This window comes from Gigantopelta aegis, chromosome 9 (genome assembly GCF_016097555.1).
Source record: "Gigantopelta aegis isolate Gae_Host chromosome 9, Gae_host_genome, whole genome shotgun sequence".
Lineage (NCBI taxonomy): Eukaryota > Metazoa > Mollusca > Gastropoda > Neomphalida > Peltospiridae > Gigantopelta > Gigantopelta aegis.
The window spans coordinates 35,014,092-35,086,180 of record NC_054707.1 but is presented as its reverse complement, the minus strand read 5'-3'; the positions used below and the strand labels follow the sequence as shown (position 1 = coordinate 35,086,180).

Here is a 72,089-nt window from a genome sequence, read left to right as displayed (position 1 = left end):
CATTCATTAATTCATTCATTCATTCATTCATTCATTTATAATAGAAACATCGCATACTTTTATAACAAAGAGGTTGATAAACATACTACCATCAATAATTATGATGAAAAGATCTGTATAATACCATCATAAGCTGACATCACCAGTTATGAACTTGCTCATTTCTACACAAATACAGGTATGATTTGTTATTCATCACTATTTGTGAATTAGCATGTGGATATATTGTACCACAGATCTCACTGTGAAAACAATTGGGGGTGTATGTGATTACTTGCTCCCCTAACTTAGACTATGGGTAGCTATTTAAGATATTTTCATACTGAGTATTTATATTTAATCCTTTTTAGTACAACTTTTTAAAATTTCACATGCTAAAAATTATCCTCCTTGAACTAGTCTCAGGGGAGTGATGGGGAGCCAGAGTGATAGCTCCCTTTAAACGGCGAGGTTTGCTACTGGTGTTTCTTAAAGCTGCAATCTCGCCTTCCGCCTTGTAACATCTTTCTCAAATGCAAAATACAAACACAACAACAGTTTTATAAACTCGTTTTTTTTTTCTTTCTAGATCATCGTACATACGAGCAACTGCCTTGACAAACAACTTCTGTGGTTATTTCGTGTATGACTTATAAATATATATATTAGCCTATGAGTACTTTGTTGGAAGATGTTTTTCATTCAACGGCGATAAATGCGAAGAGATGGAGGCATGCGCTGAGAAACTTAATTGGTGGCTGACCTCCAATGACTTTGCATAAGCGTATCCTTCTCCGTCATGCGAAAATAACCAATAATAACTTTCGAATTAGGTTCATCATGCGGAGTAAGAACACATTTGTCTTTAATTTGTGTTGTTGAATTTGACGATTTATTTCTATCTGATAGAACTCTGTCAAAGGCTAATCATGAAGAACATGAAGTAATCATGTTGAACACGAGAAGTACATTTTAGATTCATGGATCAAATTAATTCCTTCTGACAATAATGTTAACATTTTCTAATGAAATTGATATAAGAAGAAGTGTGTCAAAACACCCAGGCAGTCCTGCAAGGAAATGGAGGTGTCTCAGTGCATTTAAGAAATTTTGTAATACTGTATTTTATTAGAAACCTAATAGAGCAAGAGCCCGGGGTCATTTATCTGACGGAAGTGACCATTTGTTTGGTGGTTGTTTTTGGAAAGAGTATACCTAGGCCTATCAGAAAAGTAAATACTTAAGTGTACCCAGCGGTGGATAAGGTCACGAGGCAAGGTCAAAGGTCAAATCAGTGCATTTTACAAAAAAAAATCAAAAATGATTTTCATTAACCATATTACCCACCCAAACTAATATAGAGTCATTTTATTACACAATAAATGAGTAATCAGACTTCCTATATTTGATTTAACAGTAAAATATGAAGAATATCTGACACAAAATTGCGAATATCTCATAAACCGATAGACTTTTGCAAAAGTTGGAGTTATTTTACTGATACTTAAAAGATGAGATTTTATCATGCATATTATGTTGCTAAACTTCCTTTTTCAGGTATTGACCCATAATGGCCGAGCCAGAGTGTGTCCTCTGTACAGATGATCCATGCCTTACAGATGAACATGTAAAGACATTTGACCTTGAAAAATGGAACAGGGTGAAATCGTCAGCTGAGCGAAGGCTTCAACGCCCACAAGGATTGCAGTCGAAATACTTGGCTGTATGTACACGATTACCCAACGAAACTCTCTGATAAATTCAGAAAATGAACCATATATGGATGTTGTCTGTTTCTTACGAAAAGACACGCCCATGTGGAGGGGATGGAATTCCCTTGTTCACCATGATAGCCTCCCACAGCAGGTAATAGGATATATGGAAAATATAGACCTACCACCAACCAGACTGGATGTCGTGCAAGAAACACTTCGCATAGCACAGAAGGTAGCATATGAGTATGGAGACCCTTATGCCATTGTTGGTTATGATCTGGCCATCGCTAAGCCAGCCCTACAGATTCAGGCACAAGAGTCTCCCAAATATGATAATGTCTTCTTCATTTGCTTTGGGACATTTCATATCACAATGACATATTTCGGTTCATTAGGTTATCTCCTTTGACTCATCAGGTGCCTCTGAGATATTGTGCAATGTTGACGTCCTAGCCTCTGGTTCTGTGCGTGGCTTTCTTAGCGGAAAGCATTTCAATCGTTGTAAACGTCTGCATCCACTTCTTGCCACAGCTCTGCAGATCCTGCATTTCCGTCGGTTTACTGAACTGCATGGAGTTGTATCTGATGAGGTAAAGACTGTGCTGGATTCCTTTGCTGAGAATCCATCAGAAGCGAGTCTGTCAGAGGTCCTTCAGTTTGATGCTTGCAACAATTTGTTAGACAGATATAACAAGTACACTGACACCACGAGAAGTGGGGAACATGGGAAGACAGCTATGTTCTGGATAATCTACATAGATCTGGTTCACTTGTACTTGTTACTTGATTATGCCTGCCGAACAAATGATGTCGATCTATACATCCACGCCCTTGGTCGTATGTGCCCCGTCTTTTTCGCCACACATCGCCCCAATTACGCCAGATGGATGACAAGGTTTCACTTGCATTTGTTGAACATGGACAACACTCATAAAGGGATCCGTGACATGTTTGAAGGAGGAGCTCTCTCTATTCGCCGCACAGCAAAGAATTTCTCACGCAGTGCTGTAGACCTTACACTCGAGCAAACTGTCAACAAAGATGCAGCGTCAAGACAAGGTGGCATTGCAGCATTCACTCAGTGCGTCAATGCTAGGAAAAGGTGGACGCTTACAAGATCTTTCAGGGGAGCTATTGTAGGATGTCTCCTGGATATGGCTGGTCTTACTCTTAATGAGGAAATTTCGCAAGAGCTAAAGCCATACAGAATCAAAAGGGACAACAATGACTTACAAGTAATCTTGAAAAGCCTGGAAGAAACCTTGAATCCATTTCAAGAAAACCTGCCTGAGCTTTACTGCCTCACAACTGGTCGTGCAACTTCTGCTGATGTACAGAATGATCTTACTGGAGTTGTAGACAAAGGGAATGAATGGTATAAAGAGTTTGTCACAGAGTGCCAGGCTGACCCAAAACGTTTCGAAAAGCCAATAAAGCGTCGAAAGGTCAAGAACTTCACAGGGGATGCATTAAAGACAAGAATTTCATCAAAAGACCAGAAGATAAAGGAAATCCGATGCACACGTGATGTCTTCGGTAGATTGCTCTTTCTTGCTGCCACAAAGAAGCTTGATTTGACTAACGTTCTGTCCTTCCCACGCACAGAAGTGCCACTTTCCCTTTGTCACATAAATGGAGCCATGAACAAAACGGATAAGTCGGCCTTAATGAAGAAGTTGGAAGCTGAGGGGACTGCAAACACAGAACCTGGTCATGTTGATGACTACATTCTTGATGCCATGTTCTTTTTGCGCACACTACCAGAGCTACCTCAAACCTTCGGTGGCATTGCAAGACTTGTACTTCAACAGGCCTGTTAATTTTCCAAGGTAGTCCATATTGTCTGCGATACATACAACGAAGGACCTTCCATCAAAGGGTATGAACGCGAGGAGAGAGGAAACCATCAGGTTAGGTATACGATTACTGGACCATCTCAACGGAGACCAGCAAACTTCAACCAAGCACTTCTATCGGCATCCTTCAAAACGGCACTCCTGCTTTTCCTTCGAGATGAATGGACATCTTTGACTTATGTTGAAGTGTTAGAAGGTCATACAGTCTACTTTGCCCTCGAAGAAAGTTGCTACTTGTATAAAGCCGACGATGGAAACATCCAAACCCAGGAAGTGAAGGAACTGAATAGTGCTCATGAAGAAGCCGACAGCAGAATCATCTTTCATGCTGATTTCATTGGGAAACTATGCCAAGCCAGATCACAGACTGTTGTTGTTCGTAGCTGCGACACTGATGTTTTTATACTACTACTCTATCACGAGAAGTATTTGAATGTCACCATCTGGATGGATACTGGCACCAGCTCGAGGAATACCAGACGCCTGATCAACATATCAGAACTTGCCCAGAAACTAACACCACCTGTGTGTTCTGCACTCCCAGCCTTTCACACCTTCTCTGGATGTGACTACACGGCCGCATTCCTTCGTAAAGCAAAGGCAAGACCCTATGGACTGATGATCAAGAATGCAGAATACATATCAGCATTCGCTGAACTAGGATCAAGTGAAAATGTTGAGCCCCAGGTTTCTGCAACTCTTGAGCAATTTGTTTGCTGTATGTATGGGATCTACAAAGCGACAGATGTGAATGACACTCGGTTTGTCCTCTTCAAGAAGTCATATGCTCCAAGGAATGAAGACAGTCTAATGGAGAAGATCAAATCTACTGACCCTTGTTGCCTACCACCATGCAAAGATGTTCTTCAACAAAAGATAAAGAGAGCAAACTATGTTGCACATCTATGGAAAAATGCCAGACAATCCAATCCAATCAAATTTCCAGCACATGGCCATGGATGGAGACTCACAGACAATAACAAACTGGAATTTGTTTGGTTTGAGGGCCCATAGAGTCCAAGTAAACTTTGCACAGAACTGGCAGAAGATGCTTCATTCAACGATCATGAGGAAGAAGAAGAGGATGATGAAAATCTCACCTACAGTGTCTCTTCTGATGAAGAAGACGATGACGAAGAGGATTGAGTAGGTTCTTTGGCCATTCAAGTATATGATTTGACCTTGTTTCATTAGCTTGTCCACCATTGGCTAATCGTCAAGATTGTCCTTTTCCATAGTCCAAAGTTTGCACCGGAAGTCACCTATATTCTTTGAAAAACTGCATTGACTAGTGTTCTACGTGTTGACAGCACTGAACATAAATATATGCATGCTAAAGTAGCATCTTGTAAGTATCAGTAAAATAACTCCCTCTTTTGCAAAAGTCTACCGGTTTACGAGATATTCACACTTTTCTGTCAGATTTTCTTCACATTTTAAGGTTAAATTAAAGGTAGGGAGTCTTATTACTCATTTATTTGTGCATAAAATGACTCTTTGTTACTTTGGGTGGATAATATGGTTACTGAAAAACATTTCTCAAAAGATTTGTAAAATGCACTTATTTGACCTTTGACCTTACCCTGTGACCTTATCCACCGCTGGGTACACTTAAGGATTAACTTTTCTGATAGCCCAAGGTATACTCTTTCCAAAATTAGCCACCAAACAAATGGTCATTTTCATCAGATAAATGACCCTGGGCTCTTGGACTATAATTAATGCCTAAAATTAGAGTTCCGGTCTGCACTGGTTTCATTCTGTAGTGTATAGTACACTGCATAACAACTGAATACTTAGTAACATTATATTAATTTATTTATTGAGAATAGGTAATAGTATTTGCACAAATAATGAATGTCATTTAATACTACCAATCAGAGCTGCAGCAGCTTTTACTCCGTAAATATTTGACGGTGCACCTCGAATGTTCACATGAAACGCTCTGTTTTGGAACAGTGCAACTCCCACATCGGTGCTCCTCAAACTTTGACATGAACGCTCTACTTTGGAACAGTGCAACTCCCACATCGGTGCACCTCGAGCCTTGATATGAAACGCTCTGCTTTGGAACAGTGCAACTCCCACATCGGTACACCTCGAACTTTGACATGAAACTCTCTACTTTGGAACAGTGCAACTCCCACATCGGTGCACCACGAGCCTTGACATGAAACGCTCTGCTTTGGAACAGTGCAACTCCCACATCAGTACACCTCGAACTTTGACATGAAACGCACTGCTTTGGAACAGTGCAAAAACTCCCAGTTATTTTTTTTCCTGGGAAAAGGATACTATACAGTAAAGATACATTAATTCTTTGAATGCATAAAAGCTTAATAAATCGGTAAAAAACTGCGAATTTTTTTCCTGGGAAAAGGATACTATACAGTAAAGATACATTAATTCTTTGAATGCATAAAAGCTTAATAAATCGCAAAATACTATTACAAAAAGTTAGAACTAAAGCTGAAAAGACAATACATATTGTTGGAGGGATACCAATTAGAGTACTTACACAAATATAATCCTTAAAGGGCACAGTCCTGAGTTTGCTGCAATGTTTGAGATGTTATCGACTAACAGAGGCTTTTTGACTACTGTAATTACATATCAAATATATTTTTCTGCATAAAATATCAGTGGCTATATATTAAACGTGTTTCTGATCGTTCTAATATTTGTACTAGGTTAAATTTCATTTTATTTCCTAAAATGCAGTTTGGGCTTCTTACAAATATTGAGACGACCAGAATCACATTGAATATACAGACACTGATATTCTAAACAAGAAAGTATATTTAATATGTAAGTTTACTCGTAGAAATATTTTATTAATCGGAAACATCTTACAATGCAGCAAACTCAGGATTGTCCCTTTAAAGGGACATTCCTGAGTTTACAACCATTGTAAAATGGTTCCGACCAATAAAGCCTTTTCGATGACGTAACATACAAATTAAATACATTCTCTAATTTAGTCTATCAGTGTCTGTATTTACAAGGTGTTTGTTGTTGTCCTAATGCTTGTAGTAAACCAAACCGGATTTTACCTCACAATAATTTCGTACGTACGAAAACATATATATCACAAATTAAGGTAAAAACTGAGTGCTACAAACATTAGTATACGACCGCAAGGACATTCGATATACAGACACTGATATTCTAAATAAGAAAATGTTTTTAGTATGAAATAGTAGTCGCCAAAAAGGCTCTGTTATCGCAAACATCTTACAATGGCTGCAAAGTCAGGACAGTCCCTTTAAGAATGTTATGACATAAATGGCGGATGTGGTGGGCTGGGAGGTGGGACGGCTCCAAACGTTTTACTTGGGCTTTGTGTCTCTAATAATCCTATAGTCTATGTACATTTTACGACATATTATTATTCCAGTATATGTATGTTTATGCTTTACAATTAAATAACCATGGTTCACTACCTCACTCAAAATGTCCTCGTACATATAGTACCGGGTACGTGTATATGTGTATATACATATGTATATGTATTTTAATTTTTCAAGAAGTAAACGGAAATCATGTGATACTGCCCTATTAATTCTTTTTCAACTACAGAAATAATGCAAATGAAATGTATTAAATTAACTGTTCTCAACAAGTTTGTTTTCTTTTTCCATTTAATTATTTAATTCCTATTTCATGCGGTGTATTGTCATAATAAGTGAACCTACAAATGTCAAGCGTAGCCTGGCCAGAGGCAATTAGATGCATTCCTGAGACAGACTTTCTTAATTGATACACAGAAGAGATGTCGGGACTGAATGGACACTAGTATTCCTAAGGTGTGAAGATCGGTTATTTGCTGCACCTTATCGCTGTTGTTATCCCTTTTTATATAATAGTAAAACTTTACTGTGGCCGCTTAATACAGGTATTTTAGCGATATAGGATCCGATTTAGGTGGCCGCTTAAGGCAGGTGACCGCTAATTACAGGTGGCCGCTAGGACAGCTTTGACTGTATTTAAAAAAAATGTATTATGTTGATTAATTCTTTATTCTTTATTCGCTTAGCCCATATACATGGTACATGAGGTAAAATATAATACAATTATACATTATTAACTGAAAGATATTTTATTGTTTTAAAAAAAAACCCAAATGGATTAAGCACAAGTTACTAGGCCTTCTCCATAAATTTTGTTGATATGATGACAATGAAGAAGGAAGGATGGAAATGTTTTATTTAACGACGCACTCAACACATTTTATTTACGGTTATTTATTTACAGACATGGTTAAGGACCACACGGATATATAGAGAGGAAACCCGCTGTCGCCACTTCATAGGCTGCTCTTTTCGATTAGCAGCAAAGGATCTTTTATATGCGCCATCCCACAGACAGACTAATACATACCACGGCCTTTGTTACACCAGTTGTGGAGCATTGGCTGGAACGAGAAATAGCTCAATGGGGCCACCGACGGGGAGCGATCCTAAACCGACCGCACATCAAGCGAGCGATTTACCACTGGGCTACGTCCCGCCCCGACAATGAAGAAATCAGATCAAAATACTGATGGTATTGTTGAGTAATGCTGGGAATGCGAGATGTAGCTCAGCGGTAGAACGCACGACTGAGGTGCGATGGGTCGTAGGATCTATCGCCCTCGATGGTATAGGCGTTTTCCCGTTCCAATCACTGCCACACGACTGGTACATTAAAGCCAATAGTATGTATCGTCATGTTCCTGGGGAAGTGCATACAAAAGATCCCTTGCTAGATTGATGAGTAGCCTATATGGTAGCAGCAGGTTTCCTCTCTTTCTCTCTACCGACTAAAATATATATCGAAATAGCCGTAGATTAATATGTGCTGAGGTGTCGTTAAACTAAATTTATTATTTTTCTTTTCATGAGCTAGGAGAAAATAGAACAGGCTAGGGTCTTATGTAGATTATTAAGGATCTATGACTAAAGCAAAATCGAACGAATACTAAATGAGAATCTGGTAGAATTTCAAGGCATTTTGTTACCATTTAATGTAATTTTAAATTCTGGTTGTTCTCTTGCTGCATGGCGTACTATTCTTTAAAACTGGTGATGTAAATGCTCCAAACAGTTGGAGAGCTCATGAATTATTTGCTCGTTAAAGGTATACAGTCACGGATTTAAGGACCTTATTTCTCTAAAAATGGATAATAAATAAAAATTACATTAATCGTTGGAAACCAAATCTAGCTATCGCATCACCGTAAATGAACCATGGTGGAGTGAAATCCATGTCATCCCTCTCGGCAATTTTAGTTTTTGAATTATGGACCATTGCCATAATTCAATTATTTTTACAAAATGTCATTAATAAATGGAGTATGGTGGTTATGAAGATGGTTGAAAAAAGTACATTTAGGGACAAATCAAATTATTTTTGTTAAGGTAATACTCTTTTAGACCATTAAATAGACCAGTGGTCTGTGGCAATATGCCTTTAATAGCAGTGGTTAGAGGAAAATAGCATCTTAATTACTGCACAAGTCGGGGCTTCTGTTTTTTCTATATACGATAATTTCGGGATAGGCGGTACAACAGCAATGTTGTATTCTACGTGAATCCTTCAGGTACGGAACCAGGATTTTTGTGGGGGTCTAAAACTAATTATACATGAGAAAAAAAAGAAGAAAAAAACCCAACTAAACAACGTATTTAAAATAAGTTTTTAAAATTCGGAAACAGATATGGGGATCGAGACCACTGAAACTCCCTTGGATCCGCACCTAGAAATAGATCTTGCAATTCATTATGCTGTACATCCTTTTAGAACACTGAGCTGAAGTACAAGTGGAAATAGAATTAAAACCATGATGTCAACCACCGTTGTGCACACAGCGCCCTACAATTGTTCTGGTGAAGAGTGAGTGAGTATTATGTCACTGTCTGTATTGCCAAGTCCGTTTTGAGAAACTATACACCATAGCAGCTAATATTTAAATCCCACCACCCCTAGTTATTTCAATTTTGCTTTGCATAAAAAAGAAAAGAATTGTTTTGAAAATAATGTTCTATTTTATATGCTATTTGTAAAACAAATAATAATAATAATAATAATAATAATAATAATAATAATAAATAATATAATATAGTATTAGTCAATATATAAATAAAACAGCAATACTCACCTATTGTGAAAAAATATTTCTCGCTCCAGCCAGTGCACCACGACTAGTATATCAAAGGCCGTGGTATGTGCTACCCTGTCTGTGGAATAGTGCATATAAAAGATCCCTTGCTGTAATTGGAAAAATTTAGCGGGTTTCCTCACAAAGACTGTATGTCAGAATTACCAAATGTTTGACATCTAATAGCCGATGATTAACAAATAAATGTGCTATAGTTAAACAGAACAAACAAACCATGGTGAAAAATGTCTGCTCCAGGAATTTGAAATTACATCTTGATTACTTATATCCTATAAAATTCTATATTTGATTGTGATTTTTTTAAATTTGTATCAAACAAAAACAACCAAAACAACCAAATCTCAAAATGTTTGCTAGTACAAGGCATGGAATAACATATATATTATACATGTATCTTTATGTATGTACGAGGGTATGTGTTTAACCCTCCAGTATGATACATGTAATATGTCAATGATCTTGTTACTCATTTAATTAGTTAATCTATTTCTGTCGCTCGTATCACGCGAGGAAAATAGAAATCAATCCTATCGACAATGTGTCTAGACTGAACATTTCTATTTAAAGCTGTATTTCATACTTCATAATTATGTTTTAATTATTTGTTTGTTTCATATTTATGTCTCATGTTCCATGGTTATATTGTATCGCGCGCTCGGCTAAATTAGTTTCTCGCGTCGAACGCATTCTGTTAAGATTGAAATCCTAGAGCTTAATTAAAATAAGGATTTGTTTTGGGTTTTTTAATCAAGAAAAAATATATATAGAGGATTTTGACTTGGTCGAACTAGAGCAAAAATGTAAATCTTATGGTCCTCATAGAGGGGGGGAGGGATGTACAATCAACCCCATTGGTCACTGTTAGCCAACAAAATGAATCACATAACCAGGCGCATGCATAAGCGTACGAGACAGAGCGGGGAAGGAGGGGGGAGGGGGGAACTACTCCTTAGTGCTGGAGCAAATCCTCAAATTCGGGCAAAACCGATAAAGATATTCGCGCAAAAATCAGCCTACCCCTCATCCTTACATAAATGGGAGCCCGTACTTCTATGGGCGCATGGCAGGAAATAACGCAGTAGGCCCAAGTGGTGAAATGATGATTTTGATAAAATCACATTTTTGTGGCTTTTATCCATCTGATATCGGCTTTAATAATCAGTAGAATGAATTTGTTTCTCAAACTAGGAGTATCAGGAAGACGTTTCACTGGCATCTGGCTGTATTAATCGGACACTTATTTTAAAATACATTAACCTATTTTGTACCCGATTTTCACTTGCAGCCGTTTGCCTTAGTGGGGCAGTATGGTCTACAAGTCGACCCGACACCTCACGTGGTTTAGAGCATCATGGTGTTAAAGGCTGTCACTGGCTTTCCTTGAAAACTTAAAGGGACAATTTCAAAGCTGCATAATAACAACAAATGAAAACATTCTTGTGAAAGAAAGAAATGTTTTATTTAACGACACACTCAACACATTTTATTTACGGTTATATGGCGTCAGACATATGGTTAAGAACCACACAGATTTTGAGAGGAACCTGCTGTCGCCACTACATAGGCTACTCTTTCCGATTAGCAGCAAGGGATCTTTTATTTGTGCTTCCCACAGGCAGGATAGCACAAACCATGGCCTTTGTTGAACCAGTTATGGATCACTGGTCGGTGCAAGTGGTTTACACCTACCCATTGAGCCTTTCGGAGCACTCACTCAGGGTTTGGAGTCGGTATCTGGATTAAAAATCCCATGCCTCGACTGGGATCCGAACCCAGTACCTACCAGCCTGTAGACCAATGGCCTACCACGACGCCACCGAGGCCGGTCAAATCTGCATAATGACAACAACAACAAAATTCTTGTGAAAGAAAGAAATGTTTTATTTAACGACGCACTAAACACATTTTATTTACGGTTATATGGCGTCAGACATATGGTTAAGGACCACACTGATTTTGAGAGGAACCCGCTGTCGCCACTACATAGGCTACTCTTTCCGATTAGCAGCAAGGGATCTTTTATTTGCGCTTCCCACAGGCAGGATAGCACAAACCATGGCCTTTGTTGAACCAGTTATGGTCCCCCCCCTGTGCCGTTCCTGGCGCGCTTTTCCTCTTCCTCCATCTCTTCTTCGTCGGTACGATCGCGTCACCGTACACCAAAGTCACAGAAGCCCGTGACCCAGTGTACGAGACGCGATACTCCAAAAGTTTTCCATAATTTTGTTTGTTGTCTGCTAACAGGGTCATTCTCCTTTAACTGTAGCAACTGTAGAAAATAGTTGTCGCAGCACTTTGACCTCTGATTGTACAGTAATATTTAAATGTATTATAAAATAAACACTATTTCTGAGTTGTCTAGTTCATTCCCTGTACTTTTGAGTCATTATTGAACCTGCCATTACTCTCCTTTCCCTCCAAAAGGACCGTCGGAAAATGCCGACCCTTAAAAATACTCATGTCGCAAATGAGGAGCAGCATAAAACGGGCATCACAAATACATGATTGTTACCTCTAAAGTATGTTTTTATACTCGGGTAAGCACAACAGCGTGGCACCTTTTCAAAACACGTGTTTACTCTACTTACAATCATCTTAAATTATGGAATATTCACTAATAAATCATGTCGCAAATTCTAGGTTACGTACGTTATCCAATTTGAAAGAGGAAACTACGTAGGCCTGACGGCCTAGATCGATTGGGATTGACTAAATTCTGGTAAATATACTTAATTATGTGTATCTGCTTATCCTTCCTCTGAAAAATGTACATTAGAGATGCAGAAAGACAATTAATCCATAATACTGGACCGTGTCTGTAAGGGTGTCACGTACGAACGTTCCCGTCTAACAAAAGTAGACACTTGAGCGCATTAATACATAGTTTGGCTTGGAGTTTCTGAGATGTACAAGGGCACAAGCAGAGAAATGATGATAAAATGTAGTGCATGTATGACTACAGGCCCTTCTTACTGCAAATGTCACGTACGGAACTGTCACGTACGTTATCCGACATCCATTAGTCTGAGTTCCAGGCTGAATCAACATTTTAGATACAACATCGACGGGCAAAATTGTCGTCTGCATGGCGCACATGTTTGGACCCCGATTTTATTCTTAAATACATCAGGTATGCTAGAGATTCATTAGATATGTTTGCATGTACTGATAGTTCACTACATATAGCCCATAAAGAATCAAGGTTTGAAAAAAATAAGCCCCGAAATAAATCGTAATGCAGTAATTTTTACTTATGACTTTGCAAACACATTGCAAAGAAATAACTTGAAACCCTGTGCAAGAACATACGTCCCATCGGTGGCACGATGAAACTTCATGCGGTGTATGGCCAAGGTGATGGTCAGATTAAAGTCGCTCAACTCTCGTGTTACTGCGAACATTGCTTTGATACTGGTACGATGTATTGCGGATGCGATTCGTGGGAGCGTCGTGTTATCGAAAGCAAATCTAGGAAGGCCACCACAACCAGAGAAGATGCGGCATCGAACCCCGTCACTGCGACTACCGTGGAGACACCAACTAACCCTCCCCCCACTGCGACAGTATCTACAAGTAGCCCTGCCGTGGAGGTCACACAAACTACCCCTCCTCCAACCATGCCGGCTGCGACAGTATCTGGCCCTGCCGTGGAGACCGTGCATCAGAAACCATTCGAACTTGTCCCAATTCCCGCTCCTGTTCATCCAACCGCCTATTTGAACAAATGGGTGATAGTACTGTACGATGGCAAGCTCTATCCTGGAATGGTACAAGCCGTAGATGAGGACGACTTGGAAGTGAAGGCAATGTCTCGCATTGGGCGTTATCGTTTTTTCTGGCCCATGTTTGATGATGTCGTATGGTATGCCAATACTGATGTCATTTCCTTAATTGACAAACCTACTCCTGTAACAAGCCGCAGCCGCCATTTTCAAGTTAACCCGTGTGAGTGGGACGCTATAATGAAGGTACTTGCTTTGGATTAAAGGGATTGAATTACATAGGGCCTAACCATGACGTTATTCTTTGAACATGTGGATGGCACTATGGAACAATCATTTTAAACCAAACCGAGTCACGTTCGTTATCACCAGATGTTGTGAGGATACACCGTTCGTGTGTCCTTTGGAGATAATGTGCTGGTATCTTATATATGTCATAGTTAGGGGAGATAACCCTGTACGTGTTTTGTTAGAATTGTTTTATTTTAAGCACTTACTTGTTGGTCAAAAATCAATTTATGAACAATTTACTTGTATTACAGGCATATTTTTAGTGACATTCATTAATTAAATGGGCAATATGCACATGATTCGCTAGATTATCATTCTACATGTTAGCCAAGGTCATGGTGATGGATAGTTTTGTTAGTAAATGTAAACAGATTGCAAGAAACTTTTACAAACGACCATATCCTAATTTAACGTCACGTACGTTATCCGTACCTCTTCTTTTGATACAGTTGTCAATAATAAGTGAACACTTCTGAGTAGTATACTTCCTTTTGTGTTATTTCATGTGTTTGTTAGGTGCAGATAAACTGTGAAATTTACCTGGAGCAAGTCTGTCACCAATTCTATGCAGTTTGGAACATAAGGTATCAATCTGTGCATAAAAATGTAGTCAGAGTGTGTTATTACAAACATCGATCTTGAACAAATTAGTAAAGAAAGTTGTATTGTTCAAGTTGATTTCATTAAAGATGTTTCTTCTTGTTCAGAAAATGTATTTTGTTCACTTCCTAACATGACCAATTTGTATATTTATAGGGTACAATTCCTAAGGAGGGCATGACGGGACACGTACGTTATCAGTACGACTTCCTTAGTTCAACATCCGCCACTGTTAAAAGGGTGACTCTTTACAGGGGAATTTATTTTTAAATAGTTACAGACAATTTAAGACTATGCAGGCAGGTCACTTTTAACATTCTCAGAAGATATTTATTTTTCAACATTCATACTTTATTGGTTGCTACAGTTAATGGAGAATGTCCCAACAATAACATTGCGAACAGTGAACCATGGCATTTTGGTATTGGTGAGAATCCGCGTTTTGGTACGAACTTGAGGACATTTTTTAAAAAGGAAAAGATAACTCAGGAGAAATTGGCCGAGTCGAAAAAATCTGTTCGATCACCAACAAAAATATGTTCAATCTGTGGGCGTTCGGCATTGCAAACTGCTTCATTTAATGGAATGCTGCCAGTTTCCGTAAATAATAGTAAATAACGGTGATCGTGCTTGATTTATTATATGTACACAACTTACGTGCAGCGTTAGTTGCATGTCATGTCATGTCATAGGGTTTTACGTGCACATTCAGAACAAGCTGTTGTAGCGCACGGTTGTCGTGGGCACAAGAGCCGACCTTGGCCGGCTCCTCCGTCCATGACAGGAAAGGTGGGGGGGGAGGGGAGGGGAGGGACCGCCTGCACTGGCAGGTGCAAGGGAGCACCAGCAGCCCGATCAAATCGGTAGCAGACGGGTGGGGGTGGTGGTGGTGCTATGGAATTTGAATGGAGCAGTTAAATGCCAAAGAGAAAAGGGTGCGCAATTTTGATTGAGGGAATTTGGCGCAATTTTGAACGGTCGGTCGAAAGGTAAATGGCCGAGCTAATATAGGTTTTAATATTAGTGAATCGAGAGTAGCTCGTTAATTTTATACCTTTACGATGCTGTGGTGTCTCCCTAGGTTGCCCATAGGGCCCTTATAAAGGGCCTGGACCCATATTCACAAAATATCGTAAGCCTAGTTTTACACGTAAACGTAAATCTACGACTGAAGAGCTATTCACGAAACAACGAAAACGTAAGTTACGTGTAAAGTTGGACGTAAATATAAGAGTGCCTCAGGTTGCAACTAACGCTGTACGTAAGTTGTGTACATATAATAAATCAAGCACGATCGCCGTTATTTACTATTATTTACGGAAACTAGCAGCATTTCCAATAAATGAAGCAATTTGCTATGGCGAACGCCCACGGATTGAACATATTTTTGTTCGTGATCGAACGGATGTTTTCGACTTGGCCAATTTCTCCTGAGTTATCTTTTCCTTTTTAAGAAATGTCCTCAAGTTCGTACCAAAACGCGGATCCCCACCAATACCAAAATGCCATGGTTCACTGTTCGCAATGTTATTGTTAGCAGACGACAAACAAAATTGCGTTTTGCGTATTTGTTATTTACCCGGTAGCCATCGTTTCTAATGTGTTTTTATTAATTACTCCAGTGATAATGTTAAATCGTAGATTTACGTCCAACTAAGTTACGTTTATATTTACGACCATCTTTGAGAATAAGGTGCTTCTTGCACGTAAACGTAAATCTACGGCACACGTAAGTGCTAGTCGTAGACGTAAATTTACACTTTTTTGTGAATATGGGTCCTGACCGCTTCTGGCTCGAGGCATCACCAAGTACCAAGTTATTACCAGCAGCAAGTGTTAGTTGCAACCGGAAGGACTCTTTTTATATTTACGTCCAACTTTACACGTAACTTACTTTTTCGTTATTTCGTGAATAGCTCTTCAGTCGTAGATTTACGTTTACGTGTAAAACTAGACTTACGATGTTTTGTGAATATGGGTCCTGGCCGGTATCGCCGGTACAGCCAGTCGCCACGCCACAGGCCCGATCAGCCGCCGTTGGCAAGAGGAAGGCAACATCACCGACCGACCAACCAGCCAGCCAAGACCGAGAGACCAGCGCCGGTAGTCCCCCCCCCCCCCCCCCCCCCCGAAGAGTCCGAGTGGACCGTCGCAGTGAGCGGACTAAAGAAACACCTTCATCAGTTCATGCATGGGGACACGACAGACCCGACCAAGGTCCGTGGCAGTTACCTCAACGCGGACTGGAGACCACTGGAGGACGGCAGCGAGTACGAACTTCACAGCAAAATGTTCGGTACTTACCACACCGTAGTCGTGACGCACCGGAGGGAGCAGACCTATAGACAGGCCATACTTTCGTACAAGTTGGACAACCGGAATCTACATAAGATGATCCGAGCGGTCTGCGGCCCCGACTACGGTACGGTAGTCAGTACCCTGTTACGACGCCAACATCTGCTGCCGAACTTCCGGGACACTCCAGCCTCGCCGACGTAACAACCTAACGGCCTTAACGAGGCCACTCATGTGGACGTATAGATCGGACTTTAAAAACTTTTAGACCTTCTTTCAAAAGTTCATGTCGAAATTACTTCTTTTCTTTTTTTTTCTTTTTTTTTAATATTACTAAATAGTCCGATCCTCTCTTCTTTCTCTCCCCTGCGCGTGCTGTAACCTCACCGTGGTTCAGGGGTGTAACATTCTTTTTGAGAATGGCCAATACAGCACAAATTGAAGTTTAGAGTAAAATTCGGTGTCCGTAAAATTCTGTGATATTTGTATTTGTATTTTTGCACAGTTCTTTACACTGTTTTTGTTTAAACCTTGAATTTTTATATTGATGTTGATCATCACTTTATTTATTTGCATTACCATAGTTTGACACCCAATAGCCGATGTATTTTTCGTGCTGGGGTGTCGTTAAACATTCATTCATTCATTCATTCTCTTCTTTCTCCTCTTTATTTTTGGACTGTCCTTCCAAAATGCTCCAAATTATATCATGGGCGTACATAGGATTTTGAAAAGGGGGGTTCCAATACATAGGATTTTGAAAAGGGGGGTTCCAAAATAGATTGCAGAGATATTGGGCATATATTTCTATGTTGAGTAAATATAATAATGTCAGATATATTAAATTATTTATAAAAAAGCGATTTCGGGGGGGGGGGGGGGGGGCTCGGTCGTACGCCCATGTATATAAATATTCGACCGAGCAGTCGATTCTTTTTATTTTTGGCTTGTAACTTTTTTCTTTCTAATTTTAATCCTACTAATTCTTTACTAATTTTCAAATTCTGTCCATTTTCACCCCCCCCCCCCCCCCCACAAATCAGGCGTGTTATCTATCTAATTTCATTTTGACCGCCCAATCTAATCTAGCGACCAAATTTAATCAGTAGAATTTTCTTTATTAATTATATTAATTAGAGATGCGCATCAAAATTTTAAGGGCCCACTATTTAATTTTTGGATGTAAATTTCTAAATTGTCCCCTTAATTTTGTTCTGTCCCGGAGCAAGTCACTGGCTATCCAGAGACAGGCCCCTGGACGGACATGCTCGAAACTCTAGTGGTATATATGAGCATGTTAAAATTATTCGCAGTCGCACTCTACTGGTCTACACAAGCGGAGCGGATTTTAATCAGATTGTGTAAAGAGTATTCCTTGAATTACAGGCTCTCAGTGAATTACATCCAAATAATTCCATTTACTAATTTTTTTTTTTTTTTTTTTTTTTTTTTTTTTTTTTTTTTTTTAATTAGTATTGCAAAATCTAATAGGCGAGACAGGGTTACATATGATGTTATAGTTTGAATTTAAATTGCATCTCTTTTGAAAACAAAAAATAACTGGCTTCATATTTTTATGTTGTTTATATTTTTCCGCAATGGATTCTCGAGGAAACTGTTTGCAGTTTTGATACTTTTTAGTTAATTATGCAAATTATATGTATGTGGTGTCGATTAATTTGTAGTTGGGCGTATTTGTCACAAAGGCGAAATATGCCACATGCAGCTTTTAGTAATACATCTTTACTAGGTAGAGGCGGGCCGAAGTCCAGTGGTAATGCGCTCACCTGCTGCGTGGTCGGTCTTGGATCGATCCCCGACGATGGGCCAATAGGGCTATTTCTCGTCCCATCCAGTGCACCACGACTGGGATATTAAAGGTCGTGGTATATGCTATCCTGTCTATGGGATGGTGTATATAAAACATCCCTTGCTACTAATGAAAAAATGTAACGGTTTTCTTTTCTAAGACTATGTTAAAATTACCAAATGTCTGACATCCACTAGCCGATGATTAATACATCAATGCGATCGAGTGGTGTCGTTAAACAAAACAAACAAACTGTACCAGTCGCATGTGCAGGAATTTATGCAGGAGAGGTGGGGGGGGGGGGCTGTAGACTGTGATGGGGAAGGGGAGGGGGAGGAAGGGGAGACATGCTGCTCCGGAAAATACTTTAAAACAAACAAATTTGCTTACACCCGCGTCTGTTTCCTGGCCATGTGACAAGCAGACGAATCGTTATGAAATATAAATATTTTGGCATGACGAGTCTGACTCCGTGCCTGTGTCCTGGCGAGAGTCACGAGTTGAAGAGACAAACAGCTCTTATCCATTTATTCTGTCATTTTAGAAGGAGTAAACACAGACCAACAGATGGCAGAATGAACACATTTATCAGTTTGCGCTGATTTGTATTAATGGTTTCATCACCATTGATCACTTAAAATAGGTAACATTTAAAAAATAAAAAAAAGTTTTTTTTGTTGTTGTTTTTTTACCTCTTTGAATCTGATCCAAAAAAGTCTGTGTGGTCTGACGTCATATAACCGTAAATAAAATGTGTTGACTGTGTCGTTAAATAAAAGATTTCCTGATCCAAAAAAGGGACAGGGACGGTAACTGATCAACACTGACCACCCTCTCTGGATGTCTTATGGCCATTTTCAAAATAGGTTTTAATTATCAGTAGGGTAGAGCCTACCGTGTTATTTGTCATGCTCAGCAGCACTGACCCAGCGAAGTTCATTAAGTTTACCTTCAATACCCATTCAGTGTAGGTTTTGTTTAAATTCGCGTGAAAACAAACGCAAACTCAAACAGAGTTGATATTTAGGCAAATTTTAGGGTATGCCCAAGAAGACCTGGACCCCTATATTTGGTCAGGTAATTGAGTTTGCCTTTTTTTTTTTTTAAGGTGCATGAAGAGTTTTGCTTGACAACGCCTCGTGAAGTTTGCAATCATATCATACTCGTCGTGCAAGCGCGACTCGTGAGATATGATTGCAAACTTCACTCGATAAATCATATTTGACAAACAACATGAAATATCCTCTATGTATTTTATACAGACATTATGACGCTAATAGTGGCTGACATTTGGTTTACATTACCTCTATGTATATACAAATAATTTAGGTCATCCTCGCTTTGCTCTTTCATTCAAGCTATTTTGGTGAGACGGATATTATCAGTGTATGTCTTGTTTCAAAAACGACCGGCCTCGGTGGCGTCGTGGTTAGGCCATTGGTTTACAGGCTGGTAGGTACTGGGTTCGGATCCCAGTAGAGGCATGGGATTTTTAATCTAGATACCGACTCCAAACCCTGAGTGAGTGCTCCGCAAAGCTCAATGGAAAGGTGTAAACCACTTACACCGACCAGTGATACATAACTGGTTCAACAAAGGCCATGGTTTGTGCTATTCTGCCTGTGGGAAGCGCAAATAAAAGATCCCTTGCTGCTAATCGGAAAGAGTAGCCCATGTAGTGGCGACAGCGGGTTTCCTCTCAAAATCTGTGTGGTCCATAACCATATGTCTGATGCCATATAACCGTAAATAAAATGTGTTGAGTGCGTCGTTAAATAAAATATTTCTTTGTTTCAAAAACGAGAATGACGATTTAGGTGTTTCGTGTAGTTTATTTTAGAGAAGTAATATTAAGCAGACCTGTTCTTTGAAATTGATATGGGTATTTTATGACTTGCTTCTGTCAGAGAACTATTCAAGCATGCTTTTTGTGGTCACAACCTCTGAATTCGCTAGATAATTCTGTCTAAAAGACAACGGAAACGGAAAACTTCAAAAAAAACTAGTGACCGAGTCCAGGGCCCAATTTCACAGAACATCGTAAGCCTAGTTTCGCACATAAACGTAAATCTACGACTAAATCACAAGTTTTATTACTATTATAGTACAACACATATACTTCAAAGTACATGTACATGTATTTCATTTTCTTTTGTCATTAAAATACTCCATCTCCTGTAATGATGTAAATTTGTTCGTGAAATAAATGCCAAACACTTGTAAATGTATGCCTAGTATAACTGCTAGTCGCAGACGTAAACTTACGATGTTTTGTGAAATAGGCCCTGGAGCGTATTTTCAAAATAGGTTTTAATTATCAGTTGGCTACTGTGTTAAAAGTTAGGCCTATGTTCTGCACCATTGAACCAGCAAAGTTCATTAAGTGTAGGCTACCTTTAATACCCATATATCTGTATATGTTTAAAGTCGCGTGAAAACAAACGCAAACTCAAGCAGAGTTCATATTTATGCAAATGTGGCTCTTTCCTTCCTTATTTTGGCGAGACAGGTATTACCAGGGTAGGCCTAGGTCTTATTTCAAAAACAAGAATAACAATTTAGGCGTTTCGTGTAGTTTATTTTAGAGAACAAATATGTGAGTGTGTGGGCAATTTATGACTTGCTTCCATCAGAGTACTGTTCAGGTATGCTTGTTGTGGGCACAATCTCTGACGTCGCTAGATAGTTCTGTCTAAGACAACGGAAATGGAAAACTTCTAAATAACTAGTGGCCGTGTCCAGGAGCGCAAGGGTCTAAGACAGTTTGAAATAAATGTTATATAGGCCGCAGATGCCTATTAAAAAGGTTTGTTATCCTCTATTTAGTTTCTATGGCAATACTGACCTAATTAATGCTATCATTTATGGGGAGTAAGCCTATACTACTCCAACGTAAAGTGGACGAGTACCAAATCGTTTAGGCCTACAAGGCAATATTTAACGTTTAAATAGGCCTATATATAGTTTAGGTACGCTCTGAAATGTGTTTTTGTTGTTTGCTTTTTTTGTTCTTTTTTTTTTTGGGGGGGGGGGGGTGTTGGGCGTTTTTTGGTGTGTGCTTTGCTTTGTTTTTGTTTTTGTTTTTTTATTGTTTTTGGTTTTTGTTTTGATTTTTTTTTTTTTTTTTAAAGAGTCTATAGCCTGTAGGCCTATAGTGTTCTAAGTTAGACCCTACAACTGTTATTTTATCAGATAGGCCTACTTTGTTAAATGCAACATTCAAATAGACCTAGTTGATTAATTTGTACCATATTTAAAAAGACCGGGTTGATTAATTTTTACCATATTTGAAAAAAAAAACCTTCTAAAATTGTTGGTTTTTTGTGTGGGTTTTTTTATCAAGTCTGTGTAGGCCTACACGTACGTCACGTGTGGGTGGGAATAAACTATGCAAAAGGTTTAACGATTTGTAATCAATTGCATGCTAGAAAACTATTCGAAATTTGACTTGTCGAAACAAAAATTTATTTATTTATTTATTTATTTTTATTTTATTTTATTTATTACTTTTGCGAAACGTCAGGCTCAGGAATACTTTGGATCCGAAAGTAGGCCCACACCTAGTTAGTAAAGGGACCGAACACAATTATCAACCTTTTGACGATCGAGGGGATGAGGTTAATAGTTCTAAACATACCCTTTTAAAACAAACGAAATCCTTCATTTGTACATAATGTTTATGTAAACAATTTGGAGGAGGGGATGAAAGTAGGCTGCCAAAAGAGAATTCAGTTTTTACTCTCAGAAAATCTTTTGATAATTTTGAATGGTCCCTTATAAGGGAAATAAAGTAATGACGTAAAAAGTGGTGACTAGGTGCGAATGAGTCTCGATTTTGTATGTCTTTCAACCAAACATTTTCTATATATATTTATTTTGACGTCACAAGCATTAGACAATCGAGACCAATTCCTGTCTATTCACTCCCGACAAAGCATGTGCTAATATCCCGCCAGAAAAAAGTGAAATAACTCGAATATTTAGTAAGTTATTGATGATTTATGGTATTGTTTTTATTGTTACTTTTCTTATTAATGTATTATATCCGGTTTTTGTATGGATTTTATGATTGATTATAAAATAAGATATATTTGCTAAATATCGAACGTCACTCATTTTCGAACACCATATTTTATTCTTTTCAATTTTTATTTGTTGTGTTTGGGGGTTTCTAGAACTAGTGTGATACCAAGTAACAAATGTTTTTTAAAACTTGAATATATAATCCCTTAAATAAGCGGCATTTACTATAGACTAGTGCGTCCCATCTTCCTACCAAAAAAAAAAAAATGTTTCAGTTTGGTTTGACGTAAGAACTTAAAGAAGAAAAAATAAATTGTTTGGGAAATAACAAACATTTTATATTTTTGTGTATAATTTTAAAAAACAATCATCTCAGAAATAAATAATCTGTAGTAAATTCCATAGTACTTATAAAAAAAGGTGTTCCCTGTGGGAAGGACTATACTATGTAACTATAGGTTACATGATTACCAGACGAATATGGGTAATTTTCCCCGCAAATCTTCCTTATTTAAAAAATATTTGTTATGGTTAGGGAAAGATATACAATATTAAAAAGAAACCCCAACAATGTTTGTATTTCATAATCCTATGTCGCTACGTGGTTTTTTTCTTCGAAAAATTAAACAATTTGTATATTTGGTGTAAAATTGTCTCTGCAAAGTTCCTTTTCTTGGAAATTTAGCGCATAATGTGGAATTACCTTTCATTTTATTCCATAGGATAGATGTTCATTTCATTCTGTCACAATACACCTTATGAGCTACTGGTGTTCGAAATAAGCACTTGTCCATTTGTTCTGACAAGTAAAAATCTATTAAGGCAAGCAAAATGTGCCTCAGTGGTTGTCCAGTGGACAAGTAAAGATGTTCAGCACAGTTTCATTTTGAGCAATCACAAACATAATCCTGGTACTTGAATAAAACAAACCATTAATTTGGACAAGTGAAAGTATTAGCGAACAAGTAGATTTCTAGATGTAGTTGTCTGGTGGACTAGTGAAACAAAATCTGCTTATTTCTATCACTGAGTATTAAAATACAGTATTACTTGATCTGCTGTGTGGTTGGAGCACTTGGCTACAATACCGATGGTCTGGAGACCGTATCACTACATCATTCCTTTGATATATTGCTAATTCAGTAACCCAAAGGAGGCGGAAAATATTGAAGTCTTTCTGATATTGATGAGTCATAACATAATTAGAGTTGGCGGGGGGGGGGGGGGGGGGGTGCAAGTCTTCCATATTCCAGCTTCCAACAAGTTTGTTGGTTAGTGTTATGTTACGGTCAGACTATTTACTGCCTGGTAGTCAAGGTTTTGCCCAGAGAGATGTATGTCACCCAGGACTAAATAGTATTTTTAATCTCGAACACTGTAATACAGGGATGTGAGACCTACACACACATAAATGCCCTTTTCCATTTCGTCAAAAGAAAAAAAAACGAAAGTAGTATCACATGATCGCAAGTAGTATTTGTGCATAGTACATTCCCTTGGCTGGGTTTTGTCGGCTTTGCTGTGATTGGCCAGTTTTGTCCAATCCAGGATATGCTATTTGAAAGCCTTTGTTCGATTTGGGAAGAAAGAAGCTAAGCAGTAAGCTTTTTTGTTCCAGCCCCTCTCACATCCCGTGTAATAACATAATAAAGTAAAGTTCTGTGTGTGTTTGAATATTAAATAGTTTTATCCCTGGGCTGTAAATCTACTGAAGCACCCAATGTTAAAACTTCATGGCTACACTATGACCAAGAATAAATATGTCTGGACAACCAGGCCTACCTGTATTTATAATGGGGCAACAATTATCGTTGATTTAAGCCCAGTGGGCTACCAGATATTTAGTTTTAGAAATTAGTAATTAAACAAAATCATTACAAATAAGTAACAAAAACAAAATATTCTGGGAAATCTGCGAATTGAAACGTGTTACAAAATCGACCCAAGTTTTCTAAGCAAATACTATACAATACTGGTGTATATATAGAAACACAATATTAGTGATACTGATAAAATAATTAAGGATATAAAATGGAAGTGATTTGAAGGGTTATACAGGGTTCTCAGGGACCCTGAGTCCCGGGTCCCTGACACAGCGATCAAGGATGAGACGCACCATGTTGCATACACGTGCGTCCCTGTGGACACAGTATATATATTTTTTTATTTTTTTTAAACATCTAAATTTACTGTAGCGTAAATCGGCAACATTCATAAAAATTCTTGGAAATTAGTGTGAATTGGTACAATCAGTTGGTCACTCCAGAAAGCCACCCGGAAATGATATCTCCGGTCATACGTCAGTGTTTTTACAGGTGGGCTACTCATTAATTATGCAAGACAAATTTAATGGAGATCACTGTTTTACTGCAGTCAATGAGAAGTCATCTTGTAGTTGATTGACGTGATTATCGACGACTGCTTTGTGAATCGGTTCTGTCGGTGTTATCAAAGGTGCAAAATGATTGGGATGACTGAGGCCCCTTAGACCAATTACTGTTGTGATAACTACTCTGATTGCTTTTTCTGGGCGCATTTCTCATTAAAGATTATCCATTCATGATTTAAAAGGAAATTATTATTAAATTTGTTAGCGGCCATGCCTTAACGCAGGTAAATTCAACTACAAAACATTTGTGATGTATCATGTCGGCGCTAGTATTATATCAATAGATATCGCACAAATGAATTATAATTTCACCATTTAATATGTTTGAAATATAATCTGTAAACGTAGAAAGTTTCAACTAATAATGATTGTATATAAGTGAGAAACAATATGTATTCCTCATCAATGCACCCACTTCGTGGAAATGAACTCAACCATGTGACCCAGATTTACAACGTTAACCGGTACAACAAAACATGACTAATAAAAAGTAAAACTTGTCGCTAGTAATCAAACATTTAATAAAAAAAATGCAACATGCCTTAAACAGTATTTCATTTTATTTAATCGCGTTTTCTACTTTTACGACAAGCAGCTGGCAGTACACAACTGAATAGTATACTGGCCACGTGGACATGCAAACATCGCTTATTCACACTGTGAGGCGGATCAACTGGTTGAAAATGTTTGGTTCTAAAAATCACGATCTGAAAAAATCTTTCGCAAATTTTTTCGCCAAACCGAAAATTCTTTATATATAATATAAATACATATGTATTTGAGTTCTTTTGTGTCATTATTAGTTGAATATGTATGAGTTATGTGGTATTTGTTTTATATTTTATCATACATTTTAATTATAAAAAATGTATTCATGTTCATGTACTTTTTATTATAACATAAAACTATTTAAATGTCAGTGTTTTTGTGTTGCCAATTGTTATACAATTCACTTGATATTTTATTGGATATATCAATTCATCTTCAAATGTGGACTCCTATATTCCTAATGGACTCAAAATATAAGGTCATGAGTCCATGGACTCAGTATTTTTGGATGAATGAGAACCCTGGTTATAGATATTCAGAAATGCATTTTGAGTTATTTCAAGCTAATTTAGGCTTAATAATTTAGTAGTTTTTTAATTGAAATTTTTTAGTAGTCAATTATACTCAATATGTTTATAGTTATTTTGGGTATATACTTATTTTAGGCACACCCTTTTCTTTTGTGACTTTGATGTAATCTAAAGCCCCGTTTTAATTTTCTTAAACCATTGGAATGTTTTGTAGAGGGTCAATGAAAACCAAACTGTTTATTTTAGACAGCATGGACAATATATATATTTTTTTATTACAGTCATGCCTTCCGACTCCAAAAAGAAAAGGGAACAGAAAAAGAAAGATGCAGCAAAGAAAAGAACTAGCACCAAACCTGCCAAGAATGAAGAAACAGAAAATGGCGTCAACGGTGCTTCAGGTATACGAGTTCAGAATTCGACAGATCTATGCTAGCCTAGCACGACACATGAGGCTACATTTTTTCAATTTGTACTACTGGCACTATGTGTAATAGTGTTTTCCCTAGAAATTTGGCACGGCGTGGTAGACTAGACACTTTTGAGGCATTTTCACCATTTTCAGGGCATATTTTTTATTTAAAAAATAAAATAAAATAAATGTAATTAATGAACTTGCTTTAATAAATGAATGGCAAAATATATAACAGGAACATTTTATTAATTAATCATATATATTTTTTAGTGTTTTATAAAGGCAATTTTAGATTTAATTATTGAAAAAGGCTTGTTTAATATCAGGGCAGGGTGGCGCCGATCAAGGCAAGATGGCGCTAGACTATTGAGGCATGGTGCTGCACCATGCTAAAACTAGCTAGGGAAGACACTATGTAATCGGTGTTAAGTACTGTGTTTTCATACATTCATATTTGGCATTAAAAGGGTTGAAAATTATGGTTGCCAGCAGGGCTAGTTGAGATAATCTTACTGGTCCCAGATCGATATCATGTCACGATTTGTTACGCAAGTTCCAGAGATCGCTACACAATTTTAGAAAATTAAACCGAAGTTGCTAATCAATTTTTAATTGATTAGAAATATCGCTAATCAAGATTTTGAAAACAAAATGTTCCCTGCATCCTCAAATTCAACTAGCCTCTAAGTTTAGAATTAAAAGAATGTTTCCTAACTAGATGTTGATGTTTTTACAATCAAATTTAGGCTTTTAAGAAAAAAAATTAAAACTATGCACAGTAATTTTTCCAGAGGGTAAATATAAAGTGGATAAAAATCTTAATTATTTAAAAAAAAATTTATCCTTGTGTAAAACAAAACACTAAAGACTGTAGGGTTTGACAAATTCACTAATGCTTCGTCCCGGCTAGTGGAAATTATTAACTGTGTTACTACAATACATGGGGTACTATATAATATAGAATTGTATAATAGGCAGTTGATTTCAGAAGTGATGCTTGTTACCAGGTAAAACTAGAGCATACCTTGGCGTGAGCTTATAAAACGTTTAACCCCTTGAACCCGACATGCCGGTATACCGGCTTGAAGACACGTGTGTCAGAGACCTGACGCGCCGGTATAGCGGCTTCCACGTGGTCTTGTTTTGTTTTGCTCCTCACTTAGCAACAATCAGCCAATCAGCTATTTTTTTTACATCTATCGTATGGCTGACAAATTGAATATTAGAGTTCCGGTTCCTAAAGCTACAGAAAAGTTGATTTTGTTACGTTGGGGCATAAATATGAGTCGTAAATTTAGTACTTGTAAGTGAAGTTGTAAAGTTGATCGAAGCTAGTGATGATTCAGGTGAGGACTTAGACAATGACAGCTATGAATATTCAGATGATTTTGAATCAGAAAGTGAATCTGAACATGTTTCAAATGATATGTCTATGGGTACACATTTCATCGCCGACTCTGACGATCCAGACACTGGGAGTCCAGTGTATCCATTCCCGTATGTAATGGGAGGTCAGGGTTCAAAGGGTTAAAGAGTCCAGACTCAATCTCTATTGAAGTCACACACCTACAGTTTGTATGGCGTTGTCATGACATTGCTGTCTCAGACTCTGTTATAAGCACCAGGCCCGGCCTGGTTAAATCAGCTTAGAAAATCTCAGAAGCTGCATGTGTATGCTTTATGTCAAAATTTGTCTCAAGCTTTGTCTTTGCTTTACAAACAGTTGTAAGAATTTGAAATAACCTTCATGTAAAATGATCGCACCATGACTTATTTTAGCCAGTTCAACAATAAGTCCAGATGTTGAATTTTGTTAACTCATTTCCATCCTTTAAAATTTTTTAATTTTTAATTTTCAGCTAATGAAGTTGATGAGGTTACTGACCTCTTGAATGATGTTGGCCTCGACCTTGCTGCCAAACACAGATCTTGTACAGGAGTGTTGGGGTCGCACCCCGACAGCCGAGATGTTCATATCGAGACGCTGTCTATTGCCTTCCATGGTGCGGAGCTGCTTCACGACACACGGCTGGAGCTGAACGTGGGCAGGAGATACGGCCTCATCGGCTTGAATGGCTGTGGTGAGGAGAATATACTTTGTTGGAACTTGTTTTGTCATTATGAAACCACGCCAAGGAAAATTGCTAAATATAAATTTATAAAAGGCTAATTATAATAGGTTCTGTCGGTGTAGGATGGAAGTAGTTTCAAATGTATGTGTTGTCTTTTTTTGTTCATTATCTGATTCAATTTTATCAGCAATAACCATAGACATGTTAAAAAAAGTGTATTTTAAGGATATGTACTATTTACAAAATTAAACCAGGAGTCCAGTTGCTAGCACTCTTACAACTCTATTCTCATCGTATAACCCATTTGTTGTTAATCTGAGCATACCCATCATAATTCAGGAGTTTTAACACAACCGTAAGGTTGGCCAACTTCATGTGACTGTTGACAGTCTGATTCTAGTATTAGAGAGTCTTGTTCAGTGTACTCGCCATCAAACCCGATCAAACAACACAGTCAATACATGGGTTTGGGGTTGTTTTTTTTGCTATAATTTCAGGAAAATCCACACTGCTGAAGGTTTTGGAAACGAAAGAGGTCCCTGTTCCGGACCACGTAGATATATTTCTGCTGCGGCGCGAGATGGCTCCGAGTGAGAAGACTGCGATACAGGCTGTGATTGACGTCGATGCTGAACGTGTCAAACTGGAAAAAGAGGCTGAGATACTCGGCTCCCGGGATGATCCAGGTATTTCGGTGGATGTTCACCTTTTCGGGGCTTGTTTTTCAACTAGTTATTTCTGTAAATAAAAACTATGTGAATCCAGTTAGAGCAACCGGTATCTAGAGTTTAGGTAATAGTTATTAGAAAATATACTTTTTATGTCTAGGTAATAATTAAGTTATATATTAGCATCAACTTCTAAATTAATTACAAATTCTAACTTAATTAGTCACTAAGAGCAAAAAATAACTGATGTAAAGTTGCAGAAATCCAAGTGGAGTCTTAATAGAGTTTACCCAAAAACTTTAGGTCTGCTTTTGTGGATTAAATTGTTGTAACAAAATTGCTGTCATAGTAAGCAAACACTTAATATATTCGTCGAAGCAATATTTGTGTTAGGCCATTCATTTATGAGAAATTTTTGTTATAACCCAACCCATCATAGTGGTAATGGATGTTGCTGTATGTTCAAGTTCTGTATTTGTGTGCATTGTTGTCTTTCAGAATCTCATGAGCGTCTGATGGACGTGTTTGAACATCTTGAAGAAATGGACGCAGATAAGGCTGAAGCTAAAGCTGGTTTCATCCTCAATGGTTTGGGATTCACCAAAGAAATGCAGTACCAAAAGGTAGAAGAACGTTTTATTTTCACTTGACTTACATGTGGTAATCTACCTATCCTAAGAGCTTCGTTTCTTTTTTTCTTCAGGTTTTATATATTTATATTAACCTAGTTATACAACCCATTCAGACAAAATAACCAACTACAAAAGTGTTATAATTTAAGGTTTAATTGAGTTGTATGAAGATAAAAAAGGTATATAAACAGTATACTGGTACTGTACATATCAGTTCCAACCACTAGGTCCAAATTAATTGTGTTCGCTAATTTGCGCTTATAACCAGACAGTTTTTGTATAGCCTTACCATGTACTGTCACAGAACAAGTTGAGTTTCAAAACGATAAACCCTTTCCTTTCCTTTCAACTTATTTCCCATCTTCATAAATCAAGGCTAATATTCATTCCTCGTATTCAGCCTTGATACATGTCGTCAAGAAATCGTGCCACAAAATGCTTAAATTTAATTGGATGCGATGAGATCTGATTGCAACGAATCGCAATGCTCCTTATAGATTCCCTTGTTATTGTAAACAAAGATGTCAGCGTCCGGCGGTTAATTTTTGATATTGCTTTCAAGATTGTCACATGTTACCGATGCTGTGATTGGTCAGCAATGTCATCGTGTAAGGGACATAATCAGTGTTATAAATTTTCTTCCAATAGAGGGCTCTAGTAGTGGATATCAGTAATCTTGACTACATGTATCAAGGCTGAATACGAGGAACGAATATTAGCCTTGATTTATGAAGATGCATATTTCCGTGCTTATATCCAATTAAGGTTCAAGCATGCTGTTCTGGGCACACACTTCAGCTATCTGGACTGTCTGTGTAGAACAGTGGGTTAGTGGTTGGTAAGAGAGAAGGTGTAGTGGTCTTACACCTATACATTAGAACTTCCACTGAGTGGGAGCCGGTATCAGGCTGCAAACCTGTACCTACCAGCCTTATGTCCGATGGCTCAACCACGACACCACCAAGGCCAATTCGAGCTTTCTGATACAGTGTACGAGGGTTTGGGTTGCAGGGAGTGTTTCCTGCTTGGGTTTCCTCATTTCTTTCCTTTCCATGTGCATGCATATAATTTCTTTTTCAATGTATGAGTTATTACACAGGCGCTAATATAGGCTTTTTAGTTGGTGCGGGGGTGGTGGTAATTTTTGACAGTTATGACCCTAGAACTTGGGAGATATGAAAATGTGTTGGGCCTGTTAGGCGACATGTATTGCTTTAGTAGTACTCACAAAATGCTTGTTTGACATAAATAATAATTAGAAATGTCACGATTATGTTTTTAAAACTTTGTTGTGTTGTTTTTTCCAGGTGAAGAATTTCTCTGGTGGCTGGAGAATGCGTATCGCTCTTGCCAGGGCTCTGTACATCAAACCCGCACTGTTACTTCTCGACGAACCGACCAATCATCTGGATCTGAATGCATGCGTCTGGCTGGAAGAAGAACTGAAAACGTTAGTCTACTTTGTCTTTATTTTCACTGGTGAAATTGTTTTAATTCGGCTAAGTGTGAGAAAGGAACATGTTGACGTTAGATTATTGTTGATCGCTGATTTTTTAAGGGGTTTTTTTTCTTGATCAGTCGCAAATTTGATTATGCACTTTCATAAATATGGCTCATGTGTGGAACATGGAAAATGATGACAAAAAAGGCCGAGGTACAGTGTTGAGTTCTCTGATTTCAGATTGACGCTCGGCACAATGGTCGAAACTTCGTAGCGATTATATTTTACTGATTCCATGTTGAAATCATTTGCTTCATGTTTAGCATTCTGTCCCTTAATAATCTGAGATGATTTCTGCTTTTCATATTATTTTATCATAACAGTTTTGTACTTATTGTCGCTTCGCATTATCAAAGTCAGAAAGCAAGCTATATTATTACTTTTTACAGCGACAGTGTCAGAATATTCATTTATCCTCAGTAATTAGGGTTTTTCAGGGTTTGCACGCATCCTGGAAAACCCTGGAAAGTGCTTAATTATGTTTTTTTACCCTGGAAAGTCCTTAAATGTCCTGGAAAAGTCAGTTTACCTCCTGGATATTTGAAATTTTGTTTATAATTTTTTTTTAGTGATGTTACAAATACATAAATAATTGCGTTTGACTTAGGTACCCCTCCCCCAAAAGACAGAAAGAAACACCCCCCCCCCCCCCCCCCCCACACACACACGCACACAAAAACAATACCTAAACACATCGATGATTATAATGAGGTCGACTGCCATTGGTCAGTTGTTGAGCAGGAAATACTGTGTTGGTTTATTTGGTCTATAGATAGGCGTAGTGGTGCTCGTTAGAGCACGAGTAGATAATCTTAATTGAGATGGCGACACAATTCTTCAAGCATGGAATCCAGATAAAAAATATATACCAGTATGACATTAAAAAAAAAATAAAAAAAAATGGGTAGATGTGTAAATCACTTCTGCGAAAATGCCTAACGGAAAGTGTACGTTTAACGATAGGTGGCTAAAAATGTTATTTTAGAAAAACAAGCACGCGTCTGACGTCATATAAGTTGACTACTTGCATGTAAATAATTTTATGGACCTGTTAAATCCCGACATATTCGAGTAACTGAATAAATCCATTTAGCTAGTAAACGTTAATTAAACAGTGTATAATTAAGTAGGAATTAACACCTCGCAAAGTGAGCTATCGCTTTAACAACGGCCCACTGCTTGGGTCTGAATCCTGTGCGGCGAGTCGTGACCATGATTAATCATTTGACCGGAAAGAAGCCCATATCTTTAAATAAACCCCATCGATGTAACGTGAGATTAAGAATGAGTTTAACACCATAGAGATTTGCAAAGGTCTCCTTTCAACAATCGTAACATTGTTACACTTGTTTCTTTTGGTGGTGTCGCCTATGTTTATTCGATCTACTTGAGCCAAGCCAAAACAAAGGAGATGTATATTTCAGAAGGCGCACGTGCAACACGCTTTGATTTAGCAGCTGAGCTTTAGCTGCAAGGATTTAATTGACAACTAATTTACACAAGGAGGCGTGGACAAGACCGGTTTAGATCACACAAATAATTATAAACGTTCTAAGCTGTTTCATACTTGTTTGTATGTGTGTGTGTGTGTGTGTGTGTGTGTGTGTATATATATGTATTCTATTTGAGTATTAGATACATGTTTTTATCACTATTTTGTACAATGTACAACAAATGTAGTTAATAAAATATTTTATTTCAACAGTTTTAGTTTACAACTTTACCATTCAAAAGTTATATCCAGAGTGGGGTGTGACTACTGTAGACCGTGTGTAACAAGTATTGTATGTTGGAGACATAGCAGCCACTGACTAAACAATCTGCTAGGGTGTCGTTAAACAAAAACTTCTTTCCAAGTCATATATTCAGACCCCTGGAAAAAGGTAAAATAGTCCTGGAAAATGAACGAAAATAGCCCTTAAAAGTCCTGGAAAATGAAACCATTTGAAGTGTATGAACCCTGCTTTTTGTGTTTATAAGTCTAGATAAATAAATAAATAAAAGCATGGTTGTATCTATGAATATTCCTCTCGATGCATATTAAAAGATCAAATTAAGTTTATTGTAATTTTTTAACTTAGTTTATTATAGTGGGGTTTTTTTAAAGAGCTAGATTAATGTTGAATGTTACATCACAGATTGTTTCTTTTTTCACCTAGTCTGTTTCTGGTAGGTGAGACCTAATTCTGCAAATTTCTTCTTCAAAATAATGTGCCTGTCCCCCACCCCCACCTCCCAGTGTTAGTGTTTTTAAGCTATACCCCTCTCTCTCTTTCTCTCTTTAAGTGACATATCCAATTTTTACTATGCTTTAGTAAAATTGTATCAACTTAAAGTAAAGTAGGACTAGTGATCCCATGGCTAGTGGATTTTATAAAAAGTCTAGAAGCCCTGGTTTATATCACAAGTACTAGTGCAAGGTATCAGACCTCATGTTTGGTTGGTAAATAGGATATGAAGCTTGCTACTATGTTGCATGCTAGTGACATTTAACTATAATTTCTGTTTGGATATAAACTTGATCCACATTTCCAACTTGTTTAATGTTATATTAAAGATAATTAACAACACTATTTGTGTTTTTAACTGCAAATAATAGCTGTGTGGCTATTTGGACACATAATTGAAACATTGTCCCTGGATCTTGGTAGGTTTTGTTGTAGTTTTTATTATTTTTATTGTACCATGAACCACATGTAATAGTTTTCAGTGTGTTCATATAAGCTGCTGGTATTCAGAAATCCTTCACTAAATTACTTGCGTTCATGGAAAATGATGACAAAAAAGGCCGAGGTACAGTGTTGAGCTCTCTGATTTCAGATTGATGCTCGGCACAATGGTCGAAACTTCATTGCGATTATATTTACTGATTCCATGTTTTGTATTGTTCTTTCTTAGCATATTTGACTGGCTTATTAAAATGTATTCATCTAGTAATGACTAATTATTATCCACATGGTTCCACATAACCGGGTTAATAATAATAATACGAAGCACACATGTAATAACAAGTGTAATGACGTAATTTTGGGAAGCGACGTCATAACATGACGTTGCTTCCCCAGTCCTAGCTCATTTCTTCATCTCCTAGTTGTGGTTGAAACATGGAAAATGATGACAAAAAGGCCGAGGTACAGTGTTGAGCTCTCTGATTTCAGATTGACGCTCGGCACAATGGTCGAAACTTCGTTGCGATTATATTTACTGATTCCATGTTCTGTATTGTTCTTTCTTAGCATATTTGACTGGCTTATTAAAATGTATTCATCTAGTAATGACTAATTATTATCCACATGGTTCAACATAACCGGGTTAATAATAATAATACGAAGCACACGTGTAATAACAAGTGTAATGACGTAATTTTGGGAAGCGACGTCATAACATGACATTGCTTCCCCAGTCCTAGCTCATTTCTTCATCTCCTAGTTGTGGTTGAAACATGGAAAATGATGACAAAAAAGGCCGAGGTACAGTGTTGAGCTCTCTGATTTCAGATTGACGCTCGGCACAATGGTCGAAACTTCGTTGCGATTATATTTACTGATTCCATGTTCTGTATTGTTCTTTCTTAGCATATTTGACTGGCTTATTAAAATGTATTCATCTAGTAATGACTAATTATTATCCACATGGTTCAACATAACCGGGTTAATAATAATAATACGAAGCACACGTGTAATAACAAGTGTAATGATGTAATTTTGGGAAGCGGCGTCATACATAACATGACGTTGTTTCCCCAGTCCTAGCTCATTTCTTCATCTCCTAGTTGTGGTTGAAACATTTTTAGACGGTCTTTGGACCTTGTTATTGATACACAAAATTACAATAATAATATGGATAATAAAGAAATTATTACACCCGCGTGTGTCATACTGATTTTACGAAACTCGTGTCAGGATTTATGTATTACCCTCGCTCTCAGTACGACACACAAGCTCAGATAATCTTTCTATATATACACTAATGGTGAAGTTGAAAAGTGTATTTTGGTGATCAGTGCCATTAAGATGATGGCTACTACTGATGTTACATAATACTAAGACCAGGATTTGTTTTTATGATTTTAAACGATTGCTATAATATATCTTTTTGATTCATACAAAATATTGTGTGCTTGAGCTTTCAGGTCAAACTTTGTTTATAGACTGACATAGAATTTAAAAAAAAAAAATTCACTTTCAAATTTGTATATTGCTCATACATTCATGTACTTACCTTTGCTTAACACCCAATGGCTGATGTATTCTTTGTGCTGAGGTATTGTTAACATTAATTCATCTTTTTCGTTCTTCAACAATAATTTTAATATGAAATCTAATTTCAGGTACAAGAGAATTTTGGTGATCATTTCTCATTCACAAGATTTTTTAAATGGTGTCTGCACAAATATCATCCACATGCATTTGAAGCAACTCAAATACTATGGTGTAAGTTATTATTGTGATATTAATGTGAGATTTGTTACATATATTTCTATTTAAAAAGTATTAGTTCTTCAGATAATTCATTTTTATGCCTGCTGTTAGATGTCAACTTTGTACCCGATTTCAGCTTCTTTTTTTGTGTAGAATAATTTTTATTTTTTATTTTTAATTGGGTGTCACATCCCTAAATAAACATGGTGTAATAAAAAAAATCCTATATCTGTTTACAGGAGTATTACATTTCTGTTAAGGCTAATGATTTGTAGTAATTTTAATATTCATCAATACAAAGAGATTTAATTTTCCAATGTCTTTGATGTAGATTTTGAAAACTGATGTTTTTGTTCAACTTGTATGTGATATAAATCATTGGTAATTGCGGTTTCCATTAACAAACAAAAATATTGTAATTGTCACAAACTGTTATTTTAAGTGCAGTGTGTTTTACAGGGTAATTACGATTCATTTGTTCAAACTCGAATGGAGTTGGAAGAGAACCAGATGAAGCGATACAAGTGGGAACAAGATCAGATATCTCACATGAAGGTTAGATGATTTACAAAACTGATATTCTAGTCATTTTCCTCTCTGTTAGAGTTTCAGGTGTAGGAGGCATGTTCGCTCTTTGTTATAATTAAAGGGCAAGAATGCTAGCCCATAATGTTTGTCAAATGTTGTGTGTGTTTGTGTGTGCAGGCTTCTAAGAGTTAAAAGTTTGTATAACCCATTTATAGGTTCAGCCAGACCAATTGTTCAGGTAACCCATGTCATTATGCATAACCAGTAAGGTTAATTTAAGTCATGTCCTAAATGTAATGTGCAAACAAATTATAGGTTATGCAAAATTAGACTTGAGCGAACAAACAATAATTGTTGCAATATTTAAGTGCATATCTAGTGTGTACAATCTGATCGTTAGTACTCCCCAACTGTAGTTAGCAAATTTTTTGTGTTACAAGATAAGGGGCCAGTTGTTCTTGGAGATGTTTGTATTATTTCATCCATATGTTGTGCAGAAGTATTGAAATATTGATGTGAGGGAACATTTTGTTTTCAAAATCTTGATTAGCGATATTCCTGGTCAATTGAAAATTGATTAGCAACTACTGTTTAATGTTTTAAATTTCTGTAGCGATCTCTGAAACTTGCATAGCGAATCGTAACACGATCCTGAACAAAATGCTCCCTGGATATGTTTTGTCTTCGTAACGCTAGTTCCAATAACTTAAACGGTAATTGTTCTGTTGCCTCGTAGGACTACATTGCACGGTTTGGTCACGGTAGTGCTAAACTTGCCAGACAAGCACAGAGTAAGGAGAAGACTCTGAAGAAAATGGTCGACGGTGGTTTGACAGAGCGAGTTTCTTCCGACAAGGTGAGTTTGCAACCATTACTTTGTTTCACTGGTGTTAATTAAATAATGCCATCAACTACTGTCTCTGTAGAGAGATGACCTGCAATATTGGAGTCTAAAGTATATTTCACAGAACTGTTTAGTGTTACACTTTTTAGATCAGCATGTTTGAAAATGTTAAATTCATCTGAATTTCGTTTGAAAATGTTAAATTCATCTGAATTTCTATTTTTATGATTTAACCCATCAGTGTGCAAGGGATTATCTCACTAATTAGACACGGGGGTTTTTTCTCACTATTTTTCAGCATGTTTCTTCAGAAATGATATATTATTATAAGTCGATCTGTTGGAAAGAGCATATAAGCAATACCTTATCATGTTAACATATTTTTGTCAAGCATGCTGTACTGGTCACAAACCTTAGCTGCCTGTCCAGGAAGTAGGTTAATGGTTAGGGCCACGACTGCTATATCAAAGTATGTGGTATGTGCTGTCCTGTGGGATTGTGCATATGGAAAAATGTAGCAGGTTTACTATTTTAAGACTCAAAATTACCAAATGTTTGACATCCAATAGCCGATAATTAATAAATCGGTGTGCTCTAGTGGTGTCGTTAAACAAAACAAACTTTAATGGTTGGGGAGAGAAATCGATATAGTGAGATGATCTATTGGATGTTAAGATTCTGGGTGAGGCCCGGTAATGGGATGTGAACCCAGTAGCTTCCAGTCTTAACTACTATTCCACTGAAGCCGGTCAGTTGAAAGCTTTAAAAAAGTAGCCTCTCTTGTGACCGGTATATATGAAAGTCTGTGGGAAATCATCACAATGTATAAAAGATCTCTTGCTGCCAATGGAATTTTTTTTTTTTTTTATTAAACTAGTATTTTTATTTTATACTACAAATGTTTATTAAGATCGTTGTTTGTTGTTTTGTGTTTCAGCTTCTGTCATTTTACTTTCCCTCGTGTGATCCTATTCCTCCTCCAGTGATCATGGTTGAAGATGTCAGCTTCAAATACGGTCCTGACAAGGTGAGTTAGTCATCGTTTGGGGTAACTCTTGTCAGTTTTAACTCCCTTTGTGTGGTCTATCTTTGTAAGAAAATGTAAAGTGATTTTCAAGGAGGTCTGTAAACTTGTATGTGTGTTACAGCATAATGTAAAATGGTTTTCAAGGAGGTCTGTGAACTTGTATGTTACAGCATAATGTAAAATGGTTTTCAAGGAGGTCTGTGAACTTGTATGTGTGTTACAGTATAATTAAAATGGTTTTCAAGGTCTATGAACTTGTGTGTGTGTTACAGCATAATGTAAAATGGTTTTCAAGGAGGTCTGTGAACTTGTGTGTTACAGCATAATGTAAAATGGTTTTCAAGGAGGTCTGTGAACTTGTGTGTGTGTTACAGCATAATGTAAAATGGTTTTCAAGGAGGTCTGTGAACTTGTGTGTGTGTTACAGCATAATGTAAAATGGTTTTCAAGGAGGTCTGTGAACTTGTGTGTGTGTTACAGCATAATGTAAAATGGTTTTCAAGGAGGTCTGTGAACTTGTGTGTGTGTTACAGCATAATGAAAAATGGTTTTCAAGGAGGTCTGTGAACTTGTGTGTGTGTTACAGCATAATGTAAAATGGTTTGTGTTACAGCATAATGTAAAATGGTTTTCAAGGAGGTCTGTGAACTTGTGTGTGTGTTACAGCATAATGTAAAATGGTTTTCAAGGAGGTCTGTGAACTTGTGTGTGTGTTACAGCATAATGTAAAATGGTTTTCAAGGAGGTCTGTGAACTTGTGTGTGTGTTACAGCATAATGTAAAATGGTTTTCAAGGAGGTCTGTGAACTTGTGTGTGTGTTACAGCATAATGAAAAATGGTTTTCAAGGAGGTCTGTTAACTTGTGTGCATCAAGATCATATGGTATTGACTGTAATGTCCTCAGAATTGTGAAACTGAACACAGATGTTTTATTTATTTTTTACATTCGGACTTTGCTGTGTGTCTGTATAGTGTTGAGAATATGACTGCTTTAAAGATAGTACTTGTTTTACATCTTAAACATGTCAGTTTGCATTTATGAACTGGATATTTTTAACCCTGAATAAAGAGATGGACATCATACCAGCTGTGTTGATTGATATGTTGTTGCAAGAGTGTTAGTTTGTGTTGCAGTAATTAAAAACAGTTCAAAACTTTGCAAAAAAAATGTGCACTTGAAGTTTTCCCTTTCTATGAATGAGAAACACCTGACTGACTTTAGATAAAGGAGATTGATTGGCACAGTAGTCTCTGTTTGCCATGAAAATTATTTTTAAATTACTTTTATTTCACCTGCAGCCATACATCTACAAGAATCTGGACTTTGGAGTAGATCTGGATACCCGTGTAGCTCTTGTCGGGCCCAATGGAGCTGGAAAATCTACTCTTCTGAAGCTGATCACTGGCGAGGTGAGTTACAATGAAATATTATCATTGACATGCTATGGACTAACTTTTTTTTGTAGTGGAATTTTGTTTTCTGTAAACTGGTATTTTAGGACTTATCCCATCCTGCCTAGTTGCTGTTCTTCTCCTCTTCTTTTTTACTGGACGTAGCCCAGTGGTAAAGCGCTTGCTTGATGTGCAATCTGTCTGGGATCGATGGGCCCATTGGGCTGTGGTATGTGTTATCCTGTCTGTGATGGTGCATGTAAAAGATCCCTTGCTTCTAATGGGAAAATGTAGCAGGTTTCCTCTCTAAGATTATATGTGAGAATTACCAAATGTTTGACAAATTAATGTGCTCTAGTGGTGGTGTTAAACAAAACTAACTTTAAACTTTTTTCTCTCTTGCCCTTTTAGGATGGGATTGGGGGGGGGGGGGGGGGGGGGGCACTTTTTATTATATATACATTTTTTTATCTCTACCTAAACTTGTGTGTTATTTTAAACAAACCAATTTTTTGACTGAGTATAGAATAATGTTATCACTTGAATTTTGATGCAGCCTTAGAATAATCAGATCAAAGTTGAATTTAAAGTTTGTTTAGTTGTCTATAGCACTTTGATTATTGATAGTAATTTTGACTAATAGTCTTCCATTGGCAGCATGGTATCTTTTATATGGATCAATTACAAATAATATTAATAGTGCTCATATCCAACCATGACAAAGTAAAGTATTACGCATACAGAACTCTTCAAAATTAAAACTTAGTTTTTTAAAAATAACATTTATTAATCTGAATTTAATCATTGAATGTTTTATCTAATTTGTGTATCAAGAAAGATGTGATGTGGAGTATACATATGTGAAAAAAGTATTGTTTGTATAAAAATGATTTTTATTGTCGCATAAAATATTTAAAATGAAAGATTGGTAAATGCAAATAAGGATTTATTTTTCTTTGGATAATTTATAGAACTTCTCATTCTAAAGATGTCGTTTTTCTGATGCTTATTTTCAGTTGCACCCAACTGATGGACTTATTCGCAGACATTCACATTTGAAGATTGGAAGATATCATCAGGTAAAACACACGCTATAATTTTTATAAATTTGTCTAGTCAGTTTGTTACTTTCTAACAAATTTAAATATGCAGTGACGTTTTTTTAGATATTCAAATAGGTTTACTGACAAAAATCTAAATGGCTGTCAATATGGAAGACTTTGAACTTTCATTCAGTTCTAAAATCTAATGTGTTCAATAATGTATTAGGTGCCAAATGGTTGAGCACAGATGAATAAATGTTAACGGTTCAGTTGCAAGTATATTTTTAGTATTTAATCATTTCAAATAAAAATGTGGTTTTATTCTTCAGGTAACATGTTTCTAATTAGCTGACAATCTCTTAGTCTTTGTCACACAATGTTAATGATGTTCCAATGATCAATTATAATTGGAAATTGATCCGTTTGGTTCTGGGAAAATTTCAACTGTAATTGTTTGTTATGTTTAAATGACAGAATTAATGTAACTATGCTGAAGTTTGCGTTTGTTTTCATGTATACATAAAGAAAAAGGGTATGAAATAGTTATTAACGGTAAAATTAGCCATTTGTAGGTTGAATAAGACCGTAGGTATGTGGTCCTTATAATTGAAATCTTTCTTATGTTCATATATTTCTAACTGACTGTAATCGAAAGTTGCTCAATTGGTGCAAACCGATTATAACCAATGATCGATGATGAAATTTGAACTGATTCCCATTACTATTAACACTTGACTAAGTGTCACAGTTAAAATATCCTAATAGTCACGTATTATATAATATGTGAAAATTTCATTTAACCATGTTTACTAATAGCCACTAACTAAAGGGGCGCTCTCATTATGCAATTAGTTGCACCGACTTGTCATATACGGTCGAACCGTACTGAGAGAACTAAATCGGAACAACTTTAATCTTATACAACAAGTCAGTCAGAACATGTCCTATTTCTCGCATAATGAGAAGCCGCTTTAACCATGTGCCTGGGTTTGATTTAACACACATACTTCTATCGTTAGCATTTACAAGATCAACTGGATCTGGAGGTGTCTGCCCTTGACTACATGATGAAGTGTTACCCGGAAATAAAGGAGCGTGAAGAGATGAGGCGGATTATCGGTCGTTACGGTCTCAGTGGATTACAGCAGGTTTGTACATCTTCAGTTGATGGGGTGGGCTGTAGCCCAGTGCTAACATGCTTGCTTGATGCATGGCCGGTCTAGGATCGACTCCTGTTGTTGAGGCTTTTTCTCATTCCAGCCAGTGCACCACAACTGGTTTATCAAAAGCCATGGTGTGTGCTATACTGTCTGTGTGATGGTGCATATAAGAGATCCCTTGCTACCAATGGGAAAATGTAGCGGGTTTTCTCTTTGCAACTGTCAAATTACCAGGTGTTTGACATTCAGTAGCCGATCAATGTGCTCCTTGTTGAACAAAACAAACTTTTTAACTTCAATCAATATTGTTCAGTGTGTATTTTTATCAAAGTGTAAGTTTAAAGTTCTTAAAACATTTTAATTTTAATACCAAAAAAATTATCATATTTGTAAGAGAAATTTCACGGCTCTTATAATTGTGTTTTTTTTTACATAATTATATAATCATATTCTTACCTTTGTTTAACACCCAATAGCTGGTGTTTTTTTCGTACTGGGGTGATGTTAAACATTCATTCATCATCACAATAACTATACGTAGCTCTCCTTTATCATTCGGCGAACCGTTCTGAAATGCACCCAATTCCTTCATAGAAATTGTGAAACCTTTTCCTACAGGACATTAAAAATTTCGTAACACCAAAACCACGCCCCGCTCACTACAGATTCCGGTCGGGCTGCTGGTGCTCCCTTGCAACTGCTAATGCGGGTAGTCCCCTCTTCCACCCACCTTATCCTTTTCCTGTCTGGACAGAGGAGCCGACACTAGGTGCCCATGACAGGGGTGCGCTACAACAGCTTGCACATAAAACCCTATGACCTGGGCCCATATTTTCGAAGCTATCTTAGCCTACGAAATCGTGAAATCATCGTAAGCTATGACGTCACTATGGCGTGCGCTGTAGTGACGTCACAACCTACGACGGTTTTACGATTTTGTAGCGCTAAGATGGCTTCGAAAATAGGGCCCCTGACCATTATCACAGTGACTAGGTTTAACACCTTGTCCAAATGATTGGCCCATCTAAAGTTAATCTTGGGAGCTCTTTATGTCTGTAATTTGGTAATTTGTTTTACTATGGTTGGCGTCTGCTATAAATGTTTGAGTGGGGTGTAGCTTGGTGGTGTTGTCCTCACATGAGCTGTGAAGGGTTGAAGGAAGGGTTGAAGGAAGGGTTGATGGATAGATTACCATCGATGGACTTGGTTTATCACCATTTCAACTAGTGCCCCACAACTGGCATGTCAAAGACCCTTTTTCGTACTGCTCTGTCTATGGGAAAGTGCATATAAAAGGTTCCTTTCTGCTTTGTTGTTTTAAGTAGCCTTTGTGGAGGCTGCAGGTTTTCTTATTCTCTATCAACCAAATGTTGCCATAACCATATGTTAGATACCAAATATCTGTAGTTTATAATGTGCCATTGTGTTGTTAAATAAGTGTTCCTTTTCTTTCTATAAATTTTATATAATCTCTCCGGTTCTTCCACATATTAAACTTTAATTAATTTCTTTGGACCTGCCATATACAGTAGATTGTGTTCTACAAGATGTTTTCTTTTCTTCAGTTCTGCCATTTTCATGCACTTAGTTCATTGATTCAAAACAAAATTGAAGTTTAACTTGCCATGTAGAGAATTGCTCTAGTAAAGGGAGATATCTTTTTAAGACCACTTTCACTGTGGTCATGTTGACGTGAGGTTGTACACTTTGCTTCAGGCCATAGGATTTCAGATTTCATGGGGAAACACTTTATTGTTTTTGGTTCTGTTCGATGTGATCATGGGAACCCATCAAAAACCGCTTATATTATTTCTGTTGAATAGTTGTACTCTATATAATACGGTTCTATATAATAACCATATGAAACAAAATTTCGGTTCTATGATTTTACCGACACGGTACCGAAAACAATAGTTTTCGTGAAATCTGAGGGGCCTGTGTTTGACATTGTTTGTTTTTGTTGCAGACATGTCCGATTAAAAATCTGTCTGATGGTCAGCGGTGTCGTGTTACATTTGCCTGGCTAGCCTGGCAGTGCCCACATCTTCTGTTACTTGACGAACCTACCAATCACTTGGATATCGAAACAATCGACTCTCTGGCAGAAGCCATCAATGACTTTAAAGGAGGACTTCTACTCGTTAGTCACGACTTCAGACTTATATCACAGGTAAGGCGGTGTGTCATGACTTCATTTGTATCACAGAATAGTGGTCAGTCACAACTTGACATATCATAGATAAATTGGATAAACATGACAATAGACGATAAGATGGTTAGTCTCAACTTGAGACATGTATATTATAAATAAGATGGTTAAAAATTACTTCAGACTTTTATCACCAGATGGTTAGTCATGACTTAAAAAGATTTTTATTATCTACATAATTCAAGGTATTCAGGCAAGTATAACCATTGTGACCCGCGTGTCATAATGATTTCACGTGCACAATGAATGATGTAATTTTGTGAAACGATGTCATAACTTAATGAGACTTCGTCAGTGTAAATGCTCATCAAAATGACATCGTTTCGTAGTCTCTTTTTAGTCATGTTTGAAACATTTTGACATGGTCCTCGCTTGTTATTTATAAAAACTATATTTTGGATAATGTGGATAATAAAGAAAGTATTACACTCGCGTGTGAGTTGTACTGATTTTACGAAAATTCTATCAGTATTCATGTATTGCTCTCGCTTGGGTAATACAATAATCCTGACACTCGTTTTGTAAACTCAGTACGACACCAGCTCGTATAATAATCACATATAAGTTTGTTAGTCACGACGTCAAACATGCATCATTGGTGTTTTCACAAGCTTATTTCGCAAGTGCTAATCTCTTCTTTTTTCTGACTTAATATCACAAGTAATAATATGCTTCATTTCTAGTTTAGTACTACTTGTAATCCCATTTAATCTTGATTCTCATAATGAATATTTTTTAGATCCTTGATTTCACATTGTCAGGGTTTCTGTTTTAAAAATTAAGTCAATTTTGACTTATTCCATTTGTTTTATGTTTTGTTTTTTAAACTATAAATCTAAACTTTTTTTTAGTATGTTTATATTAATATTATTTTATGTTATATTTTATATCCTTGGGTACATTCTTCATCCCAAGTAACCTCAAATAAACAATGTCTTGTTTTATTAATTTTAAAACGTCTTGTTGTAGGTCACAGAAGAAATTTGGATATGTGAGAAACAGACTGTAACAAAATGGAACAAAGACATTTTTGAATACAAGAAACAGCTATCGGCAAAAGTGATCAAACAAAATGCTAATCTGCGAAAATGATGACACGTGATATTTAGGCACTTAATTTGTATTTTCATGTCTTTTATCGGTTTGTGTTTCTGTTACAGCAAGTTACTGGATTGAACTTTAGACCAATTGTATGTGATCTTACGTGAAAATTTCAAAACATGCTCGTGTTCATGGAAGACTATTTTCAATAGATAACAAATAAAAGTATGAAACGCGGCTTGATTCTATTTATTGCATGTTTGTTTTGTCTTTGACTTTCTTTGTTTTAACAAATTTTACAGAATTTTGTGTCAGCAGGAGCTGAATATATTAAATGTCTTTGACTATATGTATTGAACAAAAATTTCTAAAATTACATGTATTATGCTCTTTTTAGAAGTCTATTTGAAATAAGATCAGATTTTTGCTACCCCTTTTGAATTTAGATGTGGTTAATGGTGGGATGGATGAAATATAAATAAACTTGGTAGACATGTTACTATATTTTCTTTTCTATTCGGTGCTCCACAACTTATATGATGTCATGTGTGCTATTCTGCCTGGGAAATGCATGTACAAGGCCCACAGCTGCTAACTAGGAATAGTTTATGTGGTGGTGGCATATTTCTGCTTGCTCTTTAATGACCAGGCTCCGTATTCATAAACATACTGAAGTCCATGCATGATACTTAATGATACTTAACTAAGTAATTTAAGTAGGTAGATAAGTATCGTACGTTGACTTAACTAGGTTTATGAATACGGAGCCAGGGGCCTAATTCACAAAACATCTCATCCTTGCCAGGCTTTTTGCTTAGCATTGTAGGTGGACTTTTGTCTTTTCAGAGTGTAGGAATCTTGTTTTAATTCAGTCCTGCCATTAACAGCTGCTGTAGAGTTGTTAATATTCAGAAATGCATTTCAAGTTATTTTAATCTAATTAAACTTTCACTTGTTTTGAGGTCAGCATATTTGAGAGTGATTATTTTGGGCATATGTAGTCTAAAAGTCCTGCATTGTGAAATTATTGCAAGAGATTAGTGAATTAGAACCCAAGGGCCTAATTGACAAAGCTCTCTTAAAGCGGCGTTCTCATGCGATTAGTCGGCCTGCAAAAATCAGAAAGCATAAGACCAAAGTTGTTCAGATTTAGGAGTTCTCACAGTACAAGTCGATTGCTTGCGACTAATCACATAGTGAGGACACCCCTTAAACAACATTGCATTGTGTTTGAAACTTTTTGCATTGCACCACAAGATTGTAGTTGTGAGTTCTGTAAATTGAGCCCCAGGCTGTAACAATTTGATTTAATGACCATTCAGGGCTAATTCTGGCACTTGCCAGTTGAGAATTTTGGAAATAATGGGTGAATTTTATTTTAATTTGGCGAAATAATTTCATGTAATAATTGTTATTTTTAATGAAAATAACTGGGTTTTTTGCAATTTTTGAAGTTTAATAGATAATTTTTCTGCATGCCCAGAGCTAGCCCTGCCATTGGTTAAAATTGTTGAGATATGAAACATTCCTTTTCTTTGGTAATTTACCAACATTGTCTTTGCTAACACAATAATGAATTAGAGTCGTTATTAATCATTATTATTTATGGCATTATAAATATAAAATGTGCCAAACCACTTGACTTACACACATTGTTATATCTAACTCGTTAAAAAAAAAATCCTTAAAATATTAGTGTGGTATGAAAAAAATATTTGTTGACTATCCGTATGATGGAACTGTTACATTTTTCTTTGTGTTTTTGTTTTTCATGGGGTGGGTAGGTTGGTTACCAACCAATTTATTTAGCCAAACATTGACGTATTATATTGGTTGAAGCACACCACAATCGAATAAAAAAAATATGTATATAGAGTAATATTTAGTGACCGATATAGACTTAAATTTTACAATGACTGTTTAAACCACAGTGAAGTTACACAACTAAGCCAGCCAAGTCCTAGTCAAAATTATATCCAGCCATTTTTGCTTATTACATATTAAAATAAACATAAAACTTTTTTGGAAGGAAAACATAAAAACTGAATTATGAACATCAAGATTTGCCTTTTGTAGATGAAAACATTTCATGTTTCAAAAAGAACTATGGATAACAACTCTTTCAAGATGCCATTACATGTTGTGAACATGCACAAAGGTGCTTATTCGTGAAAAAAGTTAATTTAATAAAATTAATTTAATACTGTTGTCAAATGTATATGTACACATATTATGAATATCATTTTTATCTAATCTGCTAGTAAAAACATTTCATCTGGTGACCACAACCAATTGATACACAAACTAGTATATATTTGTTTCTATGCCTTTTAAAAATGTTTACGGTTTTGAATATTTATGAATAAACAATTGGTTCAGGTATATATTTGTTTTGTTGTATTTTTAGTAGTTACATATTAAACAGTATGTATATAGCTGAATTTGAATGTGCTATGGTTTGTACCATTAATGCTTCTTGGGACATATTGGTTTCAAACCATTCTTCGTAGCAGTCCATCGGTCTACAGGCTGGTAGATACTGGGTTCGGATCCCAGTCGAGGCATGCGATTTTTAATCCAGATACAGACTCCAAACCCTGAGTGCTTCGCAAGGCTCAGTGGGTAGGTGTAAACCACTTGCACCGACCAGTGATCCATAACTGGTTCAACAAAGGCCATGGTTTGTGCTATCCTGCCTGTGGGAAGCGCAAATAAAAGATCCCTTGCTGCTAATCGGAAGAGTAGCCCATGCAGTGGCGACAGTGGGTTTCCTCTCGAAATCTGTGTGGTCCTTAACCATGTCTGACGCCATATAACCGTAAATAAAATGTGTTGAGTGCGTCGTTAAATAAAACACTTCTTTCTTTCAAACCATTCTAGCCACGGCTTCCCAACTGAATATCAAAGTTCAAGTTAATATATATTTGACAAAACTTGCTAAATAACCAGAGCTAAAGAATTTCATGTAATGACGGACATTTTATTGAAAATAATGGTGGGTTAGGGCATTCAATACAGATTTAGCCACAGCTAACCCTTTGTACGAAAAGTGCACACAAAAATATATAAAAATAAACCAACTACAATGACGGATTTAATTATCAATTAACAACAACCAAGTCAAACTCTCGACTGGTTTTGCATATCAATTTTATTATTGACAACATGCAATTAATAATCAAAATGTGCATTTTCCCAAAGAACTACTTGTCTTCGTATCCATGAATTAACCAAGTTGTGTTGACCAACAACGACCAGTGTCGCTAATGAGATATAGTCAGTGATGGCTGAATTTACTAAACATTGAATTAATCTGGCACAGGTATTCAATTTGTTGTCATCACAAATCAATGATGACTACTTCCAAGGTATCACAATGACTCCCATGACAAAACTTAAAAGATCACAAAGAAAAACTTTAATTGATATTTATATTTATTGTATTAAAAATGAACAATGTGAGCCACCTCCGCAAGATGAATACAAGACAAACACGGGAATTGCTATGTAGCAGTGGGGAACTTTCATGTCTTTGCCACACCAATGCAAATCAGTTTTGACGTTGAAAATAATTCTCAACGAAAGGGGCCTTAAAGTCTCTGTCCCATCGCTTGTGCACATGAATCACATAATAAAGTGCTTAATTTCCTTGGACAGTTGAAACACTACATCAATTCAGGTCGGGTAAATCTGAAAGTAAAAATATTACCGTAACTTTTGTGAATCGGGTGCATATAATATATATAAAATAAACAGACAGACCTCAACATGAAAATCATTTGAGGGCAATGATTAATTTGCTCCCCATACGCATATTATGGGAATCTATATAAATTAAGATATTGCCAAATATAGAGATTAGGATACGAGCTTGTGTGTCGTACTGATTTTACGGAATGAGTGTCAGGATTATTGTATTGCCCAAGCGATCATGAATAACAAGGTAGGACCATGTCAAAATGTTTCAAACATAACTAAAAAGAGATGATGAAATGATGTTATTTTGATAAGCGTTTATACTGGGGAAGCCACATTAAGGTTCCTTCACAAAATTATCACTCGTTGTGCACATGAAATCATTATGACACACGTGGGTCATACTGGTTATATTTCCCTGAATATCTTGAACTATGTGGATAATAAACGTTAAAATGCTAAGGGGAGCTAGACATTATTCGCAATGAACTAGTCTCAGGGAAGTGATGGGAAGCAAAGAGTGATAGATCCCCGTAAACAGCAAGGTCTAAACAAATGTATATAATTACTATGTCAGTCACAACTGGAAAACAAATGTCGAAATTAGTGATAGAAATAAACGATTACAATTCCATGACAACTAATATGCTCCCCACACACACATACTCCTCCTCCAACACTAGACCAAGAGACACGAATTGACTATCACTTATGGTGTGTTGGATATGAACAGTGTATTATGGTGTTCGTAACCAAAACATTGTTGGGACTATTTCAAGCTTCAAAGCTGAAATATTAAAGCACAATATTAATTCTCAAAGCTCTCTTAAAGCAAAACTGCATCATCCTTGCATGTCTTTCTGCAATGGACTGCGAGAACACAAAGTTGCGAGAATTGAACGAATTAGGCCCCAGGTTCGTTTGTTGGATTTTTTTCACCACTAGTAACGACTTTCAGACTTGAAAGATAAAACAATGATACTGTTTGCAGGGCTAGCACTGCCACTTACCAAAATCAATAAATGTAGAATTTATTTTAATTTGGCGAGGGAATTTCATGTAATAATTGATATTATATTAAAAATATTTGTGGATTTCTGCAATTTTTGGCATTTAATAGATAATTTGGCTTAACTTTCTACATAGTCAGAGCTAGCCCTGTGTTTGAATAGAATACTGTACACCAGTCACTCACCATCGTCATCACTGTCTTCTTCATCTTTATCCTAAAAACAAAGACAAATTTCTTTTAAAATCTGGGGGGTTTATTATTAGACACCTAAAAAACCCAAACAACTTCCATTAAAAACACATTTCCATCTGTCTTTGAACTTATCTAATTCACATTTTGTAGATTTAAATGTTTAAACAAAAACCAAAAACACCGCATATTGTTAAATTGAAGCTGCAGTGTCTGGAATATTATTATTTAAGCATTTAGAATAGATGATCCAGTTCTGTTTGGTACATAAAAGGCCCACCACATCGCTATAGTTTCGCAATGCTCGCTTATCTACATTATCTAGGTCAACTGCAAACCCAATGGCCAGCTTGTTTTTCTTCAATTAGTGGGATTTTGAACAAAATTAACTGTCTTGATTGAGGGGTCGTCTCATTCCTCCAAAATATATTTATATCCATATAGGTATGGTACAATACCTTTCCAGGGGTCGGTGGGGGATTTGCCTTGAAATTTTGACAGTGACCAGCAGTTGGCATACGCGTTACATGTAAAAACTGTCATTTTCTACTTTAGTATATTTTATTAAAAATATATACATGATCAATGTGTTATACAAACTAAACTTTGAAAGTTCTACTAACACTTTATAAAATATTAATTCTTAAATAGGAAGGTACAATTGGCAATAGTACGTTGTCAACATCAAAACCGGTTTTAATGAAAGAATAGTACGTATCCTCAACCAAATGTTCTTTGTACAGCGCAAGAATTTTCATTTCATTTTCTGAGACGAACCCTACAATTTCAAATCCACAAACGCACCAGTTAACAGAAATTGACAACAGGCTGTCGTTTGTGGTTTGCCGAGCAATGGCCGCACAGGCGACAAATCAAGCGTATACTTATGACGTTCTCCATTCATAGCGAACACACGCACATTTTTTTAAAGTGCAGTTGAACTTGTATTTCATATTTGTGCATGATATTATTATATGGTAACCAGACACTGTTAACTTTAATCAAAAGTATGACATTTTACTGGAGGGTTGCATGAATTTGCAACTGTTTACGGGTAAAATCCAGTATTCACCCTGGAAAACGCCCAGATGTCTAGATATGTAATATATGGTATTTGAGAACAATAATTTAATGAAATTGCAATAAATTACCGCACAATTTGCAGTTTTTCAAATGTTAAAGAAACACACACCTACTGATTGATCTGGGCCCGTGCTTATAAATCTTAAAGTCTAGACTTTGTCCAGACTTTAACGTAATGCTATTTGAATGGCATTGCCATGACATTAAAGTCTGGATTTTATTAAAAGTCTTAGACTTTAAGGTTTATAAGCACAGGGCCTGATACTAAAATTATGAGTCTGGCTACAAGAAATTTTATTACAATAAAACTGATGGTATTATTGGGATTTGATAAATGTCTTAATTCACAGGATGTTTGGTAAGTAGGAGGTGTAAAACGGTAACCGAATACTTACCATATCAAGACCCGTGTCTCCACCACCTAGTCCACCCATAGAACCCATCATCTGAAATAAAATACAATAAACCAGTGTACACAGGTACATAGGCAACATGGCACAATATTTCATGTTGGTTATGCAAATTTAAGTAAGACACAAACAGCCAATCGATTACGTGGTGAACCATTACACATTCTAATTGTCACCGTACCAAGGTTTTTTTCTATAAAATATTTACAGTATCAGCCAGAAATACAATCAATTTTAATGTCAATGCAACTTTGAGATAACTGATTACTTTAGGTTATTCAAAGATAATTTGCATAACTGACCAAAGTAAAAATCATGTGAACGGACTTCCTGATTTTGAAAGTTTAAAGTTTGTTTTGTTTAACGACACCACTAGAGCACATTGATTTATTCAGGGTTCATACACTTAAAGGAAGTCAAAATTCAAGGGTTTTTCAAGCACTTTCCAGGTCAACTTTACCAAAATTCCAGGACCGTACCGAGTTTCCACAGGTCGTTAAACACGCAAGTGCCAACCATCTTTGTGGTTTCAATAGATCCATTAACTTGACACGTTCCCTGAACTTGCTACATACCCAGCGGCAAAAAGTGACAAACTTTCTTTTCCAATATGGCGACGCTGTCGCTTGGATCTCGTGACCGCGTCATTCTCGCATCGCGAGATAAAAAAACAAAACAAAAAAACATTCACACGTCAACTGAGCCGGTAAACATCGATTGGCCGGACGATTGGCATTTGATTGTGCCGCGGAAATGAAACAAATAATTTAATTACATGTTAAATAAAGTAAATAAAGCCTCCGTTTTAGGCGTTTATATTTTATTTGACATCAAATTATCATTTTCAAGGGTTTTTCAGACCGCAAGATGATTTTCAAGGGTATTCAAGCACTGGAATACATTAGTTTATTTTCAAGGGTTTTCCAGGTGCGTACGAACCCTGTTTATTAACCATCGGCTGTTGGATCTTGATTTTGAAATACTGTCCCCTGTGTAATGGACAAGAACAGAATGAACCAGTAACAAGCAATGTATGATCCGGTCGGTCCCCTCCCCCCCCAACTTATTTTAAGCTAGTGCTAATTATAGCTGATTGGCAAACCTATTTGATATTAAAACTCAAATTTAATTTATGCAATGGTCATCATATTCAGACTAAATCAGGGTTCATACACTTAAAGGAAGTCAAAATTCAAGGGTTTTTCAAGCACTTTCCAGGTCAACTTTACCAAAATTCCAGGACCGTACCGAGTTTGCACAGGTCGTTAAACACGCAAGTGCCAACCATCTTTGTGGGTTTACAATAGATTCATTAACATGACACGCTCCCTGAACTTGCTAAATACCCAGCGGCAAAAAGTGACAAACTTTTTTTTCCAATATGGCGATGCTGTCGCTTGGATCTCGTGGCTGCGCGATTTATTTGACATCAAATTATCATTTTCAAGGGTTTTCCCAGACCGCAAGATGATTTTCAAGGGTATTCAAGCACTGGAATACATTAGTTTATTTTCAAGGGTTTTCCAGGTGCGTACGAGCCCTGCTAAATTAACTGGCATTCCCGTACACAACAAAGCCACTGTACTAGATCCTCTCCCCCTCCCCCAATGCCTGGTAACAGTCATCTTTCAGTTGATTACAATGCTTTTCCTTTCTAATTACAAACTGTCTGCTATTATATAATTTATCTTCTATTTATCATAGAATGTCATCACTAAAAAACTTCATGTTATTCTTCAATGAAATACAGAATGCAATGTCATGGTGACAAATGGGATGTCATTACACAAAATGGATCATGAAAAGAACTATACAAAAAGGATTTAAAGTATTTTGAATGAAATATGTTGTTTGTAATTATAAAACTTACTGGAGTAACATGAACAAATATATAAATCGCTTCAGTAAACCACGTTATTTTATACGATTTGTGACCATTATACATCAATAAACAAAAAAAAGACAATAATGTAAAGCAAATCCACAATGGTGCTACCTGTTCGAGGTTAAAGTCGTCTGCGGGTTCATCAGCATCAGAATCATCTTCATCCCTCCACCTGTCAAAATCTGTTTTGATGTAATGCACCTACAAAACAAGACATTAGCACATGCTGTAATAAAGCAAATATTTTATTCAGCTATGAAATAGTTACGGTTTTGTACCTTGACCTTTGATATACCAGTGGTAGAGCACTGGTTAGGATGGGAAAAACCTAATTAATTTACCAATGTGGCTTAATCCTACGACCCAACTACCTCAGATAAGCATTTTAGCTAAATTCGGCAACTGCGAATTTTAGAAAGAAATGGCACATTTTTATTTAATTTCGTGAAATAATTTCATGTGATAATTAAAATTTTGTTTAAAAAATGTTTTAATTTAATAGATAATTTGGCAAAATTTACTGCTCATTTAGATCTAGCCCCGACTTTACCGACTGTGCTAAATCCAGTCCCTGTTCTAAACTACTTGAACATGTACATCAAAGACACTTGTATACCTATTCTATTATATACCTATTCTATAGGTATATGTATAGGAAAAAAAACCCTAGCTTTCTTCAAGTTCTTCATGATAATTAAGCAAATGACCACTACTATTTTTACAAAGCTACATTGATTTTACTTCATGCAATGACAGGCCGAAGTCAGGCTGATCAAAGCCAAGTTTTTTATCACTTAGTCTAATTGCGCGAGCCCTGAATTGTAGCTTAAACAAGGTTTTGCATAAACAACTATAATATACATAGATGTAACTAACAGTAACAAAATCTTTGAACATTGATAAAAAAAAACCCAATGAATTAGTGGTTAGAAAAACAAAAAAAGGATAATGGGATGAATATTAAAACCATCCATATAATGATGTACTTAAACAAATTTCGTTACAGTAGATACAAAATGTCACAAGTAACTTACCTTTTTTTGATCTTTTAATAACCGTGGCCAAAAAGATGCATCTGGATTTTTTTTCTTTAATGTAAAAGATATTTCCCTGCCTCCTACAAAATATTTTGACGTCTGAAAAAAAAAGTAAAATGATTAACACATTATTATAAACTGAGGTTCAATATTTGTGGAATGGGAAGCAATCTTTGTTTTTAAATTTAAATCTTGAAACAAAAGCTAGTAATTGATAATTCTTCAGTAATGAAAGTGGGTTACCAAAAAAAAAGAGAGTAAATTTTAATATATGTAATCGGTTCAGTCCTTCATATCTGAGGTGTGCTATCATGCTTGTGCACCCAAGGCAACGTTAATTTCTTCTTAGAAGCCTTTTTTATCATTCACCTTGTTTGAATAAAAGCTGACTTACTTGATATATCTGTCAGTTATTATTATTATTATTATTATTAATATGGGATCATAAAATTTCAAGTAAAATCAATCCATTTCAATACTAGTCTAAAATCTGAATTCGGTATTTCTTTATTTGTTAAACTGACTACACTAATCACTGGACTGGAGCTTATGAGGTGAGTGAGGCGAGTTATTTTGCAATGTGAAGGACCATCGTTTGAGTAATGGCCGCACCCATTCAGAATGTATACTATTACAAAGTATCATCCAAACCCATATCATAAGTTTTGTACAGATAATATGGAAAATTTTGGAAACAAGTGTACATATAGCCAATTAAAAATCTACAATATTGGATAAATCCAGAAAACGTTCATCTTTGGGTCTACAACACAGGTACTGACATGAGAAAAAAAACAATGATGAAAATAGTCCAGAATGTCACCACAATTAGTCAGTTTTCTTACTAGTAGATAGTAAATGTACATGATATCCTGTCTATGGTGGTTGGAACTGACTGGACCACAATGGCACCATTGCTGTCGAAAACCACTTATTTGGTGTTAGTGTAACAAAGTAACAAATTTCGTAACACACACCTCACCAGCATATTATTTTCACCACTTATAAATATCTAAGCAGAAAGCTGAACACTACAATTTACCTCGGGACATATAGCTGCGTAGAATTCCATAGTTACTTCATGAGGCTGGTTTTCTGTGCCACCTGTCCCTCTAAAATAAAAACAAATATATAAATTAAATATATGGGATGCAGACACCAAGGTGGGAAATATTGTTATGATTCCACCATTATTGTAAACATGATGTAATATAGATATTTTGAGATTCCACCATAAGTTTATGCTTCCAACACAAAATCTGGGATTTGCGGAAGTACAGTATCTTGCTATGATAAATTTTGTTTAATGTTCACCATATTAGTATGTCTGCAAAGGAAAATGAATTTCTTTGAACATTTTCAAAGCTATCAGTAAGAAAAAATCTGCACAATTAGTTTGTTCAAAAATAACCACGCATATGCAGTTCCTCTACGTGGTGCAGAGGCGGCAACATTCTAACAAGTTTTCTTGACAGTTGCAAATACAGAATGTTTAGGGTACCAGTAAAGTGAAAACAGACACTCAGTAATTGGGGCACGCGGGGGTGGGGGTGGGGGTTGGGGTGTGTGTTGCTCTATGGGCCGGAGTCTGTTACTACAGAAGTGTGCAATGTAGTCCACTTGTAATGAACATAGTTGGTGAAATTGTTGGCCCAAGAATAGAACAAGTATGACTCAGTGGTTTTCCGTTTAAAAAAAAAAGCTATTTTCCGTTTCATGTTTTTGTAAATTCCATTTAATTTCCATTTCAGACTACAATATGTAATTAACAATTGAACTAACACAAGTTGTGACAAATTAAAGGGTCCAAGAATTGACTGGCGTCGACATGCGTCGATATTTGTCATTAAATCAAAGTAGGCCTACATATTAGTAGTAAAAAATCGCAAAGGCTACAATTATAATAACTACATAAAGCATGATTGTCCAACAATTAAGTGCACAAAACGTAAACATTTATTTTATCATCTCTTGGACAGTCCAACGTCGTCTGCAAATTGAAGTATGCGCATGAAACAGCGGAAATAAAGTAACATTGCAACGTTCAGCCAGCCGTTTTTTGCTAAATGTTTGCAAACATATTTTGACTGGTGGTTCCCGAAATGGTCATTCGGTTTAATGTGTTGCGTAAACCAGCCCCAAGTTCAGCCAGCAGACGTTTCGCTAACGTTCGCGAAGTATTTGATTGGTTCCCACTGTGACCATTTGGTTTACCGTGAAGCGCATAATCCAGTCTAGCGTTTGCCAGTAGTACTGCGCACGGGTCAAGCGTCAGTTTTACAGTGTGTGGCAATAGTAAAATAGTAAAAAAAAATTTTTAACTTTGCGGAACATCGTAATTCCGTTTCCAAATGTAAATTCCGTTTCACAATGGGAATTCCGTCCGTTTTCCGCGATCGCGTCTAGTGTGCTCATGAATCAAAACAAAAAATATTTTTAAAACAAAGGCAATGAGCAGTAATGGACGCTGTATTCGTGGGAAACTCAAAGGTTTCCTGAAGAAATTAACCCATAGAAGCCGAGCTATACATTTAGACAAGAACCAAGAAAATATGAACTGGAGTCTGAGCAACTGTGGCAAAAATAGACGTCGGAAATGAGGGTAGTAAACGTCGCATGCAATGCGCGACGCCTTGTTTTGCAACCACAGATTACACTGTGGTAAGTAGAGAAATTTTAAAAATACATTCAATTGTAAAGCTCCAAAACTGTTATTATTTAATATTAAGCCTCAGACATTGGGCTACTGTTATGTGTCAAACTGTATGATGAGTAAATATGAGAGGAACTGGTTATATATGTCCTATCAAACATGTGTAGTGATTTCCCTAGAAATTTGGCAAGGCATGATAGACCAAACACTTTTGGGGCATTTTCACCATTTTCGGGGCACTTGTTTTTCATTAAAAATACACAAAAATTTATTGAAATAAACATTAATGTAATTTATGTGCTTGCTTTAATAAATGAATGGCAAAAGATATAAAAGGCATATTTTATTAATTAATAATACCTTTTTGGGTGTTTTATAAAGGCAATTTTAGAATTAATTAGTGAAAAAGGCTTGTTTAATCTCAGGGCAGCATGGTGCTGATTAAGGCAAGATGGTGCTACACTACTGAGGCATGGAGCTGCACCATGCTAAAACAAGCTAGGGAAAACATTAATGTGATGTTCAAAGTTAATGTAAAGCCCTCCTATGACAGTCAAAACACAGTCTTACTTGAAATGTAAAGAATTCTCTGTCATGTCTATGACTGGATTGCTACAGTTTTCCAAGATCATCGTCAGGAGAACCCGATCTTTACGTTGAGCCCAAAGGACCACTGGAGGCAGTGCACTGCAAAGAAAAAATAATAGTCAATAATCTAAATTATTTAGGCATTAGGTTTAACCTGAATAACAAAGCCAAATAGCAATGCAATCTGAAAATCTTACGCCCAAAACACACCGGATCTGGGTTTGGTAAGTTTAGCAACTACTGTTTAATGTTTTAAAATTGTGTAGCGATGTTTGAAAGTCGAGTAGTGAATGTTCCGTTATCTTGAGATAAATTTACTTCTATACAAACATCAACAATAAGTTTAGAGAAATCAACATTGATCAATATATACCTTTTCTGTTGCTTAGTAAGAAAAATGAATGAGTAAGGATCAAACATTGTGCAGCTGCCAGTCTGGCAGTGTTAAAATACAGTGCATGTTCTACGACATCTGTTGCCAGGTCTGTAGTTGACGTCAGCACAGAATGTGTTTTGTCACATTTGATTCAATGCGTTTCATCTTGGACTGGCACCATACTCGCCAGACCCAGACCCAGTGTGTTTTGGGTCTTAGCCACGTATCAGTTTCAATTAATAATTAGAGAAAGTAAATGTGTGTAAATAAATCTACTTGTAACAATAAACAATTTAGATTTTTTTTGGTAAATTAATAATGAAATTGCCTTCAAATTCAACTCAATTTGCATTTTGTAATTTGGTGAATAAAAGGTCAGGTCATAGGGTTTTACGTGCATATTCAGAACAGGCTGTTGTAGCGCACACCTGTTATGGGCTGTGACGGAACATGCTCTTATCTTTTCGCCTGTGGCGATGTTAATTGTTTTAGAGGGCCGTGTGCAGCTTGGTTACGTAATACATCCGTGCGACAGTACCCCCTAATACACACTTAGACCAGGTGTGGAGGCCATGTGGCCAGTAGTTACGTAATACCTCCGCGCGACCATGGTATCTCTCGCGAACTAGGCGACAACCCGTCTAGGCTTGTAAGGAAATGTACTGTCCCTGGGAGTTGTGGAACTATCACATGATAGGTGAGTTACTGCGTGGTGCCCCCTGGCGATATTCGCTGTCTCTGAGATTTTTGAATAAATAGTTAGGATTCTAGATATATCAGGGAGAAACATTGGAAGGCTCCCGGGGAACATAGTCCAACTGGACTGGTAAATATATTTTCTTGCTCTGTTGTATAACCTTGATGTGATCGATGTGACTTTAAATATTTTAATACTGTATTGTACCAATATTCTTTAGACAGTGTCTCCAGTAATCTGACAAAGTAAATTGTAGGCTTCACTGTTCTAATATATTTATACAAGTGTTTAAGATAAAGCTTAGCCGGTCATTCTAGAGGACCTAGGTAAACTGTAGGTTATTGTCTTTATTGTATTAGGTACCAGTATTAATTCTGTATTACAAGGTTACTGAATGAGTAGTTAAGGGTTAATTAAAAATTAACCAGTTAGGAATAGAGTTGTAATTCCTTTATTAATTAAGTTCCCCTGGCAGCGTTTCTCAATTATCACATGTGTGTGTGTTGTATCACGGTGTAGTGATTAGAATATTATGTAAACTAGACACCTAGTGATTAACTAATTAAGTGATTAGCTCTGGGTTGTTATTACATTGTTGTTGTTAATTAACTACTGCGGCGAGTACATTTGTCAGCGTAGTGTTAATACATATTCCAAAGTGTATTGTGTTTTGTTGTGTTTTCTAGTGAAATAAACGTGCTACATATATATATTTATATAAGATCTTATCTCTGGTTATACCTAGAGCCAAGCCACTCGGGTATTAGACTGCCCGATACAGAGAGATCTAAAAGATATACAGTTAGAAGAGATATTTGAATAATCGTATTTTATTCAGTTACGGGTATTGAAGGATCCCCATGACGTGGGCACAGGTGCAATCCTCGGCCATCTCCTCCGTCCAGGACAGGAAAAGGGTAGGGGTGGGTGGGAGAGGGGACCGCCCGCACTAGCAAGTGCAACGGAGCACTAGCAGCCCGACCGAGATCGGTAGCTGGCAGGGACAATTTTGGTGCTATTGAATTTTGAATATTCCGTAGGATTAAGTCAAAAGAGAAAATACTGCACAATTTCTTGAAGGAATTTTGACACATTTTTGAATGGTTGACTGAAAGGTAAAAAAGGGGAGCTACATGTTATTTTCGAACTTAGTATGCTGTGAGTAGCTCATTATTGGAACCTAGCCTATTGATGGCCGTCATTGTATGTCTTTCAAGATTGTCCCGAGTTTGAGCCCTTAAAAGTGCTTGATCTGTTGGAATTATGTTGGTTCTGTCCTTAAAAGGACATGGCTGGTTGGCAGGGCAACCCATAGGAGACTTGTTTTTAGCCCTTATAAGGGCTTGCAATTTGTGGTGAACAAAGGTTTTTAACCCTGGTATACAAGTGCACAGTTAGTCTGCAATCTGCAAATATTTTAGTTTTCACCAGGAAAGGTGAGTGATCACTTTCGCTCTTCACATTGTAATACAGAAAATTAATGGAACATTAAATTATTTTAAGTCAACTATCCCAGCGAAAATCATGACATGAAATTATAAACAGTGCATTCGGCCGAGCAGTCAATTCTCTTTTTTTTTGGCTTGTAACTTTTTATTAAATTTTTTCAAAAATTCTATTAACTTTTTTACTAATAGCTATTTTCAAAATTCTGCCCATTTTTAACTCTATCCTCCCCCCATCCGGAGTCAGGCCACCGATCTTATCGGAGGTCGGATTCTGGATGGGCGTGTTCGAAACCCTAGTGGTGTATGGACACGTTAAATTGTTATCTATCTATCTATCTACAATATCGTAAAACCTTCCAACGATATTGAAGTGAAAACTTATAAGATAACTTCTAAAATATGGGCCTAGTTTCTTAAAGTTAAACCTGCATAAACTGACAAAGCTCATTACAAATTAGGGGCCTACAATCCTTTCACACTTTCAGCCTTTGTGCACAAAATTAAAAATGTTTGGGGTGTTTATTGAACACTTGCTACAGAATGAATGCCAGACAACTCGACCCAGAGGAGGTCAACTCGGCCCATTTAATTATCATTTATGTAATAAATGTGGGAATTTGGCAAATGAGGTCTTTTGCGTTATTTCTATAGTACAATACTTCTAGAAACCCATCCGACACTACGATATGCGCGTACAACATGCACAATTGTCATTCTTAATGGTGACCATATAGTTAGCGGTATCTATCAGTACAATGCATTATTATTACTATAGTACAATACTTCGACACTACGACATGGCGAACGCGCATATGTGTCACAGCATGCCCCGTTTATCAGTCTAATAACTCGGCCCAGAGTTGTTCGAGCCACGGGCCGGGGCCGAGTTGTACCCCGGGCCGAGTTGTCTGGTCCCCCTACAGAATACAGTATTAAACCGATAGTTGTTATCAATATCTACCCATACTTTTAATGAAAGTGGATTTTCTACATCAATATTATTGCTCAACTTGATTTTGGAATTGATTTACAAATGAACATTGATCAGTTCAACATGAATCATGGAAACCAGTCTATGCTTTTATTCCGATCTTAAAATCGAGCTACCTTTTTTCAATGAATATCTTTTTACTAGTTTAGAATACCATCCGTTATATGAGATAAATAGTAAAATAAAACAACCAATTTTATGACCAAAAACATATAACATCATAATTACTTTTCGGTAGCGTTATCAGACATTGCTTCTGGCATGCCTTTCGTCTGGACTGTTCACTTGTCCCTTTTTCCCGGGTCTCAGGAAACACCAGAAACCGACTGTAAAGAAACCGAAACGAATAATAAAAACGAAAAACAAATAAGAAAACAAATAAGAAAACAAAAGTATGTTAAACATGGGGGATACACACGCTATAGTTGGTCATGATGATATATTTTGTGGGTATGGGTATGAAAATGTTTTTAGCGTGCTTTTATCAGAACGTTTTTTCAAGCACACGTTCTGATATATTTTAATCAGTTAATTGATATACAGAAGCTTTTACTATTTGTTGAAATATAAATATCTGACATTTTAATTATTTAAACTAAAATGAGTATGTACTAGCATTTTAGTGGCATCAGGGGTGAAGATTGATTGAAAGATATTTTATTGTTTTTTTAAAAGAACAAATGGATTAGACACAAGTTATACAATTTATTAGACCTTCTCGGTGTCCTGTAAAATCTGACCGGCCTCGGTGGCGTCGTGGCAGGCCATCGGTCTACAGGCTGGTAGGTACTGGGTTCGGATCCCAGTCGAGGCATGGAATTTTTAATCCAGATACCGACTCCAAACCCTGAGTGAGTGCTCCGCAAGGCTCAATGGGTAGGTGTAAACCACTTGCACCGACCAGTGATCCATAACTGGTTCAACAAAGGCCATGGTTTGTGCTATCCTGCCTGTGGGAAGCGCAAATAAAAGATCCCTTGCTGCCTGTCGTAACAGAGTAGCCTATGTGACGACAGCGGGTTTCCTCAAAACAAAATCTGTGTGGTCCTTAAACATATGTCTGACGCCATATAACCGTAAATAAAATGTGTTGAGTGCGTCGTTAAATAAAACACTTCTTTCTTTCTTTTCCTCTAAAATCTACATGGATACAAAGACTTATTCGGCAAACCACAAAATGGATTACACTATTTGAATCCACTACTGGTTTAAACACTAAATATCTCATTATATATGGAGATTATTTTATTGCAATGAAAAAAAGAATGTATAACAAATGTGTTTTGGAGAGATGCCTTATACAGCTGGGTACTAATTCAACAAAACCAAACGTTACAAAACACAAAAGATATCCAGGGACTTAATATTTGGTATAATACGAAGATATTAAAAAACAATAAACCTTTTTTATATAGTTGTTTTATTAACAAAGGAATTATTTTCATTAACGATTTACTTGATGGACAAGGAAACCTTTTTGAATTTGAAACTTTCACCCAAAAATATAACATGAAAACTTTTTATATATATATATATATATATATATATATATATATATATTATGCATCGCTAATGAATGCTGTAAAATCTTTTTTAAAAACATTAAATATCATAAATAATTAATTTATTGTTGTTGAAAGACCAGTTCTGCCGTTTAAATTAAAACTCTTGGTAAATACAAACACGGTAAGTAAGGTTATGTACAACATTTTGAACAATAAAATTACACTTCCAAAGTCACAAACAGAATATGCAAATAAGGGTCTAACATTTGATCGCTTTACATGGGAAAAATATTATGTTTTACATTTTAAATGTTTAAAAGACACCGCTTTGATATGGTTTCAGTATAGACTGCTATACAGAATTATTGGTACAAATACTTTTATAAATACATATGATAAACTACGTAGATTCAGATAACTGTACATTTTGTAATAACTTGCCTGAAACTTTTAACATTTGTTTTACGATTGTACCAAAGTACAACAGCTTTGGATAGCTGTAGAAAATTGGATATTTGACAAAATAGGAGTTCACACTTCACTTAATAAATTTTTTGTTATCTTTGGGATGACAGATACTGATTTGGTTAAATCTGTAAACTGGTTAACAATTGATATTAAATATTATATTTACACCATAAAAATGCATAAAAGAAATGTATGTATTAATAATACTATAAAAGTTATTTTAAAATGGAAATTTGAAATACAGAAATACATTTATTTAAAAAAAATTGCGAGTATGAACAACTTAATGACTGCTGGGGCAAATGGCTTGACCTTTTTATTTGAAAAAAAGGAAAACAAGATAGGCCCTACACAAATTCAGTAAATCGTCTGTCTGCTAACTGTACTCATTTTTCTTACCAGTATTTTTACTCCATCAAAAAACGAAACAAAAACATAAAACAAAAGAAAACAACAAATTCCACTTTTTCATTTATTCATTTATTTATTTATTTATTTATTCTTTCTTGCTTTCTTTTCTCCTCAGATCAAAACTTACTCAGTACATTTAAATCACTAAAAGTATATGTGTATATCTGTGAAAATATGTTTATGTATATATATGTATACATTATGTATGAGTGTATGGATATGGATATGTATGTATATGACTATGTTACAAACACTTTGTAAGTCAATGATTTAATGATTCAAGGCACTCCATCCTCGACATTGTCACATTGATCTGGGGCAATAAAAAAAAAAACGGGGGGGGGGGGGGTATGGCGCTATGTAATTGAATATTTACAATGTGTGTGCTGAATTTAACCGCAGTCGATAGGGAGTATGGGGCGGGGGTCCTCCCCAGATGTAAAATGGATTAGGTTTCGGGTTAGGGTTAAGAAAATCATACGGTAATGATAAAGAGTCATTAAAGTGTTTTAAAGGTCAACTTAAAAATATAAAATCTGCCCCAAAAATGGGGTATGGCGCCATACCCATTTTACCCTCTGGCAGAAACCCTGCAAGTTCTCCACAATACATACATGTCACGACAATAATATATTTTTACAATATAAATATGAACAGAAATAAATATTATTGAAAGAGTGAAAGAGAGCAAGAAAGAAAGAAATAATAAAGGAAACAGAGAAAAGACGCAATAAAGTTATCTACATGTTCTATAATTAGACAGGTTTGCTTAAAGAAAACACAAATAACACAAATAAGGCATAGCAATGATTACGTAATGACTACAAAAAATAACAACACAAAAATAATAATTTACAGCAAAGTCACTTCTTCCTCTAACTTCGATAGGAAGAGGTTTTCAACAGTAGCGAGACATTCATTTGATTTACATTACTTATCTTCGTGCTTTATTCAATTAAGGTTTAAGCACAGTCCTGAGAATAGGCGTACGGGCTCCCATTTTTGCTGGGGGGGGGGGGGGGGGGGGGGCTGGCTGGTTTTTGCCCGAATTAAACGAAAATGCCCGAATATGGATCACATTTATTCATATTAGCAATACTGCCAAACATCTATATAGGGTTGCAAACGAATCACTACGCATTTTTACATGGATTACAACTAATTTTGAGGCTAGAATGGTGGAAATACTAGTATATGGTAAAAAATGTCTCAGGTTAACACATTTTGCCCGAATAAATTTATTCATTTTGCGAAAGTCTGCGTAAAAGGTTATCCCAATACATAACGTGTAATCCAGGGATAGAGACAGTAACGGAGATGCCATATTATTGTTTTGAGATTAACGGGACAGACCCTAGTTTTTAAACACTACAGCATATTCTTCACTATTAGAGCCGTTTATGATCACTGAAATCAAACATTACTTATATATTTTATTTTTTAGGTTATCCATTTCCGTACAACCGAAGTGTTTCTGGTCATCCTGGTGTTTCTAATACCAAAAAATGCATTTTTCATATTTTTAAAAACGCACGTACGTATTACCAAATGTTTGACATGCAATAGCCGATGATTAATAAATCAATATGCTCTAGTGGTGTCGTTAAATAAATAAATAAATAAAAATCATTGATATATTAAAAAGTGATAGTTTTTAAGATGAATGTGCTTCAATTGTTTATATATCTGCCATAGTTTTGATAGTATGTATAAAAGTACCAAGAGAGAAGCTAAAGTCTGTGATGTTTAAACAGAAAAATACCGTCAAAAATAACTAGAGCTCGTCTCATTAACCATTACTTCTTAGACGAACGTGCGTTTTAAGGTGCATTTATCATCAAAGTATTATTTCACCTGATCTTACAATTCAAGTTTCTTTTCCTTTTTTTTCTTCTTTTTTTTTAAAGTTTTTGATATGACGACCTTATTAAAATATTATGTCACTAATAGGCCTATGTCACTTACTTAGATTTCGCTAAATTTTAAGATCGCTAATAAATTATAATTTACAGTATGTGTAAATCAGTGAAATCTCATCTGTAATGAAAACCTAGCCGAATCCCATCACTAGTACACAGTTACAATGTCTCAGACAGGAGGGCGATTCTACATCACTTAGTATCTTTTAAACTAGGCCTACACCTATTAATTAATATTATATTTAATGGTTATTTCGACACTTCGTCGCGTGAGAAAAAAAAGAAACTCGTTACCGCCACGCGGCCTATAGATCTGATTCATGTTAGTTTGGGTCATTTCGTGCCAATTCACCAAATAATTTAGTTCTAACTGATTTTTTTTTTTGAATTTTTTTTAAGGAAATGAAGCTAATTATTGGTATATATCGGGTGCCCCCCCCCCCCCCCCCAACGATAATCTATTGATACTATTCGGACATACTACAAGGAGCACATATAGTAATTAAATGTAGATACATTTTTATATTACTCAGAATTATATTTAATTGTGTTTTATGAATTTTTCTCAGTGATAAACAATGCTGAAAATTAGAATAAGCCATGTAATGAAATGGTACTTTTCAAATATTATGTTAAAAATCGTCTAGAAACTGAATATTCTGCTGCAGTTGAGCAGCCACACAGAAGAGAAATTTTCCAAAAATATTGGTGCTACGAAGACATCCTTGCAACGTGCACGGATACCTTTGAATTACAAATGCTATTCTAAAATGAACATGTTTAAGTTAACCTGGTATATAAAATTAGCATTACTTTTAAATCATACACGATATATGATAATAATATATTTTATAATATTCATGTTTCCAATTTGATTTTATATTAAATTAAATATATTAAATTTTATTTAGGCTTACTCATTGAGACCCGGTTAATTTCGTCAAATAACTCGTTAAATGTATACAGAATGTGTGACCTTTTGTAAATAAATGGGGTACCCGGCATGTTCGGGTGTCCCCGAAACATAAAAAACACCCAACCCCAAAAAACGTTTTACATCAACATACACATGTATATCATATGATGTTAATTAGCAAGTTAATTAAAACATTTTTTAAGATTGTACCATTTAGCAAAGTTACAAGTAATTTTGCTCCCCACCCACCTACGTTTATTTGTGACAATAATCATTTCCACACATAATCCTTGCAAAATTGTAATGTGTTGGCACTCAGGGTAAACAGGTTTTCCCAAGAATGTTTGCGTTAAATGTGTACAGGCATGACACGTGTTTATCTATCTGCTCTAAGCAAGGGCTATATATTCTCCTCTCATTTTGTTCCTACTACTACTAAATAAAATGATTTACTTTTAATTGTTATAGGTATGAAGCTAAATGTATAAACTTGCCAAAAAAAAGAAAAAGTAATAAATAATTTCGAAAGAAAGCAGTTTTATTAGAATTATTTTATATTTTAGTCAGATTTGGTCATTTTAGGTACTTCGTCAGACCGTTGCGTAGTGAAATAAAAAAAACACACAAGAAAAACTAAGAGTTAGCAGTCTATTGCCAGATTTTTTGGTATTTTATAATGAAACGTCTTACAGTATAGATCTGTTGTTTCCAACTACAGCTATTAGCCTAATGTAGGACAAACAAATTATGATGACGACAATTTATTTATAACTTCCACTGATTAAGTATAAGGTTACGCAAGCCTATGTTAAATATGTACAAAGTACCAGTCTAGGGATAAGTCTCAGTCTGTCCCAGTCTTTTATTCCACAAGTCTGGAGACGATCGAGAAATGGAAACCTATAAAACTATTTATTACAGCATAAATAGATTTGTCTTTATCCATATATAGATACTAATAACTGTACAAATTATTTTTAAAAAAGATAAAAATAACAATTTATCTTCATTTACTTTAAATAGACTAAATTGGAAAAATATTCTCGTGGAAGGCCTGTTAGCTCAGTTGGTTAGAGCGTCGTGCTAATAACGCGAATGTCGTGGGTTCGACCCCCACATGGGCCAATCAATGTTTTTGATTTAAAACAGTTTCTGATTCATTCATGTTTATTATTTTTGTTAATTTTAATCAAATTATTTTTTAAGCACGCTTACTTGAATATACTTTAGCAAGAAAGAGGGGGTGACGTGCATCTTCCCGCTATGGTGCGGCTATCATTTCGTTGCGTGTTAGAACTTGTACTGCAGACCTGTACCCAGTGGGTATGCTTCGCAAGTGCGTCTGCAGGGATTGTAACGCGAGGGATGGTCTATACTGTGACGAGGAAAGTTTATAGGGGGGTCAAGTCGTGCTCCTTTACTCCCCCCCTTTACTCCCCCCCCCCCCCCCCGAAAGATATATTGAAAGAAAGAAAATTTACTTGACCGAACTCCCCAGCACGCACCCCACAGATCATGCGAAAGGAATCGTCTTTTATAGTGTCATCACTGGCAAAGGTACCCCCCCCCCCCCAAAAAAAAAAAATTAAAATAATAATAATGATAATAAATAAATAAATAAATAAATAAATAAATAAAATAATACTTAAAAAAAAAAAAAAAAAACCAACAAAAATTAATATAATAATAATGATTTAAAACATAATAATGAAAAAAATAAAAACAACACTGAGATATGAATTATTAGAACATCCATACAAGTTTATGAGTCATTTTACCTTAAGGTCAATTTAGCCTTCTATGAAATGAATATACATGTATAGTATTAATACAAATCGACGTATAGGATAATGTTCAGAGTCTCACAATTAGAAAAGTTTGTTTTCTTTAACGACACCACTAGAGCACATTAATTTATTAAACATATTATGGTCATTTTGACGCAGTCATAGAGAGGAAACCCGCTACATTTTTCCATTAGTAGCAAGTGATCTTTTATATGCACCATCCACGAGACAGGATAGCACTTACCATGGCCTTTGATATACCAGTCGTGGTGCTCACGATTAGATGTGTGGGTTAAAGTTGTTTGAGGCGTTAAGGAAAGTGGGAAAGTGCCTTTGATATACCGGTCGTGGTGCACCGGCTGGAACGAGAAATAGCCCAATTGATCCTCAGACAGTCTGCTCATGAAGTCTGAAATTATATTTCCTTGATTAGTTTATTCTACTAATACAGTTGATTAGTCTCTGCTAGTTGGAGATCCGTTTTGATATATTTCCGGATTTTGGTCAGCTAAATGGGAAAATTAACTGATCTGTGGCCATATTCTGATATGATGCATTACTAAATAAGCTTATGTTTGACACCATCGCATTCTGGCTTTACATACGTTTTTCATATTTTTGTAAACATCAACCGAATTTTCATTGTGTAGATAAAAACAACTGACATCACATTTATTGGCTGTCCTCATTTTTGGTATTGAAAGCTATGCTCACTTTTTGCTAACATTTTGATATCATAACTATTTTAACAGTGTTTCATGATGGCATGCCATCACAACAGTTTAAATGTCTATTGTTCTGTATTGTTCATGTTGAGATTTGCCAAGATAGTCTGCAGTCTCGCTAAGGACAAAGTAGGAATGGTGTCTTGTCCTGGGAAGTGCCAACCATTGGAACAGTCACAACCTTGAAACAATACTTGGACTAATGCCGTGTACAGATATCGTTTTGAAACTGTTATTGGTTTTGTCATTCAGATTTGGTTTGTTGGACAAGGGAATGATAAGGCAGTACACCAGAAATGTGAAATGTACAATGTATACGGATCAGGTCCCTCTATAAACGACAACTACCATATTTATATAGCAGATGGTATTGCGTATAATTGACAAGGGAACAGAACTTGTTTTTAAAACTGATTTTGGAGGAGACAACTTCTGATCGGTTGAATTCTGTGAGTCTTTTTTATTGCCTGAGTTAGGTTAATTGCCTTTTACTATATATGTAAGAAACTACTCATTTGCTGAATGGTCCAGGATGTAACTTGGTGATTGTGTTTTTTTCTACGTGTGTGTTTTATGCTACAGATAGGTTCAGGTTCAGGCATTTCTTACACACCCGTTGGTGAGAACACCATGCATTATTTTTGATAACACATGGTTGTTTACACATGTGTACGTGTGTTAACAATTTCAAGACATACGACTGGCTGCTCCTAGATGATGGCCAGGTCACCACTACCATATATCCAATGAAAAACTACACGATAGAAATCGATTACATTGTGACGTATAGTTAACCTGACAATCATGGGTCTGTGACGCGTAGGTTAGCTACAAGTGCAACGGCTATAAATAACTTTTAATTGAAAAAGATGTTAAAATTCGCTTAAAACCTGGTTCCTGAGGATATGTAAGAAATAGAATAATACATTCGTGTCCGTTATATATCATTTATCTCACAACTCGTTGTTTAAAAACGTATCAAATTCACTTTCGCTCGTTAGATACATTTTAAAACAACTCGTGAGATAAATGGTATCTAACGGGACACGGTTGTATTATTCTCTATGTCCACCCTGGGTCCGATCTCTAGTATGACCGGTGGCCTGACCCAGGGTAAATCTGTTCATTATATGGATGAAGTGTTATTTCAGCGGTAATGTTGGTGGCCATCTTGAAAAATTAAAGCCATCTTAAGAATTAATGGAGGCCTTTCAAAGTCATTACGTAGGTGATTACAGTCAAAATAAATGCATTAAAAACATCATTTATTAAATGTATCTCGTTTAAGCATATCTACATGTGATTACTATTGAAAAATATGTCATGTGGCGGTCGCGACCATATTTAATTATGCAAATTATATAGGCCTAGTCACTTTCTAATCTAATTAAAATTACCTCCACTGGTTAATTACTATTACCTGTAGACCAGTAGAGCTAATTTTAATCAGATTGGTTACTTTCCCACTTACATCAATGTGCATATTTGATATGCTGTGTAGGGCGGTCTTGAGAGTAAGATATAACAAAAATAAAATTAATTATGTTGCAAGATTACCAAAGTAGGGGAATCACTTTGAAATAAAAAATTTAATCTACATTGCGACATACCGCTTTACTTATTATGTTTTTAAACACAAATTATGTAGATTACATAATATCAAATCACTATAGTTCAAAGTGTTATTTCAATAGAAATGACTGCGAGTGGTACAAAATATTTAGCTTTTTGCGTACGTACTATATAGGCCTATGGACGACCCCTGAATTAATAGTAGAACGTGCATGCCCTTTTATATAATATTTTTAATATATCACATACAATTCAAATGTGTTTTAGTAATATTTTATATATTTATTGTTATTAAAAAAGAGTTTCATATAACTGATGGTGGTGGGAGAATGAAAGAACAACGATTAGGTACGTGTCGTACAATTAATGTTTTCCGGTTTCGTTTCATGATCTGCGTCATATTTTAAATATTCAGTAAATTACCGTTTCCTGTTTTCCGAGATGGCAGATGAGTTGGGGAGTTGAGGCTAAGAATATTTTCAGATCCCACATAATGGCTCAGTTTAAAGACAGTTTTAAGGTAGGGTTAATAATTTGCGTACTCTTAGGTACGATGTTTAATAGTTTGATTACTCCAATTTATTCTGGTGTTCCGCCATGAGTTATCACATAAACACTGATTGTTTATCCACAAGAGTAACTTCCCTTTGATGAACACTTTCATTTTGACAGCCTTGCAAATACACAGTTCATACACTGTTAAGGGCAAAGGTTCCTTCAGTCCTCCCCCAATCCCCAGTAAATGTATGTAAAAAAGAAAGAAAGGGCAAATCATCCTTTTTTAACCCAACTCAACAAATAATTATAAAATTTTTTTTGTTGCATTAAATAATTATATTAGATATGAATATTACAATTATCATGGGTGAACCAGTTTCGTTGAGCATAAGCATTCGGTTCTAAAGCACTTCAATATTTATTAACATACAGTTGTTATTCAAATACCTACCTTTTTATTAGTATTTCTATACTTCATATTAGCCCGAGTACTCTGACTGTAAGAGAGCTAGATGGACATTTGAACAGTTATACGCTCTCATTACAGTCAGAGACCAACCTATGTATTTTTTTTGCAATTCCTGACAACCAAAAAGTTGGCAAAGATTCCCACTCTAATACCACACCAATCCTATGTTTGACGTCAAATACCTTTACATCGATCATTTTCGAGTTAACTGATAAAAAAAATTCACATATTAATCACTAATACACATACTACAGAAAGAAATCCGACAGCATCCACATTCAGCTACGCTTCGTGACACTCCGTCGCCATAATTACAAAGCTCGGCAATCTATTTCGAGATGTAGATCATGTGATCGCCCACTGGGCGATTCCGCCTTGTGCAGCAGTTACAGGGCCGTCTCATACCAAGCGACGTTACAACATGGATTAGTTTTGTTTTGTGTTTCTGCGATGGAATGTGCATGCTGTAAAGAACAATTGGAGGATAAAAGTGGACGGTTGCGTAGAAAAGGAATTTGTACACAATTCAAAGGTGGGCCCAGTGCTGCACAGACATTAAGTGATGTTTTTGATGTAACTGTCACTTCCGAAAAAGAATTATTCGTCTGTCTCCAATGTAGTTTGACGATTCGTCCTTGGACACAAAAAAACAACAATTGTCAACTGTGGAGATAAAATGTACAAAAGTTAAAAAAGCAGGCTCATACATAGCCACAAAACTGCCAGCCACCCCAAGTGCCCGACAAACACCAAAGCGACAGAGAGTGGTACACACGCCAAGCAGGCATACCAGTCGTAGATCAAAGACTTTTTCACCTGGAGATCCATTGCTAATGTAGCGGGTTTCATCTCCAATACTCATGACAGAGTTACCAAATGTT

The 72,089-nt window shown here is 36.2% G+C and overlaps 3 protein-coding genes and 1 non-coding gene across 5 annotated transcripts in view; 3 read left to right on the top strand and 1 right to left on the bottom strand.

Annotated features, from left to right (window-relative positions):
- Positions 1–22,296: 22,296 nt before the first annotated feature.
- On the top strand, positions 22,297–47,255 carry LOC121380388 (ATP-binding cassette sub-family F member 2-like). Its single transcript, XM_041509179.1, has 15 exons — positions 22,297–22,411; positions 26,201–26,320; positions 28,194–28,415; positions 28,904–29,092; positions 29,573–29,697; positions 31,014–31,156; positions 35,538–35,640; positions 36,088–36,183; positions 36,893–37,012; positions 37,938–38,027; positions 39,328–39,438; positions 40,437–40,499; positions 41,483–41,611; positions 43,590–43,793; positions 44,802–47,255. The coding sequence occupies exons 2-15, from the start codon at positions 26,203–26,205 to the stop codon at positions 44,922–44,924; spliced, it is 1,836 nt and encodes a 611-aa protein (XP_041365113.1). The 5' UTR covers positions 22,297–22,411; positions 26,201–26,202; the 3' UTR covers positions 44,925–47,255.
- Positions 47,256–48,290: 1,035 nt separating this feature from the next.
- Positions 48,291–66,958, bottom strand: LOC121381392 (co-chaperone protein daf-41-like). Its single transcript, XM_041510683.1, has 9 exons — positions 66,848–66,958; positions 61,167–61,264; positions 57,409–57,525; positions 55,228–55,297; positions 54,183–54,284; positions 53,260–53,349; positions 51,249–51,299; positions 49,765–49,795; positions 48,291–48,563 (listed from the first exon to the last, which is right to left on the bottom strand). Exons 2-9 carry the CDS (start codon positions 61,199–61,201, stop codon positions 48,544–48,546), a joined length of 516 nt encoding a protein of 171 aa, XP_041366617.1. The 5' UTR covers positions 61,202–61,264; positions 66,848–66,958; the 3' UTR covers positions 48,291–48,543.
- Positions 66,959–67,208: 250 nt separating this feature from the next.
- Trnai-aau lies at positions 67,209–67,282 on the top strand. Its single transcript has one exon. It is a non-coding gene; the product is annotated as a tRNA-Ile (tRNA).
- A 3,396-nt stretch (positions 67,283–70,678) lies between these two features.
- LOC121380488 (nostrin-like) overlaps positions 70,679–72,089 on the top strand; it is a 79,665-nt gene continuing 78,254 nt past the window's right edge. Inside the window, exon 1 of one of the 2 annotated variants that reach the window (XM_041509314.1) lies at positions 70,679–70,761. In XM_041509314.1, the coding sequence (XP_041365248.1) occupies positions 70,690–70,761 (72 nt within the window). In that variant the 5' untranslated portion in view covers positions 70,679–70,689. The remainder of the gene's footprint in view (positions 70,762–72,089) is intronic. The other variant, XM_041509310.1, reaches the window with a different exon arrangement.

Excerpts from the sequence above, each read along its gene's own strand:
- LOC121381392 (XM_041510683.1), bottom strand. The coding sequence starts at position 61,201 with ATGCCAGAAGCAATGTCTGATAACGCTACCGAAAA. Across the intron at positions 57,526-61,166 it reads TCTGATAACGCTACCGAAAA|TGCACTGCCTCCAGTGGTCC; the intron begins GTAATTATGATG and ends TTTTCTTTGCAG. Across the intron at positions 54,285-55,227 it reads ACGCAGCTATATGTCCCGAG|ACGTCAAAATATTTTGTAGG; the intron begins GTAAATTGTAGT and ends TTTTTTTTTCAG.
- LOC121380388 (XM_041509179.1), top strand. The coding sequence starts at position 26,203 with ATGCCTTCCGACTCCAAAAAGAAAAGGGAACAGAAAAAGAAAGATGCA. Across the intron at positions 28,416-28,903 it reads CATCGGCTTGAATGGCTGTG|GAAAATCCACACTGCTGAAG; the intron begins GTGAGGAGAATA and ends CTATAATTTCAG. Across the intron at positions 29,698-31,013 it reads AAGAAATGCAGTACCAAAAG|GTGAAGAATTTCTCTGGTGG; the intron begins GTAGAAGAACGT and ends TGTTTTTTCCAG.